At 43.4% G+C, this 70,188-nt stretch overlaps 5 protein-coding genes and 1 non-coding gene across 7 annotated transcripts in view; 2 read left to right on the forward strand and 4 right to left on the reverse strand.

Annotated features, from left to right (window-relative positions):
• Positions 1-13,198, forward strand: part of zdhhc8b (zinc finger DHHC-type palmitoyltransferase 8b) — a 39,482-nt gene extending 26,284 nt beyond the window's left edge. The window contains exons 2-11 of the mRNA XM_068760976.1: positions 4,108-4,229; positions 7,009-7,166; positions 8,197-8,369; positions 8,512-8,614; positions 8,952-9,043; positions 10,007-10,139; positions 10,612-10,717; positions 11,374-11,480; positions 11,651-12,714; positions 13,066-13,198. Of these exons, the coding sequence (XP_068617077.1) occupies positions 4,108-4,229; positions 7,009-7,166; positions 8,197-8,369; positions 8,512-8,614; positions 8,952-9,043; positions 10,007-10,139; positions 10,612-10,717; positions 11,374-11,480; positions 11,651-12,714; positions 13,066-13,198 (2,191 nt within the window). The remainder of the gene's footprint in view (positions 1-4,107; positions 4,230-7,008; positions 7,167-8,196; positions 8,370-8,511; positions 8,615-8,951; positions 9,044-10,006; positions 10,140-10,611; positions 10,718-11,373; positions 11,481-11,650; positions 12,715-13,065) is intronic.
• A 2,787-nt stretch (positions 13,199-15,985) lies between these two features.
• On the reverse strand, positions 15,986-19,774 carry ranbp1 (RAN binding protein 1). The gene is made up of 6 exons (XM_068760977.1): positions 19,686-19,774; positions 18,474-18,598; positions 18,227-18,384; positions 17,624-17,746; positions 17,467-17,535; positions 15,986-17,090 (listed from the first exon to the last, which is right to left on the reverse strand). The coding sequence occupies exons 1-6, from the start codon at positions 19,698-19,700 to the stop codon at positions 16,936-16,938; spliced, it is 645 nt and encodes a 214-aa protein (XP_068617078.1). The 5' UTR covers positions 19,701-19,774; the 3' UTR covers positions 15,986-16,935.
• On the reverse strand, positions 17,285-17,413 carry LOC137893412 (small nucleolar RNA SNORA77). The gene has a single exon (XR_011105452.1). It is a non-coding gene; the product is annotated as a small nucleolar RNA SNORA77 (small nucleolar RNA).
• A 607-nt stretch (positions 19,775-20,381) lies between the features above and the next one.
• trmt2a (tRNA methyltransferase 2 homolog A) lies at positions 20,382-25,474 on the forward strand. Its single transcript, XM_068760726.1, has 12 exons — positions 20,382-20,395; positions 20,896-21,537; positions 21,676-21,784; positions 23,572-23,753; positions 23,924-24,038; positions 24,119-24,234; positions 24,313-24,424; positions 24,503-24,625; positions 24,752-24,827; positions 24,889-25,005; positions 25,082-25,178; positions 25,286-25,474. The coding sequence occupies exons 2-12, from the start codon at positions 20,903-20,905 to the stop codon at positions 25,464-25,466; spliced, it is 1,863 nt and encodes a 620-aa protein (XP_068616827.1). The 5' UTR covers positions 20,382-20,395; positions 20,896-20,902; the 3' UTR covers positions 25,467-25,474.
• A 1,704-nt stretch (positions 25,475-27,178) lies between these two features.
• dgcr8 (DGCR8 microprocessor complex subunit) lies at positions 27,179-34,306 on the reverse strand. The gene is made up of 13 exons (XM_068760725.1): positions 33,620-34,306; positions 32,019-32,166; positions 31,557-31,699; positions 30,609-30,957; positions 30,319-30,516; positions 29,905-30,006; positions 29,710-29,808; positions 29,437-29,519; positions 29,164-29,264; positions 28,415-28,521; positions 28,119-28,246; positions 27,739-27,852; positions 27,179-27,297 (listed from the first exon to the last, which is right to left on the reverse strand). The coding sequence occupies exons 1-13, from the start codon at positions 34,304-34,306 to the stop codon at positions 27,214-27,216; spliced, it is 2,343 nt and encodes a 780-aa protein (XP_068616826.1). The 3' UTR covers positions 27,179-27,213.
• A 1,057-nt stretch (positions 34,307-35,363) lies between these two features.
• tango2 (transport and golgi organization 2 homolog (Drosophila)) lies at positions 35,364-47,455 on the reverse strand. Of its 2 annotated transcripts, none has more exons than XM_068761048.1 (9): positions 47,357-47,455; positions 46,775-46,881; positions 44,503-44,591; positions 43,117-43,236; positions 42,884-42,974; positions 38,074-38,141; positions 37,780-37,930; positions 36,733-36,837; positions 35,364-36,411 (listed from the first exon to the last, which is right to left on the reverse strand). In XM_068761048.1, the coding sequence occupies exons 2-9, from the start codon at positions 46,828-46,830 to the stop codon at positions 36,291-36,293; spliced, it is 801 nt and encodes a 266-aa protein (XP_068617149.1). In that variant the 5' UTR covers positions 46,831-46,881; positions 47,357-47,455; the 3' UTR covers positions 35,364-36,290. The 2 variants fall into 2 exon arrangements, with proteins under 2 accessions (XP_068617149.1, XP_068617148.1); XM_068761047.1 differs by having other exon boundaries at positions 42,884-43,001.
• Between the last annotated feature and the right edge of the window lie 22,733 nt (positions 47,456-70,188).

Genomic DNA, 70,188 nt, shown 5'->3' on the forward strand with positions numbered 1-70,188 from the left:
ATCAACCATCTAATTACTTTAGAGTAGCCGCAGAGCATTTTCTGCCCTCTATAGGTTTTCCACAGGAGTATTAGAGGCTGCATTTCAGGTCCCAGCCTGTTTTTTTAGTGGGGCTGGCATTCGTCTGAGTTTTATTCTCCAAAGACAAGCTGGGCAGTCATCAGTGAGTCAGGGTCTTATACCCAACCGGAGACAGCGCTGCTGCAGCAGTGACTGAGAGGGCTATCGCATAACCTCATCTAAGAGTCTGATTTATAATCCATAAACTGACGCTGGACGGAGCCAAGTGTCTGTCTGAGTGTATTTTATGGTTTCACTGTGTCTCGGGCTGGATATCGGCTGCAGGATCACCGCTGTCCACGAGTGAGACGAGTCGTCCACATAAAGCTGAGGCTCACGTTAAAGTTGTTGGTCACGTAGCCGAAACGATGAGCTGAATGAATCCCATTGCCTGCGGAGTGAATAGTAGTTTGTGAGGAAACTTCTAATTATGTCAAACACCAGTTAAAGCGCCGACGTAGCACTGGGTTGGCTCAGCTCTGCAGGTAAAAGGGTGTTGTTGTTTTTTAAAGGCGTTTGTCTGTTTGTTTGTGTTATAGCTTGAGGCGAGGCCTGCGCTTCTCCCAGCATTAACATCTCCTGTCCCCCAGATCCTCCTGCAATCAGCTCATTCCGGTCACCTGCACTCCCATGCTCACCTGCAGCTAATCGGTCATCAGCCCTGACTCTACATATACTCAGCTCAGACAACACGTCCTTGCCGGATTGTCATGATTTGCGCCGTCATTTCCGGCGCTGTATCCCGATCCTGACTCCTGCCCTGCCTGTTTTCGATGTCGCCTGTTTGACGGCCCCTTCGGATCCGTCTGCCTGCATGTCTTGGTTACCTGGTTTTTGACCCTTGCATGATTTCTGGAACTCTCCATTTGCCTGCTGCTTTTCTGGTTTGTCTCCTGGTTTGGACTGACTACACCCGGTTTTTGACAATAAAGCTTAGTTATTGGGTTTCCCCTCTTCTTACCTGCCTTGGTCCGTGACAGTTTTTCTGTTTGTTAGCAGGATAATGGAAAAAACTGCTGGATGGATCTTAATGAATCAAAAATATGAAGATGGGTCTTTGTCAAACTTAGATCCCATTAAATTGTGAGAGCGATCCGGATATCTGTCTGGAAAAGGAGGCTTTTTCAAAAGATTCTACCTTGTGAAATATGCATTCGATTCAGTCACCAAACATCCCAGTAATAAAGAGGTCCGATATGCACTATCATGAAAAATGTATTCTGGATCTGATCTAGAATAAGGTCAGGAAAAAATATTAAATTTTAACATTGAAAACTCCATTTATGGATTCAAAAATCAGTTAAAAATACACATCAATTCACTTTTACTTCTCATGGTTGGTGTATAAAGATACCAAGAACCATTTAGAACCTTTTCATGATGATCCAGATCACCATGTGGACGGTGTAGATCCAATTAGAAGGGGAATGAGCTGCTCGGTGGAGGTCTGCGCTCTCCGAGTGCTTTTCTAGTTTTATATTGTTTTACGTTATACAACTCAAACACTTGTAATGTATCCATGTGTGTATTCTAACAGCCTCTTCTGAGTAGTATTATATTGTGCTTGAATCACACATCATGGTAAGTCAGGGCCCGTTGTTCACAAGACACGGTGAGTCATACGTTAATACGTGAAGTTGCAATGCATGACGTGACCGCTGATGTGTGGAGGCTGTTACTGACAGCCTGAGGATTATTCCTCCTCACCCCCTCACTTTTACCTCCATCTTTTCCTTATTTCAGGCAGGACATAAAATGTGATTTTAATTTCTGTTCATCATCAGCATGAATGTTATCTTTAACCATCCGTTTAGAGTGCTGGGCATGTTTCCGAGGCTTTTGTGTTGATGTTTTCAGGGCTGATGGTGCCCGCTTTGTCACCTTTCCAGCTCCTGCTTACAGGCATTGTAATTACCGCCGAGAATCCAGGCCTTTATTTCCTATTCGGCTACACTCAGGACATTAAAAGTGGCCACCAAGCTCATGACATTACTGTACTTCAGAATGAACGGTTTGGCACCCTGGTAGAAGTATCATGGTTACACAAGCACTAAACGTGGCTTGTAAACAGTCGATAAGTGATCCGTGCTTATGTGTTACTCCTCCACAATTGACCAATGTCTATAGCCTTAATCAGGCTTTTCCCCAGTCACGTTTTCCTCCCACACCGCGCCAGGCGTCTAACACGGTGCCTGTCAGCAGCATTTTCTCCTTCGCTCTGTCTCAGCTGGAGCAAAACGTGGGTTAAAATAAATAAATAAATACGTCAACCTTTGAGAGTGATTACATTTGGGATTTGGTTGGATGATACCGCATGCTTTCTTTGATCAGTTATGAAGTGTTTGTACCTCGCCTAGTTGCTGTCAAAGCTGTGATGGCGCAGCATAGTACGACTCGGTGCAGTCCCCTGCATAATCCTCATCAGTATTGCTGAAATGTACTCTGAAGTTATCCTGTTAAAGTAAATATTTGCTACGAAATATGCCGATGCAATGGCTCCGAAACTTTAATTACCAGTCAATGTGAGGGAGATTGTTTCCTTATTTTATCTAAGGCACCTGAGATAAAAGGTGCCTTAGATCTTATCTATCATATAGAGTATTTGTTTTTTGTTGACATTCTTTTACAACCATTCATGAGCTTGAGCATATACATCCGTCGTATGCCTTTTTCTCCGCACATATTTTTATACTTTTTTACAACTCTAGCCATTGTTAATAATGTAAGGCCTGTTTTTTATAAATTGTACATGTATAGCAGAATGATGGATTATATTATCTGTGCTCTGAGGAGGGTTAAATTCATTTCCTGGGCTTATCAGAAGTTTTATTTCATATTTTATTGGTATTACGTTATACTGACTGCTCTGGTTCTTAATCGAGGAACACTGAGGGGAACTCACAATAATGAGTGAAGCTGTAGACTTCAGTTAACACAGCAGTACTTTTGATAATACTCCTTAAAGCAGGTAAATATTGTATTGGATATATTATTAATGTGCCATCTATAAAGCCACACCTCTGAGTAATTCAGTAAAAGATGATTGGCAGAGCAGGACAGGAGATATGATCAAAGATCTTTGGGCCAAAGTTCCGTGAAATTGACTCTCTGGTATCCAAATCAGCAGCGGAATCACGTCTGAATGTAAAAGTGCATGTATCAGTGCAAGTATAGGTATCGATGCATTCGTCGTGATGCCGGAAATTGTAAGCGAGGGCCTCTATTTGAAAAACATTCCACCTTCAGTTCTTCATTAATTCGTTAATTCTCATAACGTCTCTGACCTGCAGGATCTTTGAAGCATGTCTGCCCATCGGCATTCACAAATATTCATTCTGGCAGTGTTTCATCCCTCGATGGACCACAGATCAGTGCTCTTGAATGATGGCGCCCTGGGAAACACACGTCGCCTTGACATTTGAGTTCAGGGGATCGAGCTGGTGTGAGTGTGTGTCTCCACAGTTTAATATTTCACAGCACCGACTGAGTTATGTTTGCAGGCGGCTGAGAAGCTCCATCATCCTGATGCAAATTGCTGGGGAAATTTAGGGGAGGTCGATAACCTGTGGTATCAAATTACAAGCACAGCAGCGAGATAAACCAGTGATAAAATGTGATGAAAAATACCCCACAGTCAGAGTTACCCGTGGTTCAGGGGGATACTTTTAATCAATAAAATACAACATTTATCGAGACAGCACTGACGAGCACAAACATCCTCCAACTATGTCACTGCAGCTAAAAACAGTCCCATGGCAGACCCTCATAATGGGATTAGTGATCATGAAAACCTACCACAATAATATGGAATTGTATTGATATCCTATTAGTTTAATAGATATTATAAGAATAAAATGTCACTCATTTATTTTCCAAAGAATTACAGGACTGTTTATTTGAGCTGGCTGAAGGTCTGTCATCTGCAGCTGCTCTGTTCATTACTTATAACCGTGTATAATCAGAATATGTAAATATGCTGGAGATTAACGTGTTTAAACGCCACCGAACAGACAGGAAGCCTCCTCATCTCTGACTTTGTGTCTCTAGGTGTCCCTGGTTGACAAAGGTTATCTCTGCTGCTGTGCCTCTCTACAATGGCCTGGTCTTCATTTTCGTCTTGGCCAACTTCAGCATGGCAACCTTCATGGACCCTGGTGTCTACCCCAGAGGTTTGTATGCAGAACTGTAGGGGGAAGTCAGTGATAACCATCTAACATCTAAAAATAGTAATATAATTTACTTATAAAGGAGGCTTTTTTTTATTTTTATCACGACTTCTAAAATATGCGTTCAATTCACTCACCAACAAATCACAGTCATAAAGCAGTCCGATATAAACTATCATGTAAAATGTCTTCTGGATCTGATCCAGAATGAGGTCACGAAAAAAATATTACATTTTAACATTAAAGACTCCATTTATGTTAAAAATACACATCAATCCGATTCACCTTTACTTGTCATGGTTGGTGTATAAAGATACCAAGAACCATTTAGAACCTTTTCATGATGATCCAGATCACCATGTGGACGGTCTAGATCCAATAACGAGGGGAATGAGCTGCTTGGCGGAGGTCTGCGCTCTGAGTGCACCAGCCTGCTACCAGTTTTATGACACCAGTATTTGCATGTTCAAGTCCAAATGTTCTGCCTGACAGATTTCGGAGGAAGTTACATGAGGCTTCCGATTGCAGGTTTTACTGAGTGCCTCTATGCTGCTTGGCCCCGTCAGACAAACTACGCCGACTGCAGGCTTTCCTGTCCTCCCCATCCGGGTTCAGTAATGATGATTGAACTCATCTCCAGGGATGTTTAGTAATGCACCTGTCTTCAGGAAGAGCTTTCTGTGTTCATAAAAGGCTGATAATCATTAAGTTGTTTAAAGTACAGGTGATCTGGCTCCTCAGATGTGACTCTGGCCTTCTGCTACCATCATCCTGATGTTTTATGACATCTGAGATACACCGTAATTCATTCACTGTAAATATTCAGTAATGAATTGACAGCTCCACTGTAAAATACTGTGTTTTTGCCGTTTCTGATTGTTTTTTTTATAATTATAGCAAATTGCTAGGTATAAATATACAGTTTGTTACTTTATTCTAATAAATTTACAGCGATATAATGCTCACTGTTCCGTTTATTTGACAATTTTCTGTATATTCACACAATCCTACCGGAATTTGAATCTGTGGTACACATCCTGTGTGATTCTTAAGCAGTAAGCTTAAGCTGTAATACTGCTCAGAAGTATTAAATGGACTTTACCACAGTAAAAACCACCGCAGCCCTTCAGTGGGCCGCTACCACTCATCTACACGTCTGCCTGGTCCTTTCTGTAACGTAGACTTTTTTTAATCCAAGTCCTGATGCTTAAAATACATTTGCCAAAAGATTAAATATTACATGTGAAATCTACATTAAAGTATAGCTTAGCGCACAAATTCTCATTCTTTATTTTGATGATAGTGGCATCTTCTGGTATTTACCTCTAATGTGTAGAGTAAAGGTACAACATTCAAATATTTTTTTAATATGTTTTTTTCTTGCATCTATAAATTATGATTTAACTCATAATATATCTCTTTTTAAAGTACTAGAGCTTTTTTTTAAAATCAGAATATTATGGCTTTATTCACATATGTTCTCCAATTTCTTCTGATTTCTGTGTTTTACTTCTCAATGTTCCCAAATACTCCGTCAAACTGCTCTCCCCTCGTGGCCGCCTCTAAATACTGCTCATTTAATGCTTTGAACGCAGAACACTTGAGCTGCATTTTACAATTACAGGACAATATCAATTCATGTGCATTCTTTCAAAGCTTTTATAGCCTTGCTATTGAGTGTATTCTTCAGTGGGACACAAATAGTGTTTGCTATTAATAGTGATTCATACTGCGATGGTGTCAGCGTGTTAAAAACTGAGCTTTTGCACCATCACTTCCCTGGCATATGATTCACTCATAAACACACATTATGTACTATATACATACATATAACCAGGTATTCCTCAGAATATCGTTAACATTTCACCTGACATTTTATCAGGGCTGCTGTCAGCAGTTTAGCTTCAATTCAACCGAAACGTCAGGATTATGCCTCAAAAGCACTTAATAAAGAGAAAGTTTGCACATGCATATACTAGAGACTTTGACTATATCAGTGCAGTGCTAAAAACAAACATGACCGATAGTCATTACTCATGCAAAAACAAGATAACAGTTTCAGTGATAGTAGAAGATAACACTAGAGACTGGTAACGACTGAACCGCATGCTTAAATGTACGCTGTCTGTGGATTGTTTGTTAGCTTGACAGGTTTACCTTTAAAAAGACTGGAAGGCCGTGACAGAACAGTTTGTTCCCTCTTAGCTGTCTTTTCCCTGCTGTTCTTTGCTGCGTTCAGCTTCCTGCGTGTCCCTGCAGTTATTGCTTTGTAAAATAATTCTCTCAGGTTGGAGCTTTGTGTCGATCACGTCAATGTTCCCTTTTATCAGCTGAGAGACAGTTTATTTTAAGCTCTCAGTCGCAGCAACCAGAATAAAGCTCCCTGTGAGCGTCTGATGGAAATGCCACTGGGACCTTCATACATTACCGTCGTTTGGAGCCTTAGGGGTGACATTTCGGTCCAACGATCCCGACTCTGGCAGGTTTGGAGCTTTAATTCCCATGAGAAGACTTCCATCTTGGTGATTTATGGGATCTTAAAATGACTGACGCCTCGCATGCTTGTTTAGCAGTTTTAATGTTGAGCAGGATGAATAAGCGACGTTTATAAAATGCTCATTGCCCTGATGGTTCTCTCTGCAGCAGCAGGGCTGAGCTTCGTTTACGATGCTCGCTGTCATCCCTAAACCATCTTTCTGTTTGTGGTTGATTGTCACACAACACCATGTGCATCTGAGTCCTGTTAATGTGTGTGTGTGTGTGTCCGCGTGTTTCCCGGCAGCGGATGAGGATGAGGACAAGGATGATGATTTCCGAGCACCGCTCTACAAGAACGTGGAGATCAAGGGCATTCAGGTCCGGATGAAGTGGTGCGCCACCTGCCACTTCTACAGGCCGCCTCGATGCTCGCACTGCAGCGTGTGTGACAACTGTGTGGAGGTGTGTGTATTCGTGTGTGTGTGTGTGTGCATACAAACGTTCAATCATAAAAACGTTTCTTTTTTTCTGTTTTTACCTCCGCCAAGGAGGTTATGTTTTTTTGCCGGCGCTTATCTGTCTGTTTGCAACATAACTCAAAACCACTACAGACGGCTGTTCGTGGAATTTTCAGGTAATGTTGGGAATGTTACCAGGAACAGATGATTACATTCTGGTGATGATCCAGAAGAGATCCTGGATTCTGGATCAATTTGAAATTTTCCTTAACATTGCAGTCAATGTGTTCCTCAATATCTCGGTTGATTATTGACCGATGTTTCTGGAATTTGACAGTCGTGTAAGGTGGGGACCTCTATCTCACCACCGAATTTCATCCAGGCGGAGGAGGAGGAGGGTTCAAGCCATGCATCCCGTCTGCCATCACGGGCAATGTCAGATCTCTCCCAAATAAGATGGAAGAGCTAAAGGCACTAACTTGGATGCAGACCGAGTACCAAGCGTGTAATCTCATGTGTTTTACTGAGACATGGCTGAACAAACTTCCTCCAGACGCCGTCGTTACTCTGAATGGCTTTTCCCTGGTGAGGGCGAACAAGAAAGTTGCAGAGGGCAGTCAGAGGAGAGATGGGGGGAATTGGCATGTTTGAAAACGAGATGGAGCAGCACGAATCAACAAACAATCCATTTACCATCATGATGTTTTTATATACATGATGATATATATGATGTTTTTATGTAGCCATACTATACACAGAGTGAAGAATTACTCAGGCTGCGTACCTGCATCTTGTCTTCTTGTGTTTGTCGCCGAGCGAGAGACTGATTCAAAGTTTCACGATGATCTGTTGCAACTTGTTTTCCATCAAAATATATGTTGTTCTTTTATTTGTCATGCTTATTTTCCTTTTTGTGCATTTCTAGAGCACAGATGTGGTAAATGTGTTGCCCAGATTTACTGTGATACATATATTTTACCTGATGAATACAGTGAGTAGACGTTAGCGTGGTAACTCCTCCTCTCCCCCCGTAGGACTTCGACCATCACTGTCCCTGGGTCAACAACTGCATTGGACGGAGGAACTACAGATACTTCTTCCTCTTCCTGCTGTCGTTGAGTATCCACATGGTGGGAGTTTTCTCCTTCAGCCTCATCTTCGTCCTCCACCACCGAGAGAGGCTGGGAGCGCTGCACACCACCGTCACGTATCCTTTCACCAACAAGCTTCTTTCTTTATAGCAGCTAAAGTGGGTGGCAGTGAGGCGTCAGCTTACAGCCAATATGACGGTGCTGTTGTTGTTATTGTTGTTGTTGTTGTTGTTGTTGGCCTTGACCGTTTGGGCCCAGTCTGGTTGTGATGTGTATCACGGGGCTTTTCTTTCTTCCGGTCCTGGGACTCACAGGATTCCACATGGTGCTCGTAGCTCGAGGTCGAACCACCAATGAACAGGTGAAGAGACACGACCGCAGGAACTTTAATGGAGGTCAGCAGAGCTGCTTTACACGCACAGATCCAGTTGATGCCTGGAGCAGCCTGACTGTTGGCACCCGGGCTCGCTTCAGGGTATCTCTGGAACAGTCGGCGAATTCCCACAACAAACCTCGGAGTATTACTGGAAAATGAATACAGTCTAGAGATCGTCCATGTTTTTATTTTAATGTCCTTAGTAAGATCCCACAAATTCAGGAATAGTAGCAGCAGGGCTTTCATTCTGTGTGCAGTAATCATGTGTCACTGCCCTCTGCATCCTCTACTGCCACATCTAACACGGCGTCGTGCTCCTCAGGTGACGGGGAAGTTTCGTGGAGGAGTCAATCCCTTCACCAAGGGTTGCTGTGGCAACGTGAAGTACGTGTTATGCAGCCCCCTGGCACCGAGGTAAGATGCTTTATCATGCTGCGCGCATGTTGTGTGTCACAAAAGGGTTTTACATGTTTTTATATTCAGCACACATCCTGATTATCAGTAGTACTGTGTGTATACTGGGGTTGTAGCGCATCCAGGACATGGACATGTGACTGCATCATAGCAGGCGTGTGTGTGCGCATGTGCACGTGTGTGGAGGTGTGTGTGTGTGTGTGGGAGCGTTTAACTCTGAAAGCAAATGGCTGAGAGAATTCAATCACTCTATTGAGCAACAGTTAACAGAGTGCAGAGTGAGTCACACACACACGCACACACACACACACACACACACACACACACACACACACACACCTGAGAGCCAGAGAAGGGTTTTTACAAACCTTTAGGGACAAATCTCATTCCATGGACATGAACAGCGTGACAGCAGAGAGTTAGCAGCAGGTGAAATGATGTGTTCCAAGCATCTGCCAGTAAGCTCTTTCATAATCCCTGATGAAAGGTTCTATGATTGACTGAACCATCGACTCAAAGCATGCTGGGCCCGACTGCTACTGAATGAACTGTCGTAAGAGTAACAGTCATTTCCTGCAAACGGCATGAAGGGGTGGATTACTTGGAATATGTTGAAACTGCCCAGACGTCATGTCTCAGACATGTTTTACTGCCCAATTCTCTTTTTTATTATTCTTATTAGTACCCCCCCCCCCCCCCCCCCCCCCCATAAGACTCGCATAAATGCTGTTTTTACGTCTCTCCGTCCCTTATAACAGATTTGATAGACATTATTGTCGACCATCAGATCAAATGTAGTTTTTCCAGTTGCAAAGGCATCTCCGTCCTTGAACACAAACGTCTTAGTTCTGTCTGGGAGTTTGAACTATCTGGTTTTTTGACTACGCAATGTGTAATGTGCATGTTTCATGTTTCAGTAGCTGTTGTGTGATGAACATAAAGTCTGAAGCTGTTTGTCTGCAGGTACATTGTGGACCCTAGGAAAAAACCCAGTGTCAAAATTCACCCCCCATTCATCAAACCTGACCTGTCAGACAGGCAGGTCACCATCAAGGTCAGCGACAATGGCATCCACAGCACCATCATCAGCTCTAAGGTGAGTTGTTCACGGTGTTTTCCATTTGATTGGTGGTGTAACCATCTTCGTGTTTCCTGTTTCTGGTTGTTGCATCTTCACATTTGAGCCTGCCTGCAGTAGCAGTTATTTCTGTATCTGTAGTAAATATGCTCATCTCACCCAAAGTTGAATAACATGTAAGGTGCAAGAAGAGCATCCTATTCCCTGTAAGTAGTGCTCTGGATTCAGCCAGTCAGTTCTTTGATGCTCTCGTTCAGCATTCTGACAGCAGTTTAATGACATTTGGGAGAAAATAGGAAATAAATATTGCATTGCAGGTAACCATTTCTGCTGCATCGGTTTCAACCACAATTAAATTGAAGACTGAGTAGAGGAGCTACCTGTGAAGTGTTGTCACTTTCAAGCACCAATAGAGGCTCCTCTCTTTTCTTCATTTGCTTTCCCTCCATCTGTTCTGGATGCTTTCACGGCCCGGCTCTCCTCTCTGTAGTCAAAAAACAGCCTTGACGCCCTAGATGATAAAGAAACCCAGCCGCCACTGCCACCCAAAGCTGATCGGTACAACCAGCCGAAAGGCCAGCTGACCTCCAGTGAAGGTAAGATAAATCATCATCACCGGTCCCTTTTCTCTTTCCCTTCAGGCAGCAACAGCAACCATCAAACATTTTTACGTTGGGACAGAGAATAGGTATGATTTGTGGTGAGATTTGTGCAAGAGAGCTCCTGATCGAAGGAACATGAGATGAATGTGATCTGGAATCAGGACTGCATTCACAAGTCATCCGTGTAAACTGCTGGTGGTTTCAGAGCTGACCCTGTTGACGAGTGGTAATCTGTGCTTCGTGCTGTTTTATGCCATTATTTGAAGTGTCAGTCAAATAGTTTGGTTTCATGGTGCATTATGCTAGGGAGTGAACACTTCCTCCTCTTCCATGGAGCGCCACCACTTCCTGGTGGTCCTTCAGAGCACTGCAGTTAGTTTAAGACCATCGCTTTGGAATTCATCATTCAGACACCACCTACGTGCCAGAATGCTGAAACCGCTATTTGCTCAGGGTTATCAAGGATGAGGCAGATTATCAAGGGTTGCAGGACTCAAAATGTGTGATAGAGTGGGATTGAACCATACGACAAGAAATCGGTCCCTTCTGCCTGTTTATTCTGAAAGCAGAATTCATGTTCCACAAATAACTTTCAGACTATAATTTCTATCATCTCTGCATTGTTAAGTCTGGTCTTCTGTGCGTTGTAGAGGGTTCCCTTTCTGCTAAGGCCCACCCATCCACTCCATCCATGTACAAATTCAGGCCGTCCTTTGGCACGATGCCTAAAGTCCATTACCACGTGACTGGAGAGAAGGTAAGATTTCAACACTTGTGTCAGAGATAAAGTCTCCGGTTTGGTTCGTAGCTCCAATCAGTGCGGGGCTCATAGTCTGGGCGCAAGCTTCACAAGAAATGATCAAATGAAAAGATCTCGGTCATGTTTGCACAATAATTTGGCACGGCCTTCTGCTTCTTGCGCCGCAGATTGTCATGCCAGATGAGCGCAAGACCTCGGCCATCTTGGAAGAAGATGTCCGTAGCCATGACTACAAATCCGAGCCAAACCTGGACGTTCCGGAGTACAGCAATGCCCCCCTTCACCGAAGCTTCCAGTCCTCTCCCTTTCAGCTGGATTCCGACTCTATCAACTCACGCTCTCTCAGCTTGACGCAGGGCCACCGCCGGCCCGAGAAGGGCCGGCTCCCGGCCCTGCAGTTACAGACGGTCATTTCAGCTCCGTATAAGAGTATCTTCTCGCCCAACACGCTCTCAAACCGTAATGGCAGCCTGTCTTATGACAGTCTGCTCAACCCCAACATCTCCCCAGCCACTGCCAGCGAGTGCGTGTCCCATCGTGGTATGCCCTCCATGGGGTTCCACTCGCCCTACCTGCCCACCAAAGTGTGCCACATTCGGGAATCCGACATGCAGAGACACCAGGTCGCTCCCGCCTACAGTCCAGTGATACCACCCAGGGGAGTGGGAAGGCATTCGCCTCATGCAAGGGAGAGAGACCCATCCCCGGTGCGCTATGACAACCTCTCCCAGACCATCATGGCATCCATCCAGGAGCGAAAGGAAATGGAGGAGAAGGAGAAGCGGCTGCGCCATGGGCGCTCCCAGACCCATATCTATGTCCAGGACTCTGGACTGTTTGATGGAGGCTATGGCCTACCTCCCAATGCTTGCTACCCAGAAGGGCCTCGTGCCTCTGGCTCCAGGGGCCCAACACCCCCAGCATGTGGAGGATCCAGGGACAACGTAATGGGGGTCGGGGTGGTGAGCTATGGGCAACGAACCCCTGTGCTGCGTCATGCCGGCTCCACGCTGGGCCGTGTTGCTAGAACTTCCTCCACGTCTCTGCACACAGATCACAGCAGCACCAACAGCAGCCACAGCAAGCCCACTGCCCCCGAGGGTTCCTATCGTTCTCCGGCCCATCAGCCACACTCCCCTGCTGTGCCCCGATCCCCCTCCTACTCCCATCAGAAGCTCTCCTACGTCAGTGTCCATGAGAGGACAGACTCGCCTCATCTGGGGGGCCCAAGGTATGAACCCTACCGTTGCTCCCGTGGGACGGCATGACTCTGTTATTATTTTATTATTATTATGTATACTATGTGATAGTTATTGTCTGATGAGATTTCTGATTCATATGTTTGCCTCACAAATGTCAAATGACTCTTTTCTTTTTCTCTTGCATGCGTTTCATCTGCTTCTCTAACACTCTCAGGCCTTTTGCTTCACTAACAAGTACACGTTCAATTCATCATTCATGTTGTTATTTTGTTTCTGTTATGTGAAACCCTCCATACATCCAAACTGCATTCTGCCACAACCTTTTTTTTTTTTTTTTTTGCATTTAATATCTTTTTTCTTGTTCTTCTCTTTCCATTCAGAGAGGCCATGAAAGTTAATGGGCAGATGGACTGCCACCCCAGTGCCCAGGGCACCCCCATCAGCCCCAGTCGCCATAGTAATGTCAAAAAGGTGACAGGTGTAGGAGGCACCACATATGAGATCTCAGTGTGAGCAGGGACGCCACAACCACCAAGCTACAAAGACTCCCTCTCTTTCCCATTATGTTTGTGACATCTAGATAATGGCCAACCACGGCACACGGCACCCCGTTCTGGAGAAACCGACCAATCAGAGGGCTTGTCTAACCAATAACTGTTTGTTCTGAAAGGGTTGTGGTCAGCCAATACAGGCTTTGTGTGTGAGGACTGTCGCCTCAATAACCTCATCGTCTCCGTCACAGAAGTGGACCATTGGCCGGATTGTCAGCGTCGTTTCTTGTTATTGTTGTTTCTCAGCTGTGGTCATTAAGCCTAAATGCTGCACAGACTTTTGTTCAGCAGGAAGCGAAGGTTGCACAGAAACACTACGGGAGAATTAAGCCGGCCCACCTGACCCGTGAGAAGACGAAAGTCCTTTCCAAGTCGATCGCTTTCAAGAAGTCAAGGTGCTTCACATTAACTTACGCCGTTCATGCCACCTTCAGCAAGGAGCTGCACATCCATCTGCAACAACTACAGCTGCAGGCAACACAAGATAAGGGAGATAAGAAGCTGGGATAAGGGCTGTCCAGAGGGCAGGTCATTGTCTGTCACGCCTGGTGGTTACATTCCAAATTGAGAAAGACTTTACATTCAACTAAAAGGTAAAATTAACTTAAATTCCTAATTGTGAAAACAACATTTCTCAGGAATGATTGCAACCATCAGAGATGCTGACTGACATGAATTCATAGGGCTTCGGGTGTAGCTTAGCCTGCCTTGTTCGCTGCTCAGAGGTGGAGTCCACGGATTCTGTTGGTTTTAGTGAAGTCCAGTTTGATGAGTTCAACGCGACACCTGCTTGGCTGAAAACTCAGAATATCTCATCCCAATGGTTTTCACCAACGTCACAGACAGTCTGGTCACAATTTCACAAAACAAAAAAGTTAACTACATAAGTTATGTTTGTGTAATCATAGGATTTGAGACGTTTAATTAAACAAGACAATTAGATGTAGTGAGATAGCTGGTCACCCATTCATATTTTTGGTCATTTATTTTTTATCGTTTCCTTTTTATACATCAAAACTTTCAAGGACTATGTTTGATACATCTTTTTTTTATTATATACCAGCTAATTAAGCCTGGAATTACCGTAATGTTATATTTTAAGTGGATTTTTATGTTGATATATCATAAATTCAATAAATAAACGAGATTGTGATAATGGGTAAAATCCATCAGGTAAAGGATAACTTGTTCAACCCTTCTACAGTGAGAATATGTGTGTCTAAGACTTGAAATACTGAAGTCCCGGTCTTTGAGTAGTGAATAGGAAGTAGTCAGTACACAATCAAGGATTGGGCAAGCAATAGAAGCTGCCCTGAAGTCTCTGTGCCAAACGTAGTATACGCACCCCTTCATGTCTCAGAGATGGTAAACTACAGCGGCTGTCTGGTACAGCTCCAGTATTCTCCTCCACTCCGAGATCAAACAAAACTAGGATAGGCGCTCGGGCCTAAAAACACTTGTATTCATTTTTACCCATAAAAAGGAATTGGCAATATTTAACTGAAAGGTTTTCCTTTATACCCAGAGTATGAGAAAGTATCCCCACCCAGGGTAGGAAGAAAACTGAGAATTTACGTGGATGTAAACTGGTTCAGCGACATTTGCATAAAGAAAAAACAAACCATTGTTGCCTTTTCGAGAGGAATATTTAGTTTCATACACAATGAAATGCGTCTAGTTGAAATGGTTTGTGTTTTGTATGACGTGACAGTGGTAAGAAAGTTAGGATGGGTAATATTTAACAGGAAAAAAGGGTCAAAACACAATGTAATGCGTCATCTTGCTTACTTATGCAATTAGAATACCCTTAAAGGGTGTTTTTGACCTCACTGCTGGTACATTTATTTCTTTTCTGCAGCGATCGCAGTGTAAAGGCCAGTAGCTGTGGTGGTCCTGCTTTCTAACAAGGTTTGATGGGACTGGAACTCAGCATAGTTACAACCTGTATGCCAGACTGATCTACTTTTTGTGGTCTCACCCAGCTGCCTTAGAAGTAAGACAGGATACTCATTTAAAGTCGCACGTCTCTCGGTCAGTGTTTAGGGCTATCCATTCGGTCAAAGTTTGACATCGGAACAGCTAAATGAAACATTTTAAAACATCTGAATAGATTGTTAGCTACTGAGTTGCCTGAAAATACTCCAGTCTATCATGACTCTTTTGCCTGCGTGACCATTAGCCCAGCGTCCTTTTAGGACGGACATCGCTGCAGGTCAGGAACATTGCCGACAGTCATCGGTGAATCTGATCCATCAGCCACAGGCTGCTTGCCCGAGACGCAAATAGAAAATTCAATGTATTAAAATATATAATCTAAATGTACGTGTTCCTATTTTTGTGATGAGAACATGCGTCCCAGTGACCCGAGCAGCGTAAATAAAGTTTCCAACTCTTTAAATGGATGCGATTGAGTCATTCCTTAAGCAACACCTGAATAGCAAAATGTAATCCATTACTTCCGCAGGACCAGGCGTTCTAATCAGCCACAGGTTCCTGTTTGTACTTTTAACACATTTCCAGAATCTGACAACGGTGTACAGGTCCAGATGGAACCAGATACATAACGACAACTAAATTAAGGAAAACCCCTCTATTAATTTAATTTAATTAAGCTAAACTACGCAGCCATTTCCCACCTATTAAGCTAAACAGAACCAGCTCGGCCGTGCTGGCAGAAAGCACTCAGCATACCCCGTAGCCCAGCACGCCATCAGCAACATCGCACAGCGACAGAAGAATAACAAAAGTGTGTGTTGACAGCTTTTATTGGAAGGTGGAGGAAACATTTCAAATCATTCATGTGCAAACGAAAAGCAACATTTCATCCATATACTTGTATTTACAGATGCACTAGCACTTAAGACGTGCGCTTTGGAGGCAAGGCTATAAACTCAAATCGGTGGAGGGGAATGGAGCGGGGTGGTGAGCACACGGATCAGTAAGGGCAGACTCTACATGCTTTAAATCTGGGAATGTCATGATCAAAATACAAACCAAGTTCCTGAAGAAGTTAAGCGAGTAACTGGATCTAACTCTTGAACCGGCAACCTTGGACCTCATGGTGTTATAATTAAAGCAAAAGGGGAAATTGTAACTGCTAAACTAAGTGCATCAGTTTCTCTCATCCAGTTATCAGTGGACACGGCGACACGCAGCGTGCATCTGATATCTGCCAACAGTCCGGAGTGGATTTTTCTGCTAATCGGTACCGTTGGTAATAGAAAGAAGGAATTAAGAAAAAATAAAAACTACAAGGAATTCACTGAGAAGTCTTCACCTCTAACCGTGGAAGCAGACAGGGTCCCCCCAGGGGGCATCATGGGATTCTACCTTTATAATGCATCTCCATGACGCCTGGACCCTGGGCTGCTCTCTAGCAGGCTACATTAGTCTCTTCCCTACAAACACGCTGTTTCAGAACACAATACCCCAATGTGGGACTTATCACTCTCAAAAACCTCTTCAGTTTGTCAAGGGGAACACCGAAATGTAGATGACCCGGAGGGAGAGCACGGTGCAGATGGAAGGACTTTTTTTTTCTTCAAAGATTTTGTATTAACCCCTAAAAGGCATCAACCACTCGTGATCTCGAGGCAAAACAGAAAAAAAAAAACTAATAACACGACGTGTCCAGATTCGGTTTATTGAGAGTCTATTGTAGAAAAAAAACTGAAGATCAGCAAAGCAAGTCCTTGATTCTCAATTCTTCTCCTCAGTCTTGACTTCCTCATCTTTTTTCTGAGTCTCCTTTTTGTCGTCCTCCTTTTTCTCCGCCTCCTTTCCTTCTGAAGCCTTATCTTTTACGGAGAGCTCCTCCAGCTTCTCCGCCACTTTGTTTGTACCATCATTATCGTCTGCGGTAAGAAAAGGAAACGTGAAGTCATCGAAAAATGCTCGGACACAACATTCCTGATATTCCCACTTTGGGTCTCAACTCTGAAGAGCGCCCTCTTCACATAACTACACTTATTTTATATCAGATCTCCCGCGTAACTTTTTGTTATGTGATAAGATGTTAAATAAGGTTCAGCCTGATGACAGCCAGATTGGAACTGTAGCAGAACACAGTGACACCAGCTTTCTGGAAAGCCGGCTCAGTACAACATTCCGCATGTTCATTTAGCAGACAGAAAAAGTCCCCGGCTGGAGATGGCAGCAAAGAACAGAGTGAGTCTGCAACCCGGCGGGACTTCCTGAGCGCAGAGTGCATTCTGCGTAGGACACGCATACCTGTTTCCTTTCGATACTTTTCGACTTCGTCCCTGCACTCGTCAAACTTCACCTTGAACTTCTGAGCATCTACAAACAGAAAACCAACATGGATCCTCGCGGCATTCCCGACTCATCGGCGCGATTAAAACAGGATCACGCGTGTGTCATTTCTTACTGTCTATGTTTATAAAACGTATCGCCAGGAGCTCCGGTTTGGGGCTTTCGTCGGCGTAATCTGCTAGTGTGTTCCACACCCACGCCCTCTCGCTGTTGGGCTTCAGCTCCATCGTAGGTGTAACTGGAGACACAAGAGCGGAAGTGTGACGACAGGTGTATAAAGACGCCACTGAAACACGGCGAGAACGTGCATGCTCCACACATCGTCTCGTACAAGAACCCTCTTGGTGCTCGTGTGATGACCGACCATTGCTACGGGTGGAAAAAAAGATTCGGCGATATACGTCGATATTTTGTTTCTGCAATTTTTCATCTGCAAATATCAATACATTAACCCCCCCACCCGTTCTGTACACACACATATAGCAATGAAAAACTATTTTTTCATTATTATTGGCGCCGATTTTGGTGTTTTTAAACGGTCAGAACGGATTAAATTGTTTTCAGTTATTTCATGAGGGCAAAATTTATTTAACATATGAGCGATTTGAGCCACAAGCTCGGTCCGGGAACGAATTATACTCGTGTGTCAAGGTATTACTGTACTTTGTGGTTACACTTTAAAGACGGCCTCTTATTTACGTTAGAAAACGTGACTCACTGTGATGGTTGGCACAAATCTTCAACGTCTTGTCCCTCCTCATCAGGAGGCGGATCGTGCCCTTCTCTTTGTGCTTCAGCAGCTTCACGTCACCGGTCCCCCTCTCCTTCCACTCCGACGGGTCGTTCTCAGAGGCGAAACGGTAGAGTTTAGCCCGGCTGAAAGAAAGGTAAAGCGACAATAGCGGTTCACATACTTACGGGGACGCCATCCGCCGCAACACCCGGCGGCTACTAAAGCTACTCACATCTTAAAGAGTTCCTCCTCATCCTCTTCCAGTGATTTTATATCCTGCTCAGGAAGGGACACGATGGGGTCAAAGTGGGGATCGTGATTGGAGTCCTCTGCAGGGGCTTCGTGGTCTTCCTGTTCCTAAAGAACATGCGGGGGGGTGGGGGGGGGTCAGACATTCAAATTATGTAAAATAAATTAGGCATACAACATTAATGTGAGATCCTTCAAAGCTCATTTGGAAGCATGAGACTTCCAAAAACTTCAGCCACAGCCCTGAACGCATCAATTTAATAGCTACTATTTCATAGCATAGCAAGTTAGCTGCATCTCAATGTAGCATCAAGTCTTTGTGTCTGCCGGACGCCTGAGACGCGACGTTCAACACGCAGCAGCTGATTTAATACGCTTATTGATTAGGGAGGCTGGCTCCGGGGTGTGTTTTATATTCAGAAATTCAGTCTCGACATTGTTCCTCAACTTCCGCCTTTCTGAAGCAACCCATTGTGAAGATGCTGAGCTAGCCGAGAAGGCCTTTCGCGTTCGGGCTAGCCGATAGCTACAGCGGGACCGTTCCGCATCGCGACGCGACGCGTCTCGAATTAAAGCCGTCGTTACTTTCAAAGGACTCCCGGCGACACGTTTTTGTGCCGCAACACCGAATATCAACAACAATAAGCAGATGGGCTCCAGCCTCCTGCTAGCAACGCTAGCACGAGTCAATGTTAGCAACGTGATGCTTTGTCAAGCAAAACCAATTACACCGTTGACTTCGCCATTTGTTTCCCAATTAATTACAAACCGATCGGTAAACGCCTCGTTTTAATAAGGCCCGGCGACAGGTGGAAGTTCGATCTCCAGAGGTGTGCTGCTCACTGCCTTCCCCGTTATCTATGGACCGCAGGGCTAATGCTAACATGCTAACATGCTTCCCTCAGCTCCTTTAGTTCTGAACTGATCCACTCTGTGTAAATGCGACAAAATAATTAACCGGACGACGAACACCCCTTGTTATCTGTCGGAAAGTTATCAATATCTTATTACATCCCGTGCCCTTTAAAATGATCAATTTAGCATTTCTGATATCACAAAAATACATAATTATTGTCGCATCCGTGGCTTACTTTACACACTTTAGCGAATTACACCTTAAATACCACGTTTCACACAAAATTCCGACATCAAAGTGGCCATTGTGAGCTCGATGGCCCGAAACGAGCGTCCTCACCTTCGGGTCCGCCATGTTAATGAAGATGTTTGGCGATTCTAATCCCGAGCGGACTCCGTGCTAGCCTCACTTCCTGCTGCAGCTTTCGCGCGCCCAGTTTCCTACGGAAGCCCGCGCGCACCGCCGCTGGCCTCCGTGGGGGCTGCTTGTTTCATCCACGACGCGTCAGACAAACCTCCCACCACACGATTAATGACATAAAATAACGATCACGTGTTGTGGATCTCTAGGACAAAATAAAATAAAATTAATAGAAACACAACAGCCGTGTTTTGGGATCGAAAGGGTATTTCAAGAATTAATAAAAAGGTCACAGCACACACATCAGATCAGGGAGAACGTCTGTGCCACGCATGTGTTTTTGTGTGTGTTTTTATTATGTCCTGCCTCCTCTTCTTCAGTTATTATTATTAAAATCTATTTTTAAAACAATATACTGTCGTACAATATGTTTTTTTCTTATTCCCTGCAAAAATAAATAAAAAATAAAGGTATTTTTTGGTGGAATAGGAACAAGAACTCATTTAAATGATTGATCAATTAATTATATATATTTTTAGAAAACATGAAAACGATGCTACGTCTTGAGCCCGAAAATGAGTTTTTTCTTTTTTTTTTTAAAGGTCAGAGTTCACCAACCCACGTGGTTAAACCAACATGGCGGCGGCCTGTACATGCTAGCGAGGAGCAGAACTTAGAAGTGTCAGAAGGTAAGCCTCAAGAGAACGATGTTACTTCACGTTTTAAGAGACAGCTAGCAAAAACAACTGATGAATGTTAGCGTGACGTGTAACGTCGGCTGCTTTAAAGCTTTAATTTAAAAAGACAGCTGGAACATTTGCACAGCTGCATTCAGATGTGTGGGGTCAACTGTGGGGATTCTAAGAAAAGAAAATGTGTCTAGCAGGGCAGCAGGATTGTAGTATAGTATAGTATAGTATAGTGTAGTGTAGTATAGTGTGAGATTTATAAACACAGGATACTTCGTTTGGTAAATGTAGTGTGTCAATCATGTAGGTAATTTAAAATTGTATATAGAGTATTTAAAAAGCTATCCCGCTGGAACAAAACAAACAATGTAACAGGTGTGTAATTATTTCTGTTTTGATGCCGATGTTCAGAGAGTTTAATGCTAGTCGGCTCTGCTAGCGTGGTGTTCACCTGCAAAGTTAACAGGATCAGACTGCTCTACACTATTTTGACCTCCCAGCAGAGTCATGGCAGACGGCCCAGTAGCTGATCCTCCACTCTCCAAGGAGGAGGAGGAGGAGGAGGAGGAGGAGGAGACGACGTCTGATGAGCTTCCCCAGCTCTCCATCAATGATGACGCTAAAGCAGAGAGGGAGACCGAGGCCGCCTCCGACCCCAGCTTGTACCGCTATATAAAAGAAGATCTCTTCACGTCTGAGATCTACAAAGTGGAGATCAGAAATCTGCCCAAGTTCATCGGGTTCAACGACCTGAAGAAGTTCCTCGCAAAGCACGCCATCAATCCGCACAAGATCAAGCTGCTCAGCAAGCAGACCTTCGCCTTCGTCACCTTCAAGAATGAGGAGGAGCGGGACAAGGCCATGAAGATGGTTCACGGCCTGCAGTGGAAGGGACAGGTGCTGAGTGTTAGGCTGGCCAAACCCAAAGCAGACCCCATACTGAGGAAGAGGAAGCAGGAGGAGGAGGAGGAAGAGGCCACGGGAGGGCAGCCCCCGCCCAAGCGAACGGACGGGGATGACGAAGAGGAGCCGCTCAGTGTCCAGATCGCCAATGCTGTGACTCCTCTGTGGAACGTGCCTTACGAGGAGCAGCTGAGGAGGAAGGAGCAGGAGGTGGTGGGGGTTCTGCAGAGGCTGGCCAAGTGAGTGCTGGGATTCTGAGTCCCGGTCACGCTGTCGAGGAGCGGCTTGGACCAGACGTCTCCTCTCCTTCAGCGTGTTGTCGGTTCCGTCTCTGTCGGCGTTCTGACTGTAACTCTGAGTATCCGTTAATACTTCAGGGAGATGGGCAGTACCAACAAAGCCATGCTGCCCTGGCTGTTTGCACAGAAGGGAAAATACAACAAGATGTGTTGTCCTCTGGAGGACATCCGGCCGTCTCCGACGCAGGTACAAGTACACGTCATGCTGGACATCACAGCGTTCAGGTGCAAAAGTACCGGGAAGCGCTCCTGTATTGCAGTAGTGTATATTTCCCTGCCCTAGTAAGCGTTCCTGTATTGCAGTAGTGTATATTTCCCTGCCCTAGTAAGCGTTCCTGTATTGCAGTAGTGTATATTTCCCTGCCCTAGTAAGCGTTCCTGTATTGCAGTAGTGTATGTTTCCCTGCCCTAGTAAGCGTTCCTGTATTGCAGTAGTGTATATTTCCCTGCCCTAGTAAGCGTTCCTGTATTGCAGTAGTGTATATTTCCCTGCCCTAGTAAGCGTTCCTGTATTGCAGTAGTGTATATTTCCCTGCCCTAGTAAGCGTTCCTGTATTGCAGTAGTGTATGTTTCCCTGCCCTAGTAAGCGTTCCTGTATTGCAGTAGTGTATATTTCCCTGCCCTAGTAAGCGTTCCTGTATTGCAGTAGTGTATAATTCCCTGCCCTAGTAAGCGTTCCTGTATTGCAGTAGTGTATATTTCCCTGCCCTAGTAAGCGTTCCTGTATTGCAGTAGTGTATAATTCCCTGCCCTAGTAAGCGTTCCTGTATTGCAGTAGTGTATAATTCCCTGCCCTAGTAAGCGTTCCTGTATTGCAGTAGTGTATAATTCCCTGCCCTAGTAAGCGTTCCTGTATTGCAGTAGTGTATAATTCCCTGCCCTAGTAAGCGTCCCTGTATTGCAGTAGTGTATATTTCCCTGCCCTAGTAAGCGTTCCTGTATTGCAGTAGTGTATATTTCCCTGCCCTAGTAAGCGTTCCTGTATTGCAGTAGTGTATATTTCCCTGCCCTAGTAAGCGTCCCTGTATTGCAGTAGTGTATGTTTCCCTGCCCTAGTAAGCGTCCCTGTATTGCAGTAGTGTATGTTTCCCTGCCCTAGTAAGCGTTCCTGTATTGCAGTAGTGTATAATTCCCTGCCCTAGTAAGCGTTCCTGTATTGCAGTAGTGTATAATTCCCTGCTCTAGTAAGCGTTCCTGTATTGCAGTAGTGTATATTTCCCTGCCCTAGTAAGCGTTCCTGTATTGCAGTAGTGTATAATTCCCTGCCCTAGTAAGCGTTCCTGTATTGCAGTAGTGTATATTTCCCTGCCCTAGTAAGCGTTCCTGTATTGCAGTAGTGTATAATTCCCTGCCCTAGTAAGCGTTCCTGTATTGCAGTAGTGTATAATTCCCTGCCCTAGTAAGCGTTCCTGTATTGCAGTAGTGTATAATTCCCTGCCCTAGTAAGCGTCCCTGTATTGCAGTAGTGTATATTTCCCTGCTCTAGTAAGCGTCCCTGTATTGCAGTAGTGTATATTTCCCTGCCCTAGTAAGCGTTCCTGTATTGCAGTAGTGTATATTTCCCTGCCCTAGTAAGCGTTCCTGTATTGCAGTAGTGTATATTTCCCTGCCCTAGTAAGCGTCCCTGTATTGCAGTAGTGTATGTTTCCCTGCCCTAGTAAGCGTTCCTGTATTGCAGTAGTGTATAATTCCCTGCCCTAGTAAGCGTTCCTGTATTGCAGTAGTGTATATTTCCCTGCCCTAGTAAGCGTTCCTGTATTGCAGTAGTGTATATTTCCCTGCCCTAGTAAGCGTTCCTGTATTGCAGTAGTGTATATTTCCCTGCCCTAGTAAGCGTTCCCGTATTGCAGTAGTGTATAATTCCCTGCCCTAGTAAGCATTCCTGTATTGCAGTAGTGTGTATTTCCCTGCCCTAGTAAGCGTTCCCGTATTGCAGTAGTGTATATTTCCCTGCCGTTCCTCCGATCTGACAGACCGCGTACAGAAACAAATGCGAGTTCCTGATTTCGGCGGGCGCGGACGGCGAGGATAAAACCATCGGCTTCCGCCTGGGTAAATACAAAGGGGGCTCCTGCGCCGTGGTCGGGCCGGCTGAGACGTGCCACGTGTCGGCTGAAGCCAAGAGAGTGGTCAGCGAGTTCCAGACCTTCATCAGGTATTATTATATAATAGTCCACCGTGAGCCGACCGTCACATGTGAAGCATCGTTAAAATGGACCGGAGACTAAATGTGCATTCGCCTTTAAATAGCTTCACTCTTGGCTCGTGTTGGCTTTAGCGTCGCTTTTGCATAAGATCCTCGCTTAGAAGTGTTTTCGCACGCAGGACGACGCCCTACTCCGTGTACAGCCCTGAAACGTACGAGGGACACTGGAAGCAGCTGACCGTGAGGACGACGAGGAGCAAACAGGCCATGGCCGTCGCCTTCTTCCACCCACAGGTGAGGGGAAAATGCGTTTCTGAAGAAAGTTCACTCTGTTTTCTCGTTCCTTTCTAATCTTTACATTTTTGAATGACTAGAAACTGGAAGAGGAGGAAGTCGAGGCATTAAAGGACTCCATGCGGAGGCACTTTACAGCCGGAGAGGGCAAAGACAGCGGCATAACCTCTCTTTACTTTGTCAGAGAGGGTCAAAGGTGAGAAGACGAGTTGACGCACCGCACCAGAACAGGAGGAGCAGACTCGAATCTAAATGATTGCTTGCTTTGGATCAGGAAATCTCCCAACGTGGAGGACTTGCCCTGCGAGCTAGTTTCTGGAGAGAGCTGCATTCACGAGGAGCTCCTGGGTCTCACGTTCAGAATATCCCCCCACTCCTTCTTCCAGGTGAGATGGGTTTACCCTCCGAGACGTTCAGGAACAATGTTTCACGTTGAGCAGCGTCTCATGCGTGTCGCCTGCCAGGTGAATACAGGCGCCGCAGAGCTGCTGTACTCGGCTGTGGGGGAATGGGCCCAGCTGGATCAGGACAGCACGGTGCTGGATGTGTGCTGCGGTACCGGAACCATCGGAATCTCTCTGGCTAAGGTAACGGAGGCTTTTAAGAGGAGTACTACAGTACTGAGTCTTAAATGGCTGTTTGTACGGACGTTTTTATACGCTGGATTCTGGGAAGGAAATGGAGGGTCACTCACGAGTCCGTCTTTTCTCTAGAGGGTGAAGAAGGTGATTGGGATCGAGATGTGCCGGGAGGCAGTGGAGGACGCCAAAGTGAATGCTCAGCTCAACGGTAAGGGCAGGAAAGCTGCGACGAAAGGTCGACACTGATTCACGAGGATTTTCCTTTTCAGGTCTGAGTAACGCCGAGTTTCACTGTGGGAAAGCCGAGGACGTGTTCCCGAACGTTCTCAACGCCGTTGTGTCGCCCAGCATCACAGCCATTGTGGATCCTCCCAGGGCGGGGCTACGTGAGTGAACGGCAGCCAATGACGCTTCCCCCCCTTTCAACATGCCACGTTAAGTGTTGCCGTCTGAATGCAACAGATTCCAGGGTGATACTCGCCATCAGAAGGGCGGAGCATCTGAAGAGGCTGGTTTACGTCTCGTGCAACGCCAAGGCAGCGATGAACAACTTCGTCGAGTAAGCCGTTACTACTGGCCGAGAGAATAAAACCTTGGAGCAAACGATCATTTTGAAAGTTGCCCGTTCCTATAATGTAACCGTGGCGATGGAATGTCTTCTTTCAGTCTGTGCAGGGCTCCATCCAACAGGGTCCGTGGGGCCCCGTTCCGTCCGGTGCGAGCCATGGCTGTGGATCTGTTCCCCCAGACCATGCATGTAGAGATGCTGCTGCTGCTGGAGAGAGTGGACTACAGATCCCATCAGGCGAACGGCAGCGCCGGGGAAGACACGGGATCTTCGCTTTAGGAAGAAACCTTGTTCGTGGAATGCTCTGTAAATGTATCCATATCCGGTCCTGTTGTGGTCTCTGATGTAAGGTCAATTCAAATATTTGGTTTCCTCAAACTGTTGCCTTTGTAACACGCTACGGAACAGAAAGCCAGACTCATTTAAGTGTCTTGACTAAAAAAAAAAAAAAGGAACTTATTAGGCAAGACTCTTTTATTTTGCATAACAAATATCACTGAAGTCGTGAGCTCAAGTTGCAGTTCTTCATTGAAAGGAACATTTCAGACCTTTCGTCGGTGCAGCTCAACCGACAGCAACGCATGGAAAAGCTTATTTTTTTCCCCCACACTGACACGAACACGATGACAAACACAGGAAATGACATTCTTAAAGCAAACGCTACAGCCGTGTAGTTCAGCTGATGCCTCCTGATGGTGTGTAGAAGAGTCGCAGGCCAGATACTCGACAAAGCAGCACAGCAGTTTCTATTTGTAATGAGCTGATGTGTGTTAATGTTTCTACTACACAGAGTGCAGCAACATTCTTCTATAAAATGCATAAGATTGTACGTGAGCTTTGGTTTACACGGTTTCAGCTCGTTGGGCTGAGGGACCGGATCCTAGTTCGTTCTCCTCAGTGTTCCAGCTACGTTTTGCAAGGCTGTCTTTGAATAGTGTGTTCTACTCGGTCATGATCAACTGTAACACCGGTGACAAACGCACGACACAAATCCGTATTCTCTCTGCTGTGGCATGTTTAACATCAATAAAAACCCTCACAAAGAAATGCTCTGAGGGGGGCGTAGTCTTTCCACTTCCTGTCAAAGGGCGTTGTAGGTCCAACGTATCTATATACTCGGAGCCCTTTGTGAAATTTACTCCAAGGCAACACGTAGCCACCACGATCTCGTCAGGGCACCTAAACGGAGAAGCTACTGGAAAGCCTCTCGTGGTTGGTTTGTGTGCACGGCGTTAGTACCTGGATAAGAAGCTATAGCAAGAATTAAAAGCAATCCCCAACAGTACTCTGTGCTTGGCGCGCTGCAGTATTGGCATGTGCAGCAGGATGTCAATTTCTTATTGCCAATAAATGAAAAAGGAGAAAAGGCAGAAAGTCTCAAAACTCCCAAATATCAAATGAGTTGGCTCCTGAGCCAACAGCGTGATCGGTCGAAAGCGTCGGACAGGACACGAGTGCACGACAACCATCACTTCACTACGCGTGGTTTTAAAATCATGCAAACCAAACGAGCAACTGTCCATTCTGAGAAGAAAAAAAAAAACACATTGCAGTTGTCATCCAAGATATCCATAACACCAACCATTAAAATACCCAATAATACAGAGTAGTAGTCCCTTTCAAATACTTGAAGCACAAACTAAAGTAACAGGCACCGTGACTCACAACTGCTGAAAACAACACTTTCATACAAACCCAAGGTGTGCAGTGTTTCCTCTTTTGTGTTTTTGCTTTGCAGTCAAAAGTATCATGCGTTTTCATTCTGATGTGGTTCATACGTTGTCACGTCAACATCAATGCATTTTTTTCTAGTGCTATAATGAGGATGCATTGAAGAGGTAGATGACATTTGCTCCACGGTGTGTTAGTGCATTTAGTCCTACCCTTACATCTACCAGCTGAACCTAGAACGCAAAGGAAGGAAGCGGTTCTACCGGTCTGCTGAAATGGGAACTACTGTATATTGCCATTAGATCTGTGATGGATGGCGGCGCTCGACGGCTGACAGTGACTGGGCTTCGGAGGCTTAGACGTCGACAGTGCAGAGGGGCTCGCTCCCCGGCTGGGCAGACTCCATTATGGTCATCTTGGGTTTCTTCCTCGTTTCCTCCTGGTTGCAGGAATACAATAAAAGTAACAAGAAGGTGAGAAGTGCGTTCTAGAAACAGAATAAAGTAAATAGATTTGGGTTTTAGTGCCGAGTAGAATCATCTGCCTTCTAAGCCTCGAGCTTTGCTGCAGTACAGAAGTGCATTCTTTCCTGACTAATGGAGACCCCGCAGGTCTCCTGTTTGAAATGCCGGGCTTTGATTGGAGGAAAGCCACACTCCTCTTCCCTTCAGTGAGCTCCCTAATAACAAATACACTCTTTTCGGTTCTTGGTGTTAAAAAAAAAAAAAAAAAGATGTTTGAATCAGTCAACCAGCCTTTAACTTCACGAGACACAAAGAAACCAGGCTCCTACTGCATCGTCAGCAGTGTGGGAGAGACGGACATTTTAACGGCACGATATTGAAAGCCGTCAAAATGCATGATTTGTTTCAACTCTCACCCTCTGGGCGGCGAGTTTCCTCATTTCTTCTTGCAGTTTGTTCAAGATATGAAGGTTGGGCTTGTTCTTCTTGGCAAACTGCTGGAGCTCAATCACGCTCTTATCGGCGTTTTCCTGGAAGAGAGCGGCTATTTTAAAAGTCACGGAGACCTGCTGGCACGAGGAAGAAGCATTTTCATTTCCAGGATGTTGCCATTCTACAGCTTCCGCCCCGTTGTTCTAATGTGGGAGGAAGTCAAGCTAAAAAGAAAATGGCCGACCTTCATGAGGCTGTAAAGACGCACGTTACATTCCGCTGCTTGTAGTTTGACAAGACTTAAAAAGTGAAACATGTACAAAAGATAAAAGATTCTTTCCCATGACGGTAGAAGAGTTGTTACCTTTTTGACCATCTTATTGCTCTCTCTCCCGTACATGCGCAGCAGAGAGCCCCAGTTCTTTACATGAGGATGAAGCATCTGTAGGATCTTCTGAGATGCTAACTGCTTGCCGACCCTCTTGTTCTTGCCTGGAGGCAAAAAATACGAAGCAGAATGCTGAATTTTTTTTTGTGTGTGGAACTATTAGCCGACTTATACACCGCACTGTGATAATCGAGTAAAGCAACTCCTCGGCTTCACGCGCCAGCTGGTCCAGTCACGCCACGTGGGTAGATGAGAATCGCGGTCTTACTTACACCAACCACGCACAGTGTGCTTCCCGCATGTCATCACATATTCGCTTTTCTGGTTTTTCCCTGGGATCACCTCAAACTTAATGCTGGTGTCTCCCATTCCATGGTTTCTATGGAGAGGATGAAACGGTACAGTGTGAGTCCTGAGAAAAAGAGCAGCAGCTTTAAGGATATTATTTAGATGATCATATAATAACTGATTATATGAGGGGGGTAAATTAATCCCAGATTATTCCAGAGTTGCTGAAGGTGTGAACACAGCTAAGTTCTAACGTTTAGGGCTGCCATGCGGTACAAACGCATCACACCGTTGTGTAATCAGCAGTCTTTCCAAGCAAATAAATTCAACAAAGCGTGTTGGGGGGGGGGGATCCTCATCAAAAGCCTTGAGAGATAAACAGTGGGTGGAGCAAAAGGCTAATATTACCCTCCGTTCATCATGACGTCCAACCAGATGATGTCATCAACAAACAAATAGTGATAGCGAGAGAGTCAGGTTTAATTCAGATTATTTGTGTAGATAAAATAAAGTGATTCTATTGGTCATGCATAGTTTGAGCTAAGATCAAATATTTACAATCAGGCAAAATAAATATGCTACTTTGCTATTTTGACATAAATGTAAACCCCCCCCCCCCAAAAAAAAATCAATTTTCTTGAACAAAGTCTCCTCATTTGTTTCTCTCGTCCTCAGAGATCACTATGGACCCCCCCCCCCAATGTTATCGGGACCATCATACATTCCGTCTTACCTTTTAAGGCACTCATGAAGAATCTGATATGGCGAAAGTAGTCCTGCTTTGTTAGTCAGCTCATACACCCTCGAGTCTTCTATACTGATGTGATTAAAATACTGTGGATCAAAGCACAGGCAGCATCACCGTCATTACGCCGCCTCCAAACGCACACCGACTTCAAAGTCAGACATCTGCCCAGCTTCTAAGTCCTACGCTCAGAATACTTCAGCTTCCTCCTAGTCACTTTTATGAACACAATGTGTGTGTGATGTAGTAAAAACTAATGACCTCCAGCTCGTCTCCCTCAGCAGGCTTCTCCTCGGAGGTCTGCTTCACAAAGTCAGGGATGAGGATCTCCAGTGTGGCTCGAGCTGAACATTAGACGAAAGATTAATGAGCAGATCATCATGGCCGGTTTGGCTCTGGATAAGAAGTTCTGACACATTATTCACTCCAACGCAAAATTATAAGCACAATAAAATATGTATTCATCCGGATGACCAGCGTGAAAAAGTCAGGACATATGCAAATCAAAAATAATAAGTACTGTAATTAAATTACCAGCTTTATTCTTGGCAAGTTTTTTACTGCTTGCGGTTCCTGTGCCGTAAGTTACTCCATCGATAATGACCGACGCGCCGAAGGGTTCACTTGGGTTCTCTGTGGACACAGTTTGATTTGATACACTCGTGTCCCGTTTCACTAAACCAGCCCAGAGCTCTTCAGTGAGCTCTCTAAAAACCTCCAGACACTTACCACATTCAAAAAAGTTGTAAACAGGTCGAACCTTGAGGACACGCTGCATATATTCATGCAGGATGCACACCTCAGACTTCCCATTAGGGTTGATGACAAATTCTGTTAAAATAGAAAGATGAAATCAATAACCTTTTAGAACTTGATTACTGGTAGAAACATTTATTCAGACAGAATGACTCTTTCACGTATTGTACAATTCAAGTTCAATTCTCCTTTCTCCTTTCCAGCTTTCAAGATATAAATCTGGCATTTGCAGAGTTCACAAACCGCAGCATTCATTCTCTGACGGGTGAAAATGAAGCGAAGCTACGGGGTCAAGCCCTCCTGGTTTTTAAACGGCTTAATGGATGATTGTGGACTTCGGCAGTGCAATAAGAGATCCACGGGTTACCGATACTGAAAAATGAATACCTTTCTTGGTGGGTGCGTCCTGGACCGACAGGGTGATGAGCTTCTGGTTGGCGGGGAGGATGGGTCTCTCGGACTCCGCCTGCTTCCTCTTCATGTCTCTGTTGAACTGCCTCCGCTCAGCCCAGGTGCGAAACTTCTTGACGGTGACTTGTTCAAAGTCAAAGCATTTCTCGAGGTACGTGCGAAAGTCTTCAATTTCTGCATGGAGGGGTTTATTCAATTACATCACTTGATAAAAAAAAAAAATCCAAAACCTCAGATGGCATTTGGGTCCTGGTTGGTGGATTTACCGATGGACTCGTCCTTGCAGACCTCCACCTTGGCCTTGACTTGTCCCAAGGCTCCTTGGGCCGTGTCAAACGCCCGGGGCGCTCTTCCCTTCACCCCCGTCTGACTGGAGGGAGGGATTTCATCCCGCTCCTCAGCCGCGGGCCCGGATTGGCCGGCTCCGTCTGCATCGGGGGCCTCCTGACTGGCATCGGCTGGAAACTCCTCTGCCCTGACGGTCATCTCCCCATTCAGCTCCTTCTCCTCCTTCTCCTCCCTCTCCTCCTTCTCCTCCTTCTCCTCCTTCTCCTCCTGTTCCTTCATGTTCTTGTAATGCAGGCAAGGGATGCTACTGGTAGGTGGGTCGTGTTTCTGTACCAAACAAGAGAACCAAAAACACACACACAGCTGTTTTCCATTGTGAAACAAACTTCACTCCTTCCCACACTCGTGTCTTCTTTGTCTTGAAGCCATGCTACAGAGAAGACAAACGAACTTCAGAGATCTGAAAGCCTTCACATTGTAAACTCAGGAAGTAAGTAAGATTAGGAGAAGAATAATACACCCCATGTCATTTTAATGTCAAGTAAACTTCTGCTAGCATGAGTTAAAAACAGAGAAAAACAACTAACCACCCTTCCCTTACTGGTGGAAGGACTCTACTCATCACTTCTGACTCTTTAGAGAACAGAAAGAGAAATGCCTAAATGGCTCAGAGTGATGGGCCTCATGAACAGGGGCAACCATCAAACCATCATTCAGAAGAAGCTGAACTGGAACGCCTCAGAAACGAGACCACGGTGGATAAAACACAACAGTGTTAATTCTGAAATTGGGCTTTCAGCTGGACCAAAGCAGACCACGACTAGAAAAGAGAAACAACCAACCAAGTCAGCAAAACCAGTGGAAGGACCATAGCTCTGTCCACCGAACAAATGCAAACACCAAAAGCACTGCAAATTAAACTTTACCCTAATACTGCCGGTTCCGAGGAAATAGGGGCGGGACCAGGTGACCACCCTGGTCTCTCTGTGCAGGTAGACTGGAATGCCCGAGTTATGGAATGTCATGATCCATCCATCAGGTAGAGGCTCAGTCGGAGGACGGCCCCGACCTGGGAAACGGGACAGTTCAAACACAAGTGGAGCCGCCAGTCACCATCATACTTTATACAGGGAACTCGTCTGCGTGTTATTACAAAGAAACGCTCTTTATTATCGCTCATACAAACATAAAAAGGTTCTCCTTAGTGCCGCTGACCGACCCCGTATTTTAAATATGACTTGTAACCCGGTATTAAACACACTCATTTTAAATCTACGCGGCATGTACTCTTCAGGATATGACATCATTCTACATCCTCCGGGATGAAATCGCATTCATTTGTGAGAACTTAAGACACCAAACCCCGAATATTCAGGTCCACCACTCACTCTTGAGGACAGTCTTAATTTTGGTCATCATGGGCTGAATGCCTTCTTCGCCGTCTGACTGATGATCACTGTCCTCTGACGGACGCATCTTTTTTGGGACCGGCATGCCCTCCTCCAGCAGAGCATCGACATCATTGTCAAACTCCTCCTGGAAAAGTCAGTGGTTTAGGCCGGCAGAGAGGGAAGGCTCACTAAAGAATGCTTTGAAGGGTTTGCCGAAGATGAGTAACGCTATCAGTGAAAGAAATCAATCAAAACCCCACAGAGGTCTAAAACAAAATATCAGATTAAATCATTAGAATTTCAAAATTCAAAGTAATTCTGTATTTATATCAATTCCAACCACAAATTAAATGAGAATTGTGAGTCGATTTTTGTTACTTTTGCCAATTTGTGCATGAAAAGGAAACCCAGCACTTTGATGGGGAGAAATTAAAAGTGTACTAACCTCTTCCAGCACTTCACTTACCATTTTAGTAAGAAAGAAATGGAAAACAACAACATTTCAATTTAAACAACTCATCCTTGCTAATATACAAATGATCTCAAACGAAACCTATCAAATGAATAAAACATGTTTTCCCAATTTATTAGCGAAGCCGTTTGCCTTTAAAGATCTGACTGTGTCTGTGTTCAAACAGCAAAACTTTATTAGTCCTTGTTTAGTTTCTGTATTTGTCAACATCATAATATAAATAAAGAGGATCGAAAGGGCTCTAAAAGCTACCCTGCTGATTATTTCTACAGCCAGTAGATACCTTCTCTCTCTGGAATCTAAGTCAGATATAATATCTGATGCTCTGAAGGCCAGAGATCACCCACCATCCCGCTGCATTATATTTGCATAAACATGAGCTTGATCGGAACACATTTTCTTCCCCTCTATGAGAGCATCAGCATCCTGTTTGGCATGAGCTACACTTAGTTACTGTCTGTTCAGAGGCGTCTTGACCAGAAAACGGGGAGCTTTTAAGTTAGAGGTTTAGAAATAGACTGGATATCGACCCGGCTAGTTACCGGGCACGTCTTTAAAAAATACATCCAATTCAGATACTATAAATTAAAACTGCACGACTTGTGCTATGACGCAGCATCGCTCAGTATGTACCAACCACTCCGTGGTCTTCACCTCTTCCTCACAACGCTTTCTGACTAATGACAGATTCCAGCAAATGAACACAGAATAATCTGAACCTGCAGAATAACTAAACTAGATATGAAATAATTAGGGTGAAGGAAAAAGTAAAAAAGAAAAAATTAAAACGCTGTCATCAGTACCTAAAAACATCAGTCAATAATGATCATTTCACTTAGCTTGAGATTCTGGAGAAAGATTTTGTAGTTAGAATTTTAGTTTCACTGCCGATGTAAATAATTTATATCATCACTTACTGGCATTATTTTTTTTTACATTTTTTTTTGGGGGGGGTCATCGTTTGATTATATTATGAGAACCATTACAGCAGTCATTCCTCTCAGCCTGAACTGAACTTCAGTGACGTAAGCAGCGTAAATAGAAATGCACGTTACAAGAGGCTCAACAGAAACCAGACACGTCTTGGACTGCTTGCAGGAAGCTGCAGAGCAAAGAGCAGACGTACCTCATAGGAGAAAGGCAAGGCCTCGTCGTCCGCTTGCTCCTGCTGCACTATGACGTCGGACTTAAAGCCGCCGTGCTCCCCATCGTGATCCAGGAAGTTTTCGTAGAGGTCGTCCAGCTCATCCAGGACAGCAAACTCTACCTTGTTTTCCAGATCCACATCCACCTCCTCTGACGCCCCGCCTGCTCCAGAGCTACTCTCAGCAACCTCCTGCTCACTAGCCAAATCATGCAACTCACCATTCTGACTCTCTGCGCCGACATCCCTCCCGCCTCCCTGCCCTTCACCCGTGTACAAAACCTTCCTGTCTTTGCTGCTGCTGCTGCTGCTGCTGCTGCTTTCGCTGAAGCTGACACTGATCTTAACGTCTCTCAGCAGCTTGAGGTCTGGTAGGAACTTGGTGACCGGGGGGGCATGGCGAGCCGTTCTGGGGCACGGCGGATTGGCGCCGGACTCATCCGAGAGGCGGCTACAGAAAGTGAGCGAGCCCACGCTGAGAGGGTGCTGCGGCTGTGCTTCCCCGTCTTCTGGGGTGTCTGTGGATCCATCACCACCAGAGCTAACGTCCATTACCTCTGCGTCACTGGACGTTTGCAGGGGAGGTGGTGGAGGCGCTCTGCCCTCATCTGGGCCCAAATAACCAGGCGGCTCCAGGGGGAGCGGGGGTCGTACGTCATCTACCTCCATGTCCTCTACTCCTACAGCGTACGCAGACTGATAATGTATCCTAAAGACTTTCTTCTTATCTGAACCCTGAATGCATGCAGAAGCACATCCCTGTATAGACCACGTACCAGAGGTGAAAATGCTAAGCTGGCTACATTGTTCTTTTCATTAATGCAGACAGCTTTCAGAATCACTGTCTCAATTATTGGAAATCACAATGCATTCAGCTTAATGTGGGATCTGGCCACTGATCATCCTCCGCTGGAACCTTCTGGGTACCTGCAGGAACGGACCAATGAGAGCGCCGTTAAACCACATCTGTAACCTCTAGCTACCTGCGCTAATGCTATGGAGCTGCATGCTACGTGCGGGTCCCTTAGCTTGCCTAATCTACAGCTACCGTTTCAAACACAAACTAAACTGAACGAGCCTGAAGCGTCGTTTTAGCTGCTCGGCTACACAGAGGGCCCCTGGTGGCGTTGCGCTAGTGCTAACATGCTAACACGCAGCATCAGACTGCAGAAATGGTCAGCTAGCACGTTAGCTGTTTACTACAAACGTACTCACCGATAGTTGTAACGCGACCGGCTCCTACTGGCCGCCTAACGACCTACTTTAACGCGATTACTCCTCGACGCGCTGTCATCCTGCCTCGACTGCTACCCCGCCATCTTGAGGAAAACCACAATGGCAACGCGACTAATAATCCCGCCTCCAAGACCGGCTTTTTCGATTGATCGATCAGCGAGCCAATCACAATGCCCGCTTATGACTTGTCTCTGAGCCAATCATACGGCAGCATTCAGTCTACGCGCAAAACGTTTCCGCATAAACATTAGCGCGTTGATCCGGTTCAGTGTCATCGGTACTTGATGTTATTATAGGACTACTGTGTTTATTGTGTAAATGTTGTGTTTTTATTGGACCATTGTGTCTGTAACAAAGATTTGATTAATAAATGAAGCTGCCGCATTTTGTTGTGATGTTTTAGGGCGAGTCAACGCGAGGCTCAGGATTACGCGTCATCTCTGACCACCAGTTGGAGTCACTATTGACCGACAGTTGAGGATCAGGGTTCAAGCGCAGCAGCTCGACGTTTTATTTCCAGAAAATAGCAGAAATCATTCTTTATAACATTTAGCTCAGATGTCAGATGAAGCAGCACATTGACAATATCAAGCCTGATTTCTCCTAAGAAACAGACTGGTATTTAGGCATAACCGCAATCCATTGTACATTAAATATTACAGCGGAATTAAAAATGTCCAAGGGGGGATTATTTCTCACGTCGAGTTTGCATCCCATCCTTTAGGAATTAGGTGAGGTTAGGAAGTGCAAGTAAAATACACAGGGGGAAAGAACAGGATATAGTTTGGTAGAACTCATTTGAAAGTTGGAAAAAAAAAGTGAGGATCGTCATTTTGCGTTTGTGTCAACGCCGCCTGTCCGTGATTGGTAATCACACCAGTGTCTGGATAAACTGTATTTATTATCAAGCAGTCCGAGATGCAGCAACGTGTTCATTGAGATGGACAGATCCGCTATAAACAGCACGGGGAGTACTGTACTGTTGTGGCAGAAATAATTTGCAGGACACTTACAATAAAATATATTTTTGTAATTGCTGCAGCTAAATGATAATATTTCAAACGTCTGTCTGGGTATTTTTGCTTGAAACATACTTTCACTTTAAACAATGGTTTTAAATTGGGACGTATCCAACATCAACAGGAACAACTTATGGAGGTACATTTGAAATATATTCTTCTACAAAAGGTTCATGTTTGTAGAGGATTCTTTGGAAAACGTTTAAAATAGAAAATGCATTTGATTTCAGTCATCGATAAGAAATAGTCGCGTGACGTGCCGCCTGTGTTAAATAGCTTTAGAAAAAGGTCAGAATGATTCTTCATGTCAAACAGCTGTTCCAGCGAGGTGCAGCTGGTAGAGAGCGCAACGGGGGGCGATGCAGAAAGGCACTGAGCTGGTTTCCTCAATCACGTCTTCACACCTGCAGCATGAACTGGAAAGAACTGGTTTTCCACTTGCTTGTGTCAAAGTCAAGCATGGTGTGCTCTGTGAAGGTCACATTACTCTCTGCGTCGATCAGGATAATTGTATTGGTCCTAAATGGGCGGGGACACAAGAAAGCAAACAATTTATTATGTTACATTTGACGCACTATGCAAACAGTGAAGAATGAGCTGTTGTGTTTCTAAATAACACTGATTGGTCAGTCAAAGGTTGACGTCTGAGCCTTCTGCTCCAGCGTCTGTGTTCACTAAGCCACTGTGGCATCACATGCAGATGATCCCCTTGCAATAGAGGATTCATTACACTGACGCAATTCTGTTCCTGAAAACCAGCACAACCGGTCACTCGCCTAAGGCTGGGAAAATAAAAAGCAAACCCAGCAGAGAGGTTTGGTGTGGGTGGACGACACTGACCTCGTGCCGTAGGCGGGGGAGCGAACACACACCGCCGATAAAGCCTGGACCACGTCCTTGGGGTAACCTTCACCTTGGGTCTCCAGAAGAGGATCAGGGATGTTCCTATTAAACACAAAATGAAAAACAATATTAGAAAGACATTCTGTCAAATCAGCCACATAATGCTTTCAAGTTCAACAGAAAGTCGCTTAGTTCCCTCACTTGACAAAACAATGGAAATGCAACTACAGAGGGATAAAAATAAAGGAATTTACAGTATACCGATACAGAATCAATATACTGTGAAATCTCGGTTCTTGAACGACTCGGTTTTCGACCCAAAACATGGAGTTTTAAAGGCCTCAGAAGTCAAACAGATTTTCGGAGTTCAAACACACAAGTGGAGCCGAGGCGAACCGAAAACACGCGAACAAAGGCGGAGTCTAACCCGAGTAGGTTCAGTTTGAGTCGACCTGCCAGGAGAAAGACTGTGCAGATCGTTCACTTCCTGTTCGTGTTTTTTCGCTTTGTTCTCTTTAGGTCTTGGTCGCGGATCCAAAGAAAGGCAGCAGTAATAATAATACTTCTCTCCCTTCCACCTGCCCTTCCACATCCCTCCCGACACTGCAGACAGAACGGTATGCAAATGATAAAAGTTAATTTAACAGAATCCTATCTTTTGTTTTTCGTACCATTTACGTGTTACCTGTAGTTTAGATACACGTAGTTACATATTAATATAACTGTAGGCATGGAAATGGACGTTCATCTGGTGCGTAGGAACGGATTCATCTAGTTTCCATTATTTATTATGGGAAATGTAGTTACGGTTTTTTAACAGTATTACAGAACGAATTATGTTCGACGACCAAGGTTCCACTGTAGTGGGCGGGCCCAGTTCATGCATATTCAACTCATCAAACTGTTTTAAACTGAACATAAAGCATTAAAATGTACAAAAATGTAATTATCCTAACATTATTCATGGACTGAATTCAAGATGAAATGTCACTGTTAGAATATCATGATAAAACAGCAGCGTTTCAGTGGGAGTTCAGCACTCACAGTTCTTCATTCGACAGGATGTTGAGCAGCTCTTGGACCAGCCCATCTCTGGATAGGGACTGGTCATTGACGATGTCAGTGAAGTGCTGCTTGCCTTGCAGCAGTTTCTTCCATGGAGTATCCAGAAATGAATTACTCAAGCCATAGATTCCTGAGAACACAAGAAATACAGGCAACCACATAATATTAAAATAGATCAGTGCCCTCGTGCAGTAACTAGACAACATGAATGGGCCATAGGCCAAGAGAAGCAAAACTACCGGTTTCTACAGCAACCATATTAAAAACACAGACCTGGTTTGAGATGGATGGGCTCGGGACTGCCTCTGTTTCCATAGTAACACATAATGTCTTGTTTGGCTCTACACGGGACACAGTAAGAGGGGAAATTAGAGATTGCTTTCAGCAATCATCAACAATGCTTTAATCTAATTATCAAGATTGTGTCAAGAGTCATAATGTGTCAGTCGTGTGGAAGTAAATTCAAGTGCAGGGGAGCCAGGTGAAATGGGTGCTCAGGGCGAAAGAGAACAACAGTGCAGAGAACAACAGTTTCTCTTCAGTCCGGGAAATACAAATCAAGGATATCGTTTCAAATCGTATGAGAAAATGCTCAACAGCATAGTTAGCAGCATTTAAATCTATCCTAAAAGGGGCAACGTGGTTCAATTACAGTCTACAAATAAATAATTGTCCTGTAAACCCCTTTGACTATCACAAAAACATTCAGTTTTAGTGTTAGGTCTTGCAATGTCTTCAGTTAGAGGGAGTCTATTCAGTCTAAAAACCTGTCTGACATCAAGGGTACCGGTGACGGTGGTGGTACAGGAGAGCAAATAACTAATGACCAAATCCTTTGAACCAACAGCAGAATGATTTTTTTTTATGTCAATTCCATGACAGCCAAACCAGTGGCATCAGTCTGTCTGAAATGTGATGCAACACTGATTCAACATCAAACTTCGGAAAGCTTCCCAGGAAAAAGAAAAAGGAAGGTTCAGAATATACATCTCTGGGTTTGTAGCTTCACAGACTTTACTGGATACTTCAAATTCAAATCAGCCTTTGCTCTACAACATTCTTCAAACCTATCAATAGTCATTTTATATCCGGTGTTTAGAACGGAGTTGAGTTAATCCTAAATAAACTAACTGATAACTATTAGAATAATTCCACGATTGATACAAAGAGAACATGAATTTCAGCTGTAACGTGGGCGCTTGTGTTCAAAAATCCAACCGCGATATTCACTTGCAACAATTGATTAAGCACAACAAATAGGCAGCACTGAATACAAATGACTATTTTGCCATATTTTATTTGCTCATCAAGATGAGATTCTCCTCGTTTCCTCAGCCAAATGTAAACAGATGATGTAATAATGCGGCTGCGACACAACATATGCTTGCAATCAGCATTTCAACATGTAGGTGGTGGCTGGACTAATCAAAATCACTGCCCTTCATACAATGTCAGTTTATTATCAGTTAGATCATCATCAGTCGTTCCATGCTTTCCTCAGGAATGCAACAATTTCTTCTTAACATTAGCAAAATAACAGAGTGAGGTAATAATAGGACATCGACACATTTGCGCCGACTCCCTACAAGTTGTTGGTAATAAACGTGCCGTGTACGGGCCGTCCCTCGCAGTTTGCCCAAGGGCTCCTCCGACTTGTGTAGGTTTCCTGGGGCAGTACGTTTGACAGGAGAACAATGTGTGTCAGAGCATCCGCCACAGACTCCTCAGAGACACAGGCTGACAGTACACCATCTCTCCGACGACGGATGCCTCCCTAATATTGTTTCCAGCTTGCAACACAAACGAGGAGTCTGGATAAATAACTGCTTTCTGTGTTCCTACGGTTACAGTGAACATGTTGACAGAACTGTACCTTGTCAACAAGAGGGAAAGAAAGAAAGTGCGAAGCCTTGCCCTGAGGTCAGCTCTGCTATGGGACGACGCGACGCCTATAGTGCCTCGACCTGAACGGAACCACACCTGAAACTCTGCCTGTGACTGTCCTCTAATTAAGGACAGTGACAGCAGATGGAGGATTTACAAACAGCTTTATTTCTGCTATTTGACACTGGATATGATTTTGAAAGTCCCACCGGGTGTGCTGTGGTTCGATTGAGGATGAGATCAGGTAACAGCAGGAGGTCAAGGCACTGGACAGAGAAGGAACAGCTGAACACAGGCTTTTTCCAGATGTCAGGTGGTGAAGTAATCAGTATGCTGGTGGGGAGACATTCAAATGAAGAATCCTCTTCGCTGAGGCTGCAGAGCTGGGTCCCCACCAGCAGCTGAGGTGTAGTTGGTCTAGCGATGAGCTTGGATAAGCTTTGTAGACTTGTATCCAGGCATTAAGTGCATGGGAGGGGCAGGAACACACCGTGCATTTAATGATTGCAATCTCTGTTATCCACATTAGCATCGCGGCTCGAATGATGGAAATGTTTGGTTAGTCAGAGTCCTCCCAAACACACGGGATGGACCACTCTAGAATTTGGTCCAGACAACCACGCTGGTCAAATGATGAGATTCTTCTGGTTGGAGGAAGCTCCTCATTCGACGCGCTGTCAGCACTGGCTTGATCCATACGATAAATGTTGTGAATATCATGAGTAACAAACGGTTAAGTTACGAGACCCAGAAAAGTTTCTATATCAAAATCAGCTGAGTCTCAAGAAAAAGTCAATGCAGAAAAATTGTGTAATTGAGATCTCCTATTGCCAACAATCATGCAGGCAAAATCAACATGTTTTGGATTTTTGCAAAATGTTTTTTGGACATATGGGTTTATTCAATGAACAATGCAAGTTATTCTTTTTTTAGTATATAGTGCTAATAACATTCTAATTTCAACACAATGTTATTAACCCAAATACTCATGGCTGGTCCTCTTTAAAAGGTTCAAGCCCCCCTGGAACTTCTCTTCTCTAGTTTAAATGAGTTTCTGTCAAGAATTCTAAAACAGTTTGTGGCCTCAAGATTGAACCATTTCCATTGTCTTTTTCTAAGCAGCCACACTGTTTGACCGAAATACTAAGCCAGGCATTTCTCTGCAGGCAAACATCAGAGAAAATATTCATTAAAATGGATAATCTCTGGGCATTAGCTTTAAAATGAGTGACAAAGTGGGATCAAAAACTGAAGCTATAGAAGAGTCAGATGAAATGTTGGATGTGGAGCCTTGAAAAATCACAGAGAATATCTTAGATTAAACTTTAAATATAAATGACAGCAGCCCCAGTAAGGGTTGGCAAAGCAGGATTTTTTTGATTAATGCACTTGACCACAGCTTTCATGTGAAGAACCAACCCAGCGCGATTATAGATTATTCATCAAGGCAATATTAGTCTAACAAACGAACAAAAGAAAACCATAAATCCCAGCCTTATGGTTTGTTTACTAAGTGCACCATTTCTCTTATATGAATCTCAACGAAGGCAATCACACACACTTAAAATGAGTGGAGTGCTCAAAGTGGCGTGTGCTTGTCATCCCCCACAGTCACCACATGGTAATCATGTCTTGGATGTAATTTAGAGCATCCCTCTGTCCATCAGATTAGAGTCGCTTCCACACCAGCGCTGTTTCGTCCCATTTAGACGGACCAGAATTCGTGTCCTCGGATAGACCGCTTCGTTTGGGCAGGCGTGAAAGCTCATCCAAGCTCTGGTGTGGATCAAACATGAGAACTCTGGTCCGCCTGAAAACGTGAGTCTCGGTTCGCTTGCAAGAGAACCCTGGTTCGGTTCGTATGCTGTGTGAAAGCTCACCAGACCACAGACAGTTCCGAATGTACGTAGTAACGCTATACGCAGTGTAGAGGAAGTACAGCGTACACGCCAAACCAAAACAAACACGGGACAGGGAGGGATTTCCCCTCCTACTTTGTCCAATCGATGAGCGGCCCTTTCACCCACGTGACGCTGCTCAGAAAGTCCGGTCCGCTCTAGAGAAAACAATGTAAAAGCAGAACCGAAACAAGTGCTAAATGCAACAATGCTGCGACTTTCAGCTCCCCAATCGAACAGAGTCCACTTGGTTTCGGTGTGAAAACGACTTAAGTTATGATTTGGAAAGGAACCAAATGCCTAATTTCTTCAGGGCTACCAACGACACTACAGTGAAAAACAAACAGGTTGGTCATCGTGACATTTCAGAAAAACTAGGATTATTTCTGTCGGGGGACGGCATCTCTTTCTGCAGTGGACGCGGCTCGATAAGCCTCAGTCATGGCACTAAAACACGGGGTTACTCCCTTTACTGCCGGGTCACAAGCATGGCACTTTCAGAAGTATCATTACAGAAGAATAGCGGCGAGGTAGCACAAGAAAAACCGCAGCTCCTGGTTTTTGAGCGGGACACTCGCATGGTTTGATGGTCCTGCCAATCAAAGAGCCCTTACTGCTACTTCCTAACCTAAAATTGTGGGGGAAGGGGTGAAAAAGAAAATAGGTTTCGCGTCGACATCCTGCTCGAGGCCATTTTACCAGGAGACACTGATCATGACATTAAACTCCACTGTGGAAACCTGGATTTTTTTGCTTTCCCAGGAGGGATATAGCTCATAGGGCTCTGTGTGTGTGTGTGCGTGTGTGTGCTCAAGCTGATACTCCAACCTCGCAGCCATCTTTGTAGGTACTCACCCCACATTGATTTTTCTCCCTTGAACGCATCACAAATTTCAAACCAGTCGGAGTGGCAGAGCAGACAAGGCGGAAAAGAAAAATCCTCATTATTTTTAATGCCATCTAGACATTCTTTGTCTGGAACTCTGAAACATTGCCAGGTGTTCCTTTAGAGTTTGACTTTCGGCTCTTTTGCGGCACCTGAGATTTCTGTTCAGTTCTGCTTGATTAGCTCAGCAGCATAGAAGATGCTGCCTTTCCAGTTTCAGTGAGGTCAGGCCAGAACTGAGAAGAACAGGAGTTGCATCCCATCCTAAACATGCTCCAAAAAAATAATAATCTAATTTTGTATAAATGTATTCCATCTGTTTAGAGTAAGTAAACCTTTTGACGTGCATCGCATTGCGAGTGTGGCTCCTACCGGAGACGTGTGACTGAGCTCCAACCTCACACTTTCCACTTACCTGAACTCTGCTGTGATGAGGTTGAAGCCGTTGTACAGGAGGCCTTCTGCTGACGCCTTCTTCAGGTAAGAGTAGCTGTCCTGGTCCTTGTCTATGAGATAGTTAGACACAAGGGACCCTGAACAATGGCAAAAAAAATTACATTTAATTAAAAAAAAGGCAACGCTGTACAATATACGTCAGGATTTTGGAGACTTGAGATCTCGGTTTGGTGTCTTTCATGTCTGACTCACCTCTTCCTTGTAGCTCAGGGTTAGGTTGTCCCTCCATGTAGTTGGTGATTCCAGCTAGCTTGCCCCACTTGTTGATCCCCAACCATGATCCTCCTTCTTTGCCACATTCCAGGTCCAGGCCTAACTCAAATTAAGGGATATTATGTTTATTTAACAGCCAAGTCATTATACTGACTAAAATAACTCATCACAACTCATATTTTTAAACAGCGCTCATAAAATATACAATTCAGTTATGTTGTCTCCTCAATGGTTTACATACGGCCTGCGTTCCACACTGGAGAACGTTGAAGCTGCAGAAGACCAAGTAATTTTATACTGACGACCGAAAATGGTTCTTCTAACGGACTAATTATAGCAGGTTGCTGGTGTATTAAGATAAAGGTCAGTTGAACGTGCAAAGAAGTACAATGTGTTAAACCGTAAATAATGTCCTGATTGTCAAGAACACAAAAATACAGTGAAACAGAGCAAGTATATAAGGAGTACATCTCTTCCTATATTTTTACTTTGGGATTCTCTCATGTGCAGCTTTTGCAAAACTGAACTCATCAGTAAATCTGCTGTTTTCCTTCCACATTTCTCTTCTTTTCATGGAAAGCACTGGGCTCTGGAAGATTGCCGCACTGCCTGGTCATCAACAACGCCATGCCCACTTACACTGAGGGACCAAGAGAAGCAAACCATCTTACTCCCCAGGGAGTTGGGTGGGAAGCCAGCCTGATCCCTGTGGGAGCTGTAGCTTACCTCCCTTTGTCATGCTATGTCACCTTAAGGTCCTGCCTCAGCAACCCCAGTCCTACAGATAAGGCACGGCCATTTATTTCTGTCACAACACATAAAAGCAGCCATGAATTAAGGGCCTACTCCCGGAGTCCTGACCCCTCTATTAGTGAGGGGAGAAGGAGAGGGATGCACAACCAGGCTATCTCTGTGTTTCCTTGTTCTGCAAGAAAAAAGGGACGATTGATTTCCTCAGCTTTAATGCGTTTGACATCAGCCAATTAAATATAGTTTACTGTGGGTGGCGATGGCTTATGACAGAGTGGAGGAGAGTTGGATTGCGTGGTGAGGAAGACAGACGTTTCCTTGATTAGCCGAAAGCTGTTTAGTTCTAAATAAGAGAAAACATCTGCTGCATTTTCAAAGTCCCAGAACAGAGTCATTCCAAAGTCCAGCTCATATCTTAAAACACATCACTTACTGGATCACTTAAATGTAGTCCTTGCCTTAGTTTGCACGATTACCTTTTCAATTCTCAGCTCCCTTTCCACTTTATTATCCACCAATTCTTTGCACCATAACAAAAGAAAGTAAATGTTTGCTCTTCCATTTCTCAAAATATCCGTTTGTGGGGTCCTGAAATGGTGAGCTGCACTCACTCACCGCTGAGGATCTCGCTGTTGGCCCCCCAGAAGTCTGCAGCTTTGGCCGGCCTGTGGTAGAACTCATCCCTGTTTGCAGCCAAAATTAGCCTGGGGAGGGAGGAAGAGTTTTTAATCCAAAAGGCCTTCATCATTTGTTCTTTACGCGAACCAATGAGGTGTCGCCGTCGCTGGCCTCTGATACATCCCTCATCGGCGACTCGTTCATCATCGTGAATACACGTTTCCCCCCTCTAGAAGTTAATGAGCTGGTAGACAGAACCTCAGAATGGTTGCGTGTGACTTCTGGACACACCGTTACAGATGCTGTGGAACAACCAGAGTCGCTCCTCAACATCATGAAGGTGAGTCCAGGAGCCTTTGAGTATGGGATGTCACCAACTGATTGAGAGGGATGGTAAACGCATAAAACATTGAGGCTTCTAGTAGGAGGTCTTTCTGTGGTCTGACCAAAGATGGGAGGGTGAAAAGGAATGCGACATAAAAGGTAACAAAAAAGCTAGACCCCAGTAGAAAAGGACCTGGTCTTCCTTGAGGAAGACAGAAAGTAACTGAAACAGAAGTTTTGATTCAATGGGGTCAAAAGAAAAGAAAATACGACCCAAGTAAAAACCCTAAATAAGTCTAGATGTATTTTTTTTTTTTACAGCCGATACAGACAAAGCGAAGAAGTCAGCCCTCTGCTGTACAACTCCATAAATATAATACATCATAAGCATATTCATTCATTCACATTCTCTAAGACTGTCACTGAGTCATAAGATCACTTTCTTCTAGTTACTCAACAGGTAAAACTCAATGTAGGGCCTCAAACAATTTCAAATGAGAACTATTTATCATCATCTGAGAGAAATCTACACCTGACTTTACAAAGCTATCATTGTTTGTCTTCACAACACGAACATTTCCAATTCGATATCTGTCCTAATGTCAAAACTACAACTACAACACAACGAGAACAAACAAGCAGATGACCAATTTAAATAAATTATTAAAATCAGTTTAGAACTGCAGTCAGCAAACCATGATATCACCAAGAACCAGAAACTACAGCATGTTCTGTATCTAATGCAAGAGCAGCCATTAGTTTGCAGCTGCGTTCAGCTTCGTTCTGTGGGAATGTTATAAATTGAATAAACGAAACTTTTAATTTTACCTTCAACCCAATGAAGGCCAAGAATTACAACATGTTTCTTCTGATTTAACATCACTGCAGAAAAAGAGACTACGTCCACAAATAGCAGACCTATATGTAGCAGTGCTGTAACAAATTAGGACGGTGGATTTGACCTTACCCCAGGTTCAGGTCTGCTTCCGTGCTCATGCCACTATGATCTCCTTAGGTGGGGGTCAGACTCCCACAGGGAAGGGCAGAGACAGACTTTGGCCAGGTAGAGAGCTGACTCTAAGCTTAGGGGCATTATGGTAAGCTGGACACGCATCACCATGTAACTTACACTGACTGCTCAGAATGCACTGCTCTGCGCTGCCTACTGAAAGACGTTAGCCTTCGCTGTTGGCTAGGTGGATATAGAGGAGAGCAAAAATTCATTCTGGTTTTTAAAACTGTACATTTCAACCCAAGATGGGATGTATTTTCTTTAGCCATTAAAATGATACCCTATTGACCCGAAACCTCAAAATCACATGTTCTCAGTTCCACATTCAAAAGACAGACGGGTAGATAAAACATTACAGATAATAAAATTGGACAAGCAACCCTTTCCATTGCTCTGATACGGTTTTAAGTGCGCGTTTGTTGTTGAATGAGTGGGATCTGTACTCATTTGGACACGAGACAAACTGGAGTTAAAGAGGAGCTAATGTAAACTCTCATTATAAATTCAAGACCTGCTTACAAAAATGGAAATATAGCAGTTAACTGTAGTCAAGTGTACAGTACAGTCGTGCCTCGCTGTATCGCAGTTTATGTTCTGTAGATTCTCTTGCAGAACATATGTATTCATATATTGTGGATTTCCAGTTATATCTGGGGTTTTGTGGTATGCATAAATCCTGACTTTTCCATTACTTTGATAAAATATGCATTTTCTAGCCTAAGAAAATGAATTAGATCTGCTTTCGGAAAACAAAAAGACCAGCAACTAAGCGAGATTCTACACGGCATGCCAATCATCTCGCTCATCCAGTTAGCATCAGTGTGCAAGTCAGTTGCATTGTGTCTTGTGTTTTTTGTGAAAGTTTCATTAAAGTTTTTAAATATACACCAATGTTAATGTATTAGAATGCAAAAGGTGTTTGTGATGACTTACCTGTATGCATTTTTGGATGCCGGCCGGGGGTCAAATTTGAAGAAAATAATACACATGGATGTATTGTGAGGACTGGAGAAGTATTTATCCAATAGTATATGTCATGTCTAAAACAGATAAAAAAAAAAAAAAAGAAACATTTAGTGCTGCGTACAGGAACATAGATGAGTTTTTAATAACATGATGACTGCAGCTATCATCTGTTGACATTCAATATCGTGACTTAGGAAGACAAAAGGGTTTTTTACGCAACACTATATGGATACCAGAGGATACTGTTGTACCCATTATCTGATGGCTAGGGTGCTTTAATCATCTACCATCAAGCCAGCGGCCATAAACAACCTATAATACAATTAGAAATAATGGCATAACGTTTGATTGTCGAATACTACCACATTTAATCGGTGAACAGAAAAGCAGCACGCTTAGTACATTATTAATGTGACCGGAAACAAGCCTTTCCGAGCAGAGCAAACTGTTAACTATAACTACATTTAGCTAGTTCTACCGCTACCAGAAAACTAGTCTGAGCATAACTCAATGGCATCATCCGAGTCAGTAAAGAGACGAACTAGTTACCTTCGTTATGCGCGACAGACCAGACCGCGGATGACGCTAAACGCTTCCGACTGCGCTGTGAACGTCGGCGGACCGTCATGTGGCTCACCCTCGCTTTTTAAACCGGAAGGAAGAGTTCAAATCTTGCGAACTCGATTTGAACGCCCAGTCGTCTCCTAGACCTTCCTCTCTGGTTTACACGTTTATTGTCTGGGAGCTTTCATAGCCACCGCCCACCCCGGCACTCTAAATGAGGAAAACGAGTGCACTTGCAACAACGCGCACTACTAATTTCCGGTTGGACATTTATTTTTAATTTCGAAATAAACGTAATCATGTGCTCTACAAATTTCCGTTTTAAATTACATAAAAAAGTACTTGAAACCAGACGCAATTTTTAAACACAGTTTTTCGTTTGCATATGTGTTTTTGTACACGGACCAGTTCTTTTAAACACCTTCAAATTCGAAGTTGCACCTTTACTGCATTGTCTTTAAATACGCAATTTAATGCTGTACTACTACAGCACATTTAATCAGCGAGACAACATTATTTTGTGATGTAAGTGCAAACCAATGATGAATGTTGATATTAATACAATTACTGTTACAATTTTAATTAATGTGGCGTCTGTGCCGACTTACTTTGAAAAACGTCATTTGTTGTTTTCTTTGTGCTTGTGGCTTGACGATGTCACAGTAAAACCAGATTAGATCGAATCTGCAGAAATACAAGAGGGAACAGGCGATTAAATAAGATACAAATAAACTAAAACAAAGCAGGAATAACTGACTGACCGGTTTATGGAGGCATTTAATTGTCCAGTTAATGCAATACTCTTTATACACAAACATGTATTAGAATCGCTGATTATAAATGAGAATTGTAAGAAATAATAGGTGCAAATGTTTCAGTCAGTAATTCTGGATACATCTTAGAAGAATCAATCCTCCAGCGCCGTGCGAGTGGCAGTGGGGCGGAGACACACGCACGCTGTGACCGCAAACAGCATCCAGCGCTGTCGTGGATGAGACAATCCAGCACAACGCCGCATGAAGTCATTAATGTAATTTAACGTTTGTCGCTTTCTGCATAAGAACTAAGTTTTAGCTCAGTCCCATAGTTTGGTTTCACACAAGCCGCTAAACCGAGGAGGCGCTCAGAGCAAGCTGACATCTGAGATTTAGTGGTTTGTAACTGAGGTAGAAGGCGATCCGTGCGGCAGCCAAGTTGCTTTCAACATTCATTTGAAACCGGGACTACTGCGCGTCACACGCTCTCAAGAACAAAGAGGATCATTGATATCCAGGTACTGTTTATTTACCCTTATTTGTTTTTTTCCCCCCCCCATGTGTTACATGTCTTGAAAAAACAAGTTTCACCCTCTTGTCCGTAGAACTTAAGAAGAGTTTAGTAGCAATCATGTAATAAAATAATCTGCTAAATATATGCTATCAAATAAAACAGGAAAACTGAAATGCCACAATTAGACTGTATTTAAACCCTTATGGTTCAGTGCGCAGGTGCTGACTCGAGGCACCTAATTAGCAATCACAGATCCGGTGTGTAAAATACGATTTATCACGCGGGTTAAATATTTTAAAAAGCGTGATTTGACAGAGCAAACGGATTTAACACTGATGATTAGTTTCCTGTATGAAATACGTCGTTTGGAACCGATATATTCTATTTATTCTTTATGTTGTGGTAAAGCTACAGTGACCTGCCAATCAGCTCATCCTTCACTCGGCCATTGTTTTTTGCCCCTCCCCTTTGTGAGTGAGTTTCCATGGAGAGTCTTCCGGTTTTTCTCCTCTAATTACCTTATATGGTAGAGGGGGCGGCGGTCCCTGGCTGGACTGGGTTAATCGTGTTGCGTTCAGGCCCCATGTGCGCCGCTACTATGCCCGAAAGCTCCGAAACGACGACCTGATCCTCAAACGAAGGTTTCAGCAGTCATAGGTCACCCCCCACACCTCACACTCAGCTAGCGTTAATGGATGCAGTATGTAAATTAAGGAAATAACAGATATTAAATGTCAGCATTTCATTTGCATTTTTAATTTATCAATGTCACTGGGGCAAATGCAGCAAAAGGGACGATGGCCTGTCAGTAGCTGAATCGTAGTATATACTCTCTTAATATTATAAAGGAAATGTCTTTTTATTTTTACTTTGTATTCTCGCCTGTGCATTTTAAAAATAAGTCATTTGCAAATAGCAGGTTTGAGACACCAATAATAAGAACACACTGGTCCATATGGTAATGTTTACATTGATCATTGTATGCAGCATGTTTGCACCAGGTTGCTTTCAAGATCTGTATTAAAAAGATGTGGGAGAGAAAATCTTTTAATACTTGAATATCGTTCTAAGCTTGTTTGTAAGAACATGCAGAAATAAATAACTGACATGCTGCGCCACAATTGGTCTGATATTTATTTGATGCATTCGGGGTGTACCCTGCCTCTCGCCCCAAAGCAAGCTGGGATCAGCTCCAGCAACTCCCGTGACCCGCAAAGCGGAAAAAGCCATCAAAATTAAATGAGCGAATGAATAAATCAAAAATGCATGTTGTCAATGGTATATATATATTTTTAATGTGTGTATGTGGAAAGTGTGTACGATAAAATAAACAGCAAAGAACAGCTAGAAAAAAAGGGTTGCAGGTGCAAAGAAGGGCTGAAGCCAAGTGCTGCAGATATTGCCAGCCTAGTTTTTCAAGCAACTTCATAATATTACTGTATATTTACAATGTAAATTGGTAATTTAACAAGGAACTTCTTCACTTCAAATATGACTTTGAATTTCAATGTAATCTAATATTTATCTATTTATACTGTAAATTAGCTAATATGAGTCATACTAGCTTAAACATCTCCTCAGGTGCCTCAATGGCCTTACTTTCATGGAAGACTTTTTGGGGTCAGAGCAGTCATGAGGATGTCGTCCATTTAGAACACAAAATATTTGCACCTCAAATAGAGAGCAGTCAGGACAGGATGATCATTTTTATACAGTGTTGGTGTGCTGAAAAAAGAAAATGCTCCGTAACCAGTGGTAAACAAGAAGAGCTGTCCTGAATGTTAATGTTAAAAAATCTATATGTGACAAAAACACACAACTTTTCCTCTTTGATTTACACCTGTTATTCTAGTTTGTTAATACGCTTTATGGCACTAAAATGTAATCTTGCACCATCACTTGAAAATCTTAAAGGTTAAAATGCCATTTTTCCAAATTGTTTTGAAAAGCCTTGAGGCCAGATTTCATCCCTCAGCTCTTTAAGCTCTAATGCACTAATTTGTTAGGAAGTAGGATGCCTGAAGATGTAGTATTCAGATTGTTAGAGCTGCAGCATGTTGGCAGTTTGTGTATAAATGTGCAGAAGAAGAACCTGGCTGCTTTCATGTCCAGCCTTTTGTCTAAAGTCTGCAAAAAATAACAATCTATGCTTTATTCTTTGATGTGAAAACTAGGTCTAATGTCTATAATGCCTGTTCAGGGTTGACGTTAGATCTTGTATTTATGCATGGGGCTTAGGTGGCTATGTCACTGACAGGTGGGCAGCATTGAGCAGTAATGGATTACTTTATACATTACAAATTAGTATTTACAAATGGCCAGAATGTAAAAAATAGTAATTAAGAAGGTGACCCCTGTCTGGTAAGTTGTTTTCCGTCTTTAGTGATGATGATTGATCCCACATGTTGTTGAGTTCACACAGTACACCTGTAGATTGTGCAACAGTAACTGCTAAATTAAGAGGAAAAGAAAATCTCCATATTTCACACATTTTTATGCAATAATTTGACATTCAGAATTGATTACAATTTTTGATCCAGTGGTCGTCTGTGCTAATTGTCAACATTTGTCATGCATTTTGTATTAAATCTCAAATTGATCTTGTCTCACTTCTTCTGCAGTGATGAAAAAGTCCCAAGGCAACGGTTTGAATGCAAGTAAACTACTTATTTTGCCATATCTCTGTCAAAATATGAATCGGCAATCTATTTATGCTTTTTCGGCAGTCATTGCAAAAATGACTCTAGATTTTGAGTAGGATGATGAGGAACTAGTTCACAGAAAAGTTGTCCTTTGCAACAGGTGTTTTGTTCTTTGTGAATCGTGATATTAAATATAATACTTGTTCGACAATAGCTGTGGGCCTGTTCTCTTACTCCTGTGTGAAATGTTCCTGTGGCTGGTTCAGCAGGAAGAATTAATCAAGCTGGCAAAAAAGAAACTTGGTGTCTATGTCAGGGGTGGGCAAACTGAAGGTCTCGGATTTTTCATTCGCATGTTTTTGAAGGCCTGGATTAATATTTCAATGGCAAAACAGCCAGTGGCTAAAATGTTGCATTGTTATTTATGTCATAAGTCCTCAATGCACTTGAAAAAGGAGAGCAGTAAACAGAAGCAAGAGGCGACTATGCATTAATTGGTTTTGCAACACACTGTAATAACTGCTGCAATGCATCGCAATAGACCAGAAATATATTATGGCAATAACACGCACAGACTTGGGATATCCACACTGGGAGTATTCCAAAGATACATGGAGTCTTTTACAGGTAGATTATATCCTGATAAATAAAAAAAATCCTGCAGAGTTACAAACCAAGCATTTATTACTGTCATTATTTGCATAATTCAAAGACGTCTTTAAAAACACAAAACAAGGATGAAACACTGGAACTCCACACTCGCTCAGTGATGATATATATATAAATATATGTATATTTGTCTCATCAACAAGGCTAATGGGCCACATCAGAGACATAAACACATACAACAAACACACTCCTCTCCCTGCTTTAGTTTCACACCGAAGGATTTATTATGTGACAAAGCCAGCCATATTAATTACACCCAAGCTCACCAAGAGCAATACTACTGTCCTATCGGCTTGTCCCGTGAGGGGTCGCCACAGCAAATCAACGTTCTCCACTTCACCCTGTCCTTTGCATCATCCTCCCCAACACCAGCCACTCTCATGCCCTCCCTGTATCTTCTCCTAGGACTAGGTCGACCTCTAGCCCTGTTCCCTGGCAGTTCCATCCTCAACATCCTTCTACCTTCTAGCAATAACAGGTGAATATTCTCTCAACTTCAGTTGTCAGGATCCCTGTGAATTACATGTGTGTGTATATATACACAATTGTATATCTTTCTTTGCCATTTCCGATCCTCTAGAATAGTTTGCTCCATTAAATGCTTTTTTAAGGGTTCTATCCTTTTTCTATTATTGACACTGTTAGAAAGATCAATTTCTGGAAGTCCATGCAATTGATTTCTGCAAATGCTCTTGAGACACAGCAAGGATACAGCCCATTAAATCTTTACCCTTAGAACTGAATTTCCGGGCACAGATGGTGCAGCGGTTTACGTGCTTCACATGTACAGAGGCTTTGGCCCTCCTTGCTGCGGGTCCGACTCTGAACCGCCCCCGGCTGTCTCATTTCCTGTCAATAAACAAATGTGAGCAATGTCAGTCAAGCATTCTTTACACTCCTACAGACTCAAAGGAGGTTTTTTCAGGCTCCATTAGTGCAAACACCTTCCCATGTGGATGATGGATGCATCCAGGCAGGAAGCTACCCTGCACCTGAACCCATTTCTTACACATGTAGTTTCAGCACGGTATAAACATTTTTTTTACCTTTTGCATTTGCACATAAATATATTACCACTCTACATTGAGACCATGTTAACCATGTTAACCTCATAATGACCTCATTATAGCATTGTGATGAATGTAGCATTTCATTACAGCATGTGCTTGGGAATTATAGTACAGCTGCATTAGTGTATAGAAATGGTGTTGTGTTCATGGTAGTTCAATTAGAGATAAATGATGTGCTTCACACTCTTGAGTGCTTAATGCACAAATTGGCGGCATCAGAATGTATGTTGTATTTCTTGACTAAGTCACAATGTGGTATAGTCATCAGCGAATTTAATTAGTTTCTCCTGTGTAGTGCAAAAGGAGACTGAAATGACTCATGAAGTGACTCAGACAGAGTTCTTGCGATATGCTGGATTGTGCATGAGCTGTGTTTTGGGGCGGCCATGAGTCACTGAAGAGGTCTGTGATCGGGAGCGAAGGGGAAAGCTAGTCTGGTGCAATAGTGAATGGAGCTTTGTGGAATAAACACCTGCAGAGCTCTGCCTCCTGCTCCTGAAGCGATTAACATGCACCTCCAACCTCCCTGGCCGTCCCTCTCCCCAGTCTTCCAGCTACCCATCCTGGCGCTGTTATGCTGCACTGGCACCTGTTTACATCACCCATCCTGCATGGGGTTTATTTCATGTCTATGTGCTCACATAGAGCTGTTGCAGAGCTATTTTAATAGTTAGATTTACTTGGATGTTTTGTTAAAGGTAGACAGATGTGAACATTTTGTAAAAAGTATGTTTATTTTCCAGGGGAGAGCAGAATCCCAAAAGCATAAAACAAGTAAGTCTACCTTTAAAGTTGACTGAACACCTATTAGTAAATTTTATAATCCAATCCAAAGAAAGAAGAAAGCAAGATGCTTGACTGGCAACATTGAAGTTTATCTTCAGTTTTATTGATGCTTTAAGCTAAAAGTGTTGCTATGTTCGAGGCGTTAATGGAGGACAACTGTGTCAGCAACACGTGTGTCCTTGTACAAACAGCTGGTTGAAATTCTGAGCCTTCTTCAGTCCCAGAATGGTGTCGTGGAAAACGTTCAGATTTTGGAGAAATTGACCTTCATGTGGGATAGTGATGGAGAAACCAGGATGTGGGGGGGGAGGTCTTTCTTAAAGGACTTATATGTGCTTGCTATTTATTGGCCATAACACACAAACTTGGTGAAGGCTGCCCCACGCAACGGTTCAAACCAAATGTGCTGTTAATATATAGTATAATGGTGGAAACAGAAGTTTCCAGACCAACACATCCTCTTTGACGAACACTCAGATCATAGTCAAAATGTACTTCTATAGTGAAGACAGTTGAGTCTGAATGAGACTCTTCATCCCTGGAAAGTTTATTTCAGGGTTCATAAAAGGAACTTGATAAATGCAGACAGCTTTTGTTTTTGGGAGTATTTTTACGCAGCAGTGAAACTCGCTTCTCATATTTTTGTTCAGAATTTTTTTATACATTTTTCTGTTGACATTTTTTTCAATTTGAAGTTAAATTAAAACATTCATTTTCACGCTGAGTGAATTTGGGCTCAACTGGAAGATTTATTGCATTAATATTTCTACTAAAGTATTAGATGAGTGTGTGTGTTATAATGTAATGTAGAATATGAGATATTGCCTACATATATTTTCCTGTATTACATTACAGTTAAGTGCTTTGTCAGCTGCAGCTGAGCGTAATGAAGAGTGAATGTTCTCTCCTTTCATGGTCTGTTTATCACGCCCCTATCAATCATAATACCCAACCATATATTACACTTTATATTATATTACATACTGTTGCAAATGCTTCTATACTGTCATTATTGTCGAGATTCGGTCAATATAGACGAGCTACTTGGAACTTCAAATGAAATCTCTCTTGAATATTAAACAGGAAGTAGTTCATTCATTACAACTTTGCTTTTTATGCACATTTTTAATCTAACATTGTTAGAAGTCACATCCTCAGAAGCGTCCATTGGTTCTCAGAGGGACGCTGTGATGCCACAGCCGGGGGGGGCAGGCAGTGCGGGCTGCTCTCTGCTGGCACACGCAAGATGGCATGTGTGTCAAAATTGTTTTTCAATGATATTTCATGGCATCCTCTCTCCACGCAGTCGTTGGGACCTAGAACGGTGTTGTTATTAGAACATCAGATGGCTTGTGCTTTGTAACACGCTGACTCGCTGATAATCCACACCCAGTCTTAGCCCCCCCCCCCCCCCCCCCCTGTGCCGAGGGCTCTGCATCCACTCAGAAGACTGTTTGAACTCCTCTCCTGAATATTCTCAAGAACTCTGTGGCCTCCTCTCCACTCACCTCCTCCCTCGGTTTATTGATAGAGCAGCATACCTTTTCCACTTTGAAGGCTGAGTATTGAATGCGCAGTGTATGGTAATGTGTGTTCTACCTAATGGCTTCCATTTGAGACAGTCTGCTCTGTCCACCACACACACACGCACCCCTCCTCCCCTCCCAGACTTGGGGCTTTGGGATTAACCCGCTCTCCACATACTGGTCTGGCGTGATTATTTTCAGGGATAAGAGCTGCTTAATTGTAATCACTGGAGTTACACAGAACAGTGTCAATGCTGTAGCACGGATCAGCCGCACAGACAACATGCTGATGGGGACACACGTGGTAAAAGCAACAGTTAAACAATCCCAAAATAACCACACTTCATCACTAGTTCATTATCTCTACAAGCAGGTTAGGGTTTAAGTACCTTCAACAGTTATTGATAAGGTAAAAAAAAAAGCATTTCAATTAAACTCGTTAAGCACATCACACTTTTACTTGTCTCGATTTGTGTAGAACATATAACAATACATATACATATATTAATTCATTTGTGATGTAAAGTGACATAATTTAAAAACTGCATTCAGCAGTTATTATTAAAATGGCACATCGACTGACTCATCCTTCAAGTCATGACTGAAGTTTAAATTACAAAGGTGATGTGAAACTGAATTATTCATGCTTCATTTTCTTAACCGGTTAATCCGAAATCCGAATCACGGGATCGACTGCAGCCTCAATCAGCAGTCTACGGGTGACGGGCAGGGCACACCCTGGACAAGTCGCCAGTTAATCGCAGGGTCACATAAAGATATACAATCACTCACACACACACACACACACATTTACACCTACAGACATTTTAGTGTAACCAATTGACCTAATTTGCATGTTTTTGGTGGTGGGAGGAAGCCGGAGAACCCAGAGAGCACTCACACAGACACGGGGAGAACATGCACACTCCTCACAGAAATGCCCCAAGTTGGATTTGAACCTGCAACCTTCTTGCTGTGAGACAACATCGCCACCGTGCTGCCGAACTAAATTATTAATTTAGGTCAAATTCACCATTATCTATTTAGTCTCCGGATTTCACCTCTGTATTAACAATGATTAACAAAACGACTGTTTTTTTATTTTGGAAATCTTAAAAATGCTTCATCGTTTGAGTTTTGTTCCCATTTGATGTTTGCGTCGAGCTTGAAAGTGTGAAATGAAGTTGGCACTTCATTAGATGGTTAAAGGGGGAATCAGGGCTCCTGAGAAGTCACTGCAATTTGTTTGCATTAGAAGTTAATTGCTTCACACAGAATAGCTGAGGAAACTTGATGAGATAGTACAACACTTTGTTATGGTGCTGGAGCGTGACGTCTTTGTCTTCCCACCAGTGCGCTCGTACCTTAGTGCTTTCCTTTGGGTGGGGAGGCCACATGGCAAAGATCCCAAACTGTTCTGACTTTTTCTATTTAATGGCTGATACGTGTGGCGTGATCTGAGGTCAGTTCTTAGGCAATCTTAGGCAAATGGATGTCACTGCTGAGCAGATGGTGCCTGGTATAGTATGGGTTGTGGTATGTACTGTATTTGTCGACCTCATCAGGGAGATGTGTGTTTGTTCCAGTGAATGTATTAATGTTTGTCCTGCTGAGCTCAGCAAAATTATTGCATTCTTCCGAGAAGTCACAGGAAGCGTAATTGAGGTGTGAACGGTAAGAGAGACGCATCAGCCACTTTAATTCAATAATCACAGCACAAATGCAAATGCTTAGAGCAACTACAGCTTGAACAGAATAATGAGATAAATGTTTCAGGATTCATTTTTGATGTGGTTAGTTGTGCCTTTCTTTTAAGACATAAAGACAGCAATGAAATAAAGACTCTTGCTCTTTCAGTAACAACATAATTAAGTGTCCATCATTTCCTGAAGCAGAGACACATTTGGATTCAGATCTTATTCATTACAAGCATTTCTCTCCCCACACACTGTGAAAGTAATCATTTTGAACACAAAGAATAAATTGAAAGAATCTGGACAAAGTAGTGAAACTTCAACAGGCGACCGCCGTACAACATTATTATGATGGAGGTGGAAGCGCGGGCCAAACCAACTGAATCCCCAATTCCTTTTAATTATGCAAGTTAGACTGTGTGCTTGAATTATAAATTGGATGGACTTGTTCCTCTCCTAGTGTGAGACTTTCCTTTATTTTGCATAATTGCAAATTACATTTAAAGACATTTTTTAATGACTGCTTTAGAACAACTGAAATATCACATATGAGGAGCTGAGGATGAATTGTAATGATTTCATATCGATGGAGGAAAGCAATACTCATTCTCTGTGTCCATTTTAATCACAGTTATTGCTCTGGTCAAGCAGCAACTCTTCATTTGTGCAGAGGTCATGCAAGTCATTTTCCCCTACTTAAGATCTGGCAGCAAATATAAAGAGACACTTTCAGAACATGAATGTGCTGGTGGAAATTGAGCCAACGTATTCATCAATGCCCGGCTTTGTGTGTGGGAGGGTTCTCGATGCGGGCTGTAGTGGTCTTCTCTGGACGGTGAAGCCAGGAGCTTTGCCCAGCTGGGGCTGCGCAATGGTGGACGCAAGCTGCCTTTCTGTCGCTACAAAAGACAGTTCTTCTAGCAATTTAAGACAAATGACTCGAGCATGGAAAGTAGCTGACTGGAGGGTGCTTTAGCTTAATTATAAACTTCACTTGCAGGTCCTATATTATGAAAAACTCACTCCCATGTTTCTACACTATTATGGTGATTTTGGTTCCTTATCAACCCCAAAAACAGCTAAATAAACTATCAAGTCAATCCTTCGTAGTTTGCGTTGGTCTGTAATCACCTCCTGAAACACGTCTGGAAGAAATCGCACACCTTCTGACATCAGGAGGGGCAAATGTGCACATACGTGCTTGTGTCCCCGTGCCTGCGTTCTGCCCGTCCACGCTCTACGGCATTTATCCTGCATAAAGTTTATTTTTGGTGGTAATGTTCCTGCGAAAATGGGTAAAAAGGTTTTAGTGTGTGGTAAACGCTTTGAACGAGAGGCATTATGGAGCGGGAGATAGACATCGGCGCTGCATCCGCGACACTGTCGTCCCCTATAATGTGTCCCCTTTAAGTCCTTGTTTGGGTTGTGAGTCATAAATACAGCGATCTCTCCCTTCATTAACAGTGTAGATTTCTCCTAATAAAGTGATGTCATGAAGGAGCATCGAGCCGATGTCGTGATTAAATCCACGCATTCTGCTGCATAATTTTGCTAATTATTATGCAAGCGCTGCAATGTGCATGAGGCTGCCTCGGCCCAGCCGTGGGACCACATGGTTCGCATCAATGTGCTAAACGCCACACAACGCACCAAAAATGTTCAAACTGACATTTTATGAGACAGCAGGACAAATCAAGCTCATTCACTGCTCGAACCCACAATCAGTCTAGATTCAATGCTTGATCATTCTCTATTGAGGCAAGCTTTGCCTATTCTCTGCCCTACTTTGACAAGTGTGTTGGAAAAAAATTCAGAAACTTCACATGTCCTCTGCTTTTGCCTTGTTGTCTGCAATATCTTGTCATCGTCACATTTGGCCCGGGGTACTGTAATCCTCTTCTCCTGCTCATATCCCCACTAGAATTCAGACAGGTCCCTCCCAAAGTTCCCGCTGCGTGTGCCTTCTTTTGTATCAAGGTGCAGGCTTTGCGTTCGCTCTGCTCTTCAGCACATTGACTCAAGTCATTCTGTGGCAGCGCTACCACAGAGCATCGTGGGAGCCCTGTAGCCACCAGGCATGAAATGATGTGGCTCAATATGAATGAGCCAAAACATGCTTCTCTCTGCTATCAATTGAGCTGTCCCTGCAGACAGCTTCTACCTCCCTCACAGCTCAATCCTGATGGCGCTGCGGCTGCAGGCCTGCAGGCGGGTGCGATTTGATGGTAGATGGGTGTTCGCTCTGCAGCTCCAAGTCAGCAGCACCGACCCAAGCTACCGGAGATCCATAGGGAAGGAAGGGAAAGAGGAATGGAGTTGGATTGAAGGGGAACAGGAAGAAGTGCACTGTGTGTGTGTGTGTGTATTGGAAGCTTCTAGCGGTGCAGGGCTGGCTCAGGGTGAATTCACTAATAATGATGAGGAGGCAGCCAGCGGTGTCAGCCTCCATGGTAATCGAACCACTAACCTTGACGGCGTTAGAGCTGTGATCTTTCAGCTCTGATGCACTGAAGAGGCTGTTTTAACTGTGAACAAACTCCTCTGTAGACTGATGTGATTCCAGATGAATTGCCCCTTCTTCTTTGCAATTATGTCGTAATGAGAAGAATTAAAACATCATTTAGGAGGGCTAATTGTTGAGCTATAAAACAATGTTAAAACAGTTCAAAGAAATACAAAACAAAGTAAAAAGCAACAATTATATGTTAAATAACGGAAGTTCAAATACAGTATAACAAAGACACTCTGGATTTAATAAACTAAGGAAAAGAAGGAACAGTTTTAGGTTCAGATCCCATTTAGGCACTTAAATGTTTCAGTTTAAAGAAGGCTCTTTTGTATCGGATACTCAGAGGGAAATATCCATGAACTTGTTATGGCATTTGGAATCTGCTGGCTAAAATATTGATCATTGCATGGACTAGATAGTAAGATTAAGCACAGTGCTCACTTCATCGTCCTCTGTGCTGATATCAGATCAGTACGTCACTCTGTCAGAGATACCTTCCTCACCCATCCCCCTCTTCATCACTGCATCGCTTCAAACAGATGCTGGCTGCATGAATGACTACAGGGACTAAAGCAGGGAACGGAGGGATGCTCTGTGGGAATGAGAAGGAGGGAGCGACGGCTGCATGGGCTGATGGGATTGAATGGTGAATCATCCTTTGGTGTCACTGGCGTGGCTTTTCAGAGGACGAAGCCATTTCCCTCCAGGACCCAGTTAGCCCAAAACGTTTGTCATGGTGAATGATGCAGTGAGCAACGTTAAAGGATTGTACTTGTTGATTTATTTGTGTGCTGATATACTGTACGGCATAAATCCAAGCCGCCATCCTCCGAAAATGTTATCGCTGTGTGCGCTCTGGCTGAATTCATTTAAATTTCTATCGCTGCTTTACTTCTTCAAAGCTTTGTGTTGTTTATCACATGAGGCATAAGCCAGACTTTCTATTGTCATATCCAGAATCTATGAGCGGAAAGAACGACCTGTCACCCTGCACATCCTCATGATCGGATGATGAGCGTTGTGTGTAACCACAGCTCTAACACCCTGTAAATACTGCGGTAAATAGGGAGTCGTTTATGACGACTGTACATAGAGCCGCCTCTCGGTGTGGTTTGAGACTGACCAAAACAAATCCGCTGATGAGAGCCATCCCAAATTCAAATGAGCAGTTACGCATGAAGTCACAATTCTTATGGTGAGAAGGGTCAGCTGTGATCTGACCTGCACGGCTCCGGGTCCTGGAGAGATGGCAGCTTGCAGCCGATCACCGTCTCCACAGCACGCACAATACGCTGCACCAAAGGGATGACGCAAAGGATCCCTAAAACTCTGCAAGTTGTTGAAGTAGCACAGGCACGTTTTGCTTACTTTCTATTGCCCTCCGTCATTTAGTTGTTTTTATGTGTGGACTATAAAAATGTTTTAAAGTCTGAGAAGGCCCTCACCAAACTCAAAGATGTGAGCCAGACATTTTCCTCAGCAGTTGAGTTTTCAGACTTGAATGTTAGAAAAACATTTGCTGTATAGTGTGCGACTGAACAGGAGAGGTGATTTAATCGGGGATGCTGATTTGATAAGAGCTACTATAAAGCCGCATTGCCCACTTTTTAATTTATTTAGATCAGCGCTATCACACTATCACATTAGAAAGATCGATATGAAAGCTTTACTAATAGGATTTGAAAGCATTATAGTTTGAGAATGAGATGACATTTACTTTTACATAAGCTGTCACTAATTTGATTACCACTCTTTGGAATTTGCAGACGCCTCCTAAGAGGTAATGATGCATATCATAGAAGCATAAAATGCATTTCATTCATTGGAGTGAGATTAAATTACTTACTCAACCCATCCAGCCATCGCCTCGAGTTTTCTTTATTCAATTTCTCAGTATTTCTAAAGTATGTTTGAAAGATAACAGTGACAATTTGACCATTATAAACAAGCACAACATTGAGATCATTAGTCGATTAAAAGAAATAACAATGAATCTTAGCTGCGAGTCCGTACCATCATTATTACTGGGTTTGGAATACTTCTTTGATCTGGATTAGCTTTTTATTTGCGATAGATCTGGTAGGGATGTCATTGTGCAATTTTTGTCTAAGCCTTATTGGAGGTACCAAACAAACAAAACCTGCGCTTGGTAAAGGTAATTATACTTCTTCTAACATTTGTTCACTCTTTATTTTTTTCTCTTCAATGAAGATTTATCTTAAATGAGATCATCATTCCTGACCTTTACCTTAAGTTTGCAAATGCAGATATTAAAGGAAAAAGGGGAAATCATTATTTTCAAGTAACCGTGGGGAAGATATTAATGTAAACGTTGCAGCATCAGTAAAATAATCCCATCCCATATGCTGGGATCTCGCCCACTGTTATCACAGTCATGCACTTTGCCCCATTACTATTAAACCCCAGATGCTTATCTGCCAGTGCTGTTTAATATGCAGGGAGAATCTTAAAATAATTCAACCCTACCATTGGCGATACGACTTCAATTATTGCTTTCTAGCTCTGGTTGGAACGTGCACATGACCGCAAGGCTTTTACACCAGGATTTATCTAATCAGGATTACTCAAGGTGTGAACTGCTCATCAGAAAAAAGACTATAAAGTTGACCGACTGACGTGTAGTATTTTCCGTTCTGTCATTTGTTGCCTTACATTATAGCTGCAGTGCATAATTGTAATGATTAAGGTAATTCTTTGAAATGATTCTTCTGACTTCTGGCTTTATTCAAGATTTCAGGCAAGAATAATCATAGCTGGAAATGGCTTCCAGTAATCTCTTGTGTTAATATACTGGTGCTCTGTCGATACCACGCCGTCCACAAATAATTAACCTTAGTTGCATAAAGCGGTTAATGTATATTACAATACTGCAAATAACCTCGTGCATTTTGGATCCATTTCTTAACGCCGTGCCATTCTCTTGCATTTCACTATCACTTTGTAACGCCTCCCACTTGATCTGCAATCTGCATTCAGCTGTTTGGGACAGGCTATGAATATTCTGAGGAGCTCTTTTGCGTGCACTGCAAAGCAAAGTAAAGCAAACACAGTCGCTGCATTTTGTACAAGATGCCACGATGCCACCTCATTGCACACCCATGTTGCAGCTAATCTGTTTGTGTGAAGGACTGACAGGGCTTCAGTGGTGTTACAGCCAGGCCTTAAACACATTCCATATTTTGGATGAAAAATTGTCGTCGCCCCCCCCTCTTGTTCCAACCTAATCTGCTCTTATGGGCCTCAGCCCATGGCGCCTTAAACCCCTCCGTCTCCAGCAGCTGCTGAAGACAGGGAGGTATAGAGAGATTAAATGAGTCTTTGCTGCACCCTGGAGAAATCCCACATGCCTCTCTCTGCCTCCAGTCCCGGTTGGTGTCTTTGATCCACTGTGTTTTCCAACCCACATGAGTCCCACTGGATGTGACCGGCTTCCTATAGCCAACCTCCACGCAGACCTCTATACACTTTGTAGTGGCTGTTGATCTTTTCTTTTTTGCTTAAGTCAAGATGGATAAAAGATGCATGCAGTTACCTTCTAACTCTTTTAGGAGAACTTTGGATTTAGTTGTAGATAATGCAATGGAATCAGTGACAAGTGCTCTGGTCCAAGACTGATCAATCATGATTATTTGACCTCTAGTTAATGTGTACTGTCTCATATCGATTAGCACGTAAAAATAATCTGAAAGAGCCCAGAATGAAGCACAGATAATGAATCAGGCATTTATTTCCCTGTCTCCTAGTACTACATGGAAAACCTGTGGAATTCGTAAACAGGACAGTTGTGCTTTCCCTTCTCTTGCAGCATTTCTGCACTAAATCATCTCTGACACCATTCATTCATTCATTTTCTGGACCGCTTAGTCCGTTACCGGGTCGCGGGTCGTGCTGGAGCCTATCCCAGCAGTCAATGGGCGCGAGGCGGCGTACACCCTGGACAAGCCGCCAGGTCATCGCAGGGCCACACATAGACAGACAACCATTCACACACACACTCACACCTATGGGCAATTACGTTTCAACAATTCACCCAATTTTCAACTTCCGATGTGAATATACAAATTAATATCAAGCTATATTCTTACTAAAGGAGGTCAGAATGTACAATTCTATTATTACTGAATGACACATTTATAATATCTCTTGTAAAAATATGTTCTGGCTTGCAAGTAATCAATTTTAGTCTGTTTGTCAGCAGAGATGATGTTTGAGCCACAAATGTATCCTACTTAGGAGAAAAGCAAAGCCTCACTAGCTGGTACATGTGGGGAACTGAAACCGTGCATGTGAAATCTCAAGGCTGCTGTAACCCTGGTAACGTTCAGAGGGAATTTGGTGGATGGATGATTATTCTCAGTGAGCAGTCGCTAAGCTAATACAGTCAGTCCCCTCAACTGTGTGTGTAATTATCACATTTGGTCCCTGCGCCGTCCTTCTGTGGCTTTTAATTTCAGTTTAGGAGTACTGAAGTGAGCCTTGACAGCAAGGAAATATTCTGTGGCAATTGGATTCAAAATGTCAAAGTGTGCTAATAAACCTTCCAGCATGTAATCTATTTTACTTCCCCTGAGATTCCGTTATGTCCTTATAGTTAATTTCACTGACTGCACACAGTGCTTGATGTGACACTCTTTCATTTCGGAATGATGCTTATATTATGGGTAATTTTGTAGAAGTACCCCTGGTTGCACCGCTGTGTTTAATAATGGTGCTGCTATGTTATACCTGGAGTATCAGTAAGGAAGCAAAAGGCTGCTGCTTTTGTTTTTTATAGCAGGTCCACTTTGCTTATTGACTGGAGCATTTCATTTTCTACGTAAAAAAGACATATTCAGGAAAATAAATAACTACCAATCGTAGACATCTTTACTAATTAGCAGTAATATTTACAACTCAAAGACCCTTATGATGCTGTAAATAAATCATTTACTTTCAGATGAGTACAGGTCTATCCCGCAGGAGCCCTTATTGCTCTCAATTAGCCAACTTGAAATATGTTATAGCAGAATAGACAAAGCATCTAGCTGATTAATGGATAACTTCAATGAAAAAAGAGTATTACACAAAATCTGCAGGAAGAAATGACCCTTAACTGACTCTGTTCGGTTGATGCATGAACTTAACTTATACTATATGGTTAGCATTAACCATATACTGTCCCCTTACCCAATTCCTGTGAGTTCGAAGGTCACAGGAACCACTGAGCAGGAGGTGCTTTCTGTTTCTCCTGTCCTTATGTTATCATGGTCACACTTGTGTGTAAAAATACACGAGCTCTTACTAGGAGCCACAAAGCTTATACCCATCTGCTGCTAGCCAGGGATTCGTTAAATGATTCCATCGCCTTGTTATATCTTTGTTACTGGGAGCAATGCTTAAAGGGGAGACATTATAAAAACATCAGTTTTATTTAGGTGCATGTGCATATGGGTACCGGATCTTTAACCTATTGTGAGAAATGTGACTTACTAGAAGTGGGAAACCTGAGCCTGGGAAGACGCACACCACCACTCCATTCTGGCAGTGATGGATGAGAGGCAGATGTAGCTCCTGGCTCCAGGTCCCCCATCCTCAGTCACTTCCTATTCTTCTCAAGTATAGCTCGTACACAGAAATACATTGTCAGAATGTTAACAATATGGCAGCGGTGCTTCATCAAACCATTGGGAACCTTGTCTGGTGATAACCTAAACCTGTCCACAGTCCATGTCTTTATATTACATTTTTACTGTAACTTTTCATCTTCTTGATCTGATCTCTGCCAGTTGCTCCCGTGCCAACAATTGAACGTCTTTTGAGCTTTGTAGCGCTCATGAACCTAAACTCCAATCTTTAGCACAATTTGACTGCGTGAAAGGCTGAATAGTGATTAAATTGCTCACAGGCTGAGGGATAATGTCAGAAAGAGTGCTGCTTGTTGAACATTCACTGCACGAAGTAAACAAGCCAAACCGGCTCTATTCCATAAATGAAATGTTTTGCAGAGTCGTAGTAGGTAGTATGAGCAGTCATACGCCGACGCTAAGGCCACTAGACAGATGTTAATGCTGTGACAAAGGGGAAAGTAACATGGGACGGATTTGGATGACTGAAGAGTGAGTAGTGATCATTTTCATGCTTTGTTTTGCATGCATAAGACAATGAATTTAATTTTGCACAACTTTTTTTTTCCTGTAACAAAACCCGAAGAGGTCAGTCTACCAACTGAGTATTAGAGTAATCCAAGCGTTGCCATTATCTTATTCCCCAACCCCCACAGTAAGGCGTCAGAGACTCTGTCACCAGTTGCAAACATTGAGTACATAGTCAATAATATTCTTATTATTTGCATGGTTTTAATTTCAATTTAAGTAATACCGTATTGGCCCGAATATAACACGATGTTTTTTGCATTGAAATTAGGCTGAAAAAGTCGGGTCGTGTTATATTCGGGGTCTAGACATTATACCCATTCTGAACACTAGATGACGCCAGATATCGTTACAACTAATGGTGAACTGAACTCCCCAGGCCAAAGCGAACGCCTATCATTATTTTATTGCCATGTTTTTCCTTATTCATATGTGGTGAGATGTGTCTGTGTGGATGTGTGTGTGTGTGTGTGTGTGCACGTGTCCAGCTGGGGCGTGTCCCGCCAGAGCAAGCGAGTGTGTGTGAGAGATAAAGAGAGAGAGCACGCAGAGCAGCAGCAGAGAGAACTCTGAGACAGAGATATGCGAGCGATAGGAGGAAACGGAATTTTGTTTAACAGTGCAAGTAAAATAAAGCAGCTTCAGTGATTCAGCACGTCTGGCCGGCGTCCATCTTGTGTTGCTGCGCTTCAGCCTTCATCCCCAGCGTGAAGTCTGGAAGTTAACCCCGGAGGCGCTGGAGAACAACGATCCCCCCAGTTAGACTTCACTTTGATGGTTCATGCAGTTATTGCAATTTTGTTGTTTTATCAGTAGATTGGTTTATTTACATTTTAAAAACCAGAAGCCATTCATTTACAAATGTGATTGCGCTTTAGTTCACATATTTAAATGTTCAGATATTAAGATGTGAGACAGTTTTTGCATGATTTGAATGTGGAAAAATAACATGCTTTTTCTCTCGAATTTATTGTTATAATCATTTGTTTCAGATGTACTGTAATTATTTTCTGTATAAAAATTGAAATTGGTGTTCAAAAAGTATTTTCTCAAACTTGAGTCTTGAAAAAGAAGGGGTCGTATTATATCCGGGGTCGTGTTATATTCGGGCCAATACGGTATATGAATTATTTGATTTCTGGAAATCATCTCCCAAACCAAATATTGGTGTCTTGTGACTCCCTTTTATTTTCTCTGAGAGCTTTTCCAGGTTATTATTATTATCATTATTGCTACTAAATATAATAATCATTCTAATGATTATATGTATGCACGTCTCCTTTCTGTGACCATGTAGCATTTATCTGGTAGGATTCCTTTTATAAAGTGTTTCACGTGGACTCCGTTACCTTCAAACAGGATGCAGAGGAAACCATTGTTGATTGCTAGAGAATGTGATTCTGATGGAGCAGCCATTAGTAATAGTTAACTGTTATGAAGGAAGCCTTATAGAAGTCAGTAACAATCATGTTTTTATGTCTGAGTACATTACAGGCGCCGTGTTCTCCCTATGTGCACCGTGCTTTATAATCAGTCATCATTATGTGAACCAGCCATGTTCTGTCAAGTCTCCAGTGTAAAATCGCATTATCCAAGCACCGTTGCATGTTTACAACTTGATAGATGTTGTCCAACGGTGTGAGTGCCTTGCTTAATGCAAATGATCTGAAAGGCTTGGCCTCATATGTCGGAGCTATAATTTGTTTCCTGTGGTCTTTAGCTTAAGTTGATGTACTATTTAAGGAAATAGACGTCTTCTCTTGTTTAGAGTCCGACGATATCTCTCAAAGAATCTCAATGAAAGGGTAGACGATCAGGGCTGAGGTCTGCATTTGATGAGTTCCTGTTGTTTACTGCTTTAGTACCGTATACAGTATATAAAATGCACAAAGTTAAAGATTTATATCTTAAAATAAGATGCAAATTGTTGGATAATTCCAGACTTTTGGATTCGATTCCTTGTGCACTCCCTTGGTGGAAACGTCACTTTGAATATCGCTTCCATTGCTGTAGTCTACCAGGGTGGGAGCCTGGACTTTCTGCTCCCTGGAAAGCCCCCATAATGTGCTCCTGACCAGCCTCCACTTTGAGGCTACGTCCTCTCACATTGGCTAACAACCATTAAAAAAAACAGGACATGCTCTTTGTACTGCCTCATGACCTGGAATGACTTTCGTCCTTCCAGCGGCTGTGGCTCAGCTGGTAGAGTGGGTCGTTTAGTGATCAGTAATCAGTGGTTCAGATCCCAGCTGTGACTATCTGCATGTCAAAGTGTCCTTGGGCAAGATACTAAACCCCGAACTGCTGCCAGTGGGTCTGGCAGCACCTTCTGTGGCAGCAGTCACTCACTCACTGGAGCATGAATGGGATGCCTAATTGTGTAGTCCATTTACCATTTAACTAAGAATTCACCAAGGACAGGAAGGACACTATTGTAAATCACTCCAAGTAAGGAATGAAATCCAACAATTATATTTCAGGGTTTTTCAGGGTTTTTTCTTGTTTTTGTTTTGGAGGTTAGAAAACGTGCTGGTAGCTCGAATCAATTTGTGCAAATTCCTTCCATTATTTTAAGTATTTGGTTGCATCCTTCTGTGTGACCTCTGTAATCCAGAGCAGCTCACAGCCTGCTCCTTCACCCCGATGACAAGCCAGGGACAAGCCATTTAACGACGCTGGATCCGACCGTGGACAAGCCGCTGTTTGCCCAGCAGCTAACGATGTGGTCTGTCGGGGAACATCGAGGCCAGGCTAAGCTACTCTGCAGCGGTTTCTAGGACACGGGGCAGTTCAAATAGCAGCTGTGGGAGGTAGAGGCGGTGAGTGACGTCTCCTAAATAGGAATGGTAACACCTCCTTCCAGCCTGCCCACTTCATAGCCTGAATGTGTGGACAAATGGGCGGGGTGTCAGCTGAATCTACAGGAGGCAGCGTGGAGTGCGATTGAAGCTTCCACACTTTCACAGCACCTACGAGTGTATGCAACTGACGGCGAGCGCCACAGCCGAATCTTCCTGGATTCCACATTTGGACACGTTATGCATCGCCTTCTCAGTGTTGGCAGATTAAAGCTCCTCATGTCTCAGCCCACATTCTGATCTTACATTCGGACTTAATGTTAGAGATCTTACACTAAAATCTGCTTCTCTCTGCAGAATTGAGTGATACAATTGGCACAAAATAGTGGTTTATCTGTCTCTATTTTTGGCCTTTAAGATGTAAAGTCTTTCGCGAAAGGTGAAAATAGACAACGCACCATCTTTTTCCTGGTGCGCCTTAAGGGACATGCAGCTCACAGGTTATTATCACACTGTGAAAGGTCACAAATCAGCACGTTCTTCTTCTTTCAAGCACTGCTCTGCTATAAAATGAGGAACTGTTATCTCTTCCTCTTCCATTCCTCCTTCAAAGCTCTGGACATCATAATCTGACAGTCCTTGTGTGTATATCTTTTTTTTTCTTGTCATTTTATAAACTTTTTTTTGATACAGTATGAGTATTTTTGGATTTGTGACCTCAAAAATACTTGGGGAAACACAACCAGGACAAACTGCATCTGTTGGGATCAGGTGCAGTCATAGCCTGGCAGTGTGTGCAGGACTGAATATCATTTATTCAGGGATCATTGTTAAAACCTATTGGATGTGTATTTTGTTGTTTTTTTGACTGAAGATGAATTATTAACATTGATTATCCCTTTATATCTTTATTTTTCAGTCCATATCATTGTCTAACGGGCTGAACTGCCTTTGGGCCTGATTAGAGTTCCATAGCAATGAATTCTATTGCTTATTTAGTTGTAATTCTAGCTTGCCTGCACCTTATAAGGTGTTTATGGGACAAGGGGATATTGAGATGTTTAATGCAGTTGATTCTTTTAACCAGCACTAATCATCGCATCTCAGTCTGACATGTTTTACGTCATATTCCTTTATTATTTCCTGTTGACTCATCTTTTTAAGAACACTTTTAAGTTACTTCATTACAACGATAGCATTTTGCTAAGGATGATAGTTTCCCACATCTATGGTGCTTTTCATAGAAATGAGCTTCTTGTGGGTCATGCCTGTCCCAGCAGTCAAAGGGCAAAAGGTGGGGTACACCCTGGGACAAGCCGCCAGTGGGCATGTCTCATTTTATCATGAGTTTCATTTATTGTTATTCCTACATATTTCATTTGCTGGTGCTCTTCTCACTGTCGACAGCAAGGGCCAGTCAGCAACTATGCCAGTAGCAGATATCTTGATTGTTGTTTTAGCCGATGGTTTCCTGCAGCTGAGCTTTGAACGCACTTCTGCATATTTGTGGAAGAAAAATACAGTAAATCAGATGCATGAACACAGCAGAGGTCATTCTGCTCTGTGCTGCGTGTTATTTTCATTAATGATAGAATATTTACATGTAGGTGAACCTGCAGGGATTTGAAATTAACTGCTGGCTCCACGGTCAAGGTCTTTCTACAAGGTTTTTCTTTTTTTTTTTTTGAAGAGTTTTCTTTTG

This window comes from Brachionichthys hirsutus, chromosome 4, assembly GCF_040956055.1.
Source record: "Brachionichthys hirsutus isolate HB-005 chromosome 4, CSIRO-AGI_Bhir_v1, whole genome shotgun sequence".
Taxonomy (NCBI): Eukaryota; Metazoa; Chordata; class Actinopteri; order Lophiiformes; family Brachionichthyidae; genus Brachionichthys; species Brachionichthys hirsutus.

What these genes read in the sequence shown, in the direction of transcription:
- dgcr8 (XM_068760725.1), bottom strand. Translation starts at nt 34,306, where the DNA reads ATGGAGGTAGATGACGTACGACCCCCGCTCCCCCTGGAGCCGCCTGGT. An exon ending in CTGCAAGGACGAGTCCATCG is followed by an intron (nt 30,517 to 30,608) that starts GTAAATCCACCA and finishes CCCTCCATGCAG; the next exon opens with AAATTGAAGACTTTCGCACG. An exon ending in GGAAACTCGCCGCCCAGAGG is followed by an intron (nt 27,298 to 27,738) that starts GTGAGAGTTGAA and finishes TCCTGCAACCAG; the next exon opens with GAGGAAACGAGGAAGAAACC.
- tango2 (XM_068761047.1), bottom strand. Translation starts at nt 46,830, where the DNA reads ATGTGTATTATTTTCTTCAAATTTGACCCCCGGCCGGCATCCAAAAAT. An exon ending in CCCTGAGCTACAAGGAAGAG is followed by an intron (nt 43,002 to 43,116) that starts GTGAGTCAGACA and finishes GCCATTGTTCAG; the next exon opens with GGTCCCTTGTGTCTAACTAT. An exon ending in CTCATCACAGCAGAGTTCAG is followed by an intron (nt 38,142 to 42,883) that starts GTAAGTGGAAAG and finishes TGTCCCGTGTAG; the next exon opens with AGCCAAACAAGACATTATGT.
- ranbp1 (XM_068760977.1), bottom strand. An exon ending in GATTTGTGCCAACCATCACA is followed by an intron (nt 17,747 to 18,226) that starts GTGAGTCACGTT and finishes TTGTGTCTCCAG; the next exon opens with TTACACCTACGATGGAGCTG. An exon ending in ACGTTTTATAAACATAGACA is followed by an intron (nt 17,536 to 17,623) that starts GTAAGAAATGAC and finishes TTCTGTTTGTAG; the next exon opens with ATGCTCAGAAGTTCAAGGTG.
- trmt2a (XM_068760726.1), top strand. Translation starts at nt 20,903, where the DNA reads ATGGCAGACGGCCCAGTAGCTGATCCTCCACTCTCCAAGGAGGAGGAG. An exon ending in GTTCTGCAGAGGCTGGCCAA is followed by an intron (nt 21,538 to 21,675) that starts GTGAGTGCTGGG and finishes TTAATACTTCAG; the next exon opens with GGAGATGGGCAGTACCAACA. An exon ending in CCCCCCACTCCTTCTTCCAG is followed by an intron (nt 24,425 to 24,502) that starts GTGAGATGGGTT and finishes GTCGCCTGCCAG; the next exon opens with GTGAATACAGGCGCCGCAGA.